This window comes from Lemur catta, chromosome 1 (genome assembly GCF_020740605.2).
Source record: "Lemur catta isolate mLemCat1 chromosome 1, mLemCat1.pri, whole genome shotgun sequence".
In the NCBI taxonomy this organism is placed as follows: Eukaryota; Metazoa; Chordata; class Mammalia; order Primates; family Lemuridae; genus Lemur; species Lemur catta.
The window spans coordinates 219,410,885-219,475,802 of record NC_059128.1 but is presented as its reverse complement, the minus strand read 5'-3'; the positions used below and the strand labels follow the sequence as shown (position 1 = coordinate 219,475,802).

General features: G+C 40.1%; 2 protein-coding genes across 5 annotated transcripts; one reads left to right on the top strand and one right to left on the bottom strand.

Annotated features, from left to right (window-relative positions):
* Positions 1-5,511: 5,511 nt before the first annotated feature.
* Positions 5,512-17,095, bottom strand: WDR53 (WD repeat domain 53). 4 transcript variants are annotated; one of them, XM_045540026.1, is made up of 3 exons: positions 16,934-17,095; positions 11,489-11,984; positions 5,512-6,131 (listed from the first exon to the last, which is right to left on the bottom strand). In XM_045540026.1, the coding sequence occupies exons 2-3, from the start codon at positions 11,966-11,968 to the stop codon at positions 5,535-5,537; spliced, it is 1,077 nt and encodes a 358-aa protein (XP_045395982.1). In that variant the 5' UTR covers positions 11,969-11,984; positions 16,934-17,095; the 3' UTR covers positions 5,512-5,534. The 4 variants fall into 4 exon arrangements, with proteins under 4 accessions (XP_045395982.1, XP_045395981.1, XP_045395983.1 ...); XM_045540025.1 differs by having other exon boundaries at positions 16,951-17,095; XM_045540027.1 differs by lacking the exon at positions 11,489-11,984 and having other exon boundaries at positions 16,951-17,086.
* FBXO45 (F-box protein 45) lies at positions 17,081-33,791 on the top strand. The gene is made up of 3 exons (XM_045540029.1): positions 17,081-17,725; positions 24,629-24,985; positions 29,580-33,791. Exons 1-3 carry the CDS (start codon positions 17,414-17,416, stop codon positions 29,763-29,765), a joined length of 855 nt encoding a protein of 284 aa, XP_045395985.1. The 5' UTR covers positions 17,081-17,413; the 3' UTR covers positions 29,766-33,791.
* Positions 33,792-64,918: the final 31,127 nt, after the last annotated feature.

Here is a 64,918-nt window from a genome sequence, read left to right as displayed (position 1 = left end):
CCCCAGTAACCTCAGATCTGTTTTCTGTTTTGCCTATTCTAGAATGTCATATAAATAGAATCACATAGTATTTTGTGTCTGGCCTTTTACATATCATAATGCTTTGAGGTTTGTCCATGTTGTTGCATGTGCCAATAGTTTGTTCTTTTTATTGCTCAGTTGTAGTCCATTCGATGGACAAACCATGATTTGTTCAAATATTCACCAGTTGATGGACATTTGGGTTGTTTCCAATTTGGCTATTATGAATAAAGTACCTATGAACACTTAGGTAGAGATCTTTGTGTAAACATGATTTTTTATTTCTCTTGAGTAAATATGTAGGAGTGAAATTGCTGGGTCATATAGTAAACATATGTTTAACTATAAGAACTGCCAAACTGCTTTCCAAAGAGTGTATATACCATTTTGCATTCCTACCAACAATGTATGAGAGTTCTAGTTGCTCTGGATTCCCATCAACATTGCTAGTCTTGGTCAGGTATGGTGGTTCATGCCTGTAATATCAGCACTTTGGGAGGCCAAGGTTGGAGGATTGCTTGAGGCCAGGAATTTGAGACCTCATCTTTACAAAAAAAAAAAAAAATAGTGGGGCATGGTAGCACAAGCCTGTAGTCTTAGCTACTTGGGCAGCTGATGCAGGAAGATTGCTTGAGCCCAGGAGTTTGAGGTTGCAGTGAGCTGTGATCATGCCCCTGCACTCCAGTCTGGGCAGCAGTGAGACCACGTCACTACAAAAAAAAAATTTGTTTAGTTTGCAGTTACCTAATGACTATTAATGTCAGACACCTTTCATGTACTTATTGGCCATTTATATATCCACTTTGGTGAAGTGTGTGTTCAAATCTTTTTTTTTTTTTTTTGAGACAGAGTCTCGCTTTGTTGCCCGGGCTAGAGTGAGTGCCATGGCATCAGCATAGCTCACAGCAACCTCAAACTCCTGGGCTTAAGTGATCCTCCTGCCTCAGCCTCCCGAGTAGCTGGGACTACAGGCGCGCCACCATGCCCGGCTAATTTTTTCTATATATATTTTTTAGTTGGCCAGATCATTTCTTTCTGTTTTTTAGTAGAGACGGGGTCTCGCTCTTGCTCAGGCTGGTCTTGAACTCCTGACCTCGAGCGATCCACCCGCCTCGGCCTCCCAGAGTACTAGGATTACAGGCGTGAGCCACCGTGCCCGGCCAAATCTTTTGCCTATTTTTAAATTGGGTTGACTTCTTATCGAGTTGTAAAATATATACACACACACACACATTTATTTATTTTCTCGATATAAATTCTTTAACAGATATATGTTCTACAAATATTTTCACCTAGTCTGTGGCTTCCCTTTTTTTTTCTTTTTTTTTTTTTTTGAGACAGAGTCTCACTTTGTTACCCAGGCTAGAGTGAGTGCCGTGGCATCAGCCTAGCTCACAGCAACCTCAAACTCCTGGGCTTAAGCGATCCTACTGCCTCAGCCTCCCGAGTAGCTGGGACAACAGGCATGAGCCACCATGCCCGGCTAATTTTTTTGTATATATATTTTTAGTTGGCCAGATAATTTCTTTCTATTTTTAGTAGAGACGAGGTCTCACTCTTGCTCAGGCTGGTCTCGAACTCCTGACCTCGAGCGATCCACTCGCCTCGGCCTCCCAGAGCTAGGATTACAGGCGTGAGCCACCGCGCCCGGCCCCTTTTTTTTTTCCTTAATAGTTTTCTTTGAAGAGTAAGTTTTCTATTTTGATGGTCCAATTTGTCAAATTTTTTTCTTTTATGGTTCATATTTTTTGTGTCCTAAGAAACCTTTGTCTAACTCAAAGTCACAAAGATCTTCTATGTTTCCTATATTTTATAGCATTAGCTCTTATTTTCAGTTCTATGACCCATTATTCATGGTGTGAGTTAACGGCTGAGGTTCATTTTTTGGCATATGGCTTCCAATTGTCCTAGCAATATTTGTTGGAAGGACCGTAACTTCCCCCATTGAATAACCTTGGCACCTTTGCTGAAAATTTGTTTGCCATAAATGTGTAAGCCTATAAGCACATAAAAGCATGCTCAACATCATTAGTTATTAGGGAAGTGTAAATCAAAACTATGAGATGCCACTTTATACACACTCAGATGGCTATAATAAAAAAGACAGATAATAACAAATGTTGGTGAGGATATAGAGAAACAGGAACCCTCATATTTTGCTGCTGGGAGTGTAAAATGGTGCAGTCACATTGGAAAACTACCTGGCAGTTCCTTAAAATATTAAAGCACGTATTTACCATATGACACACCAATTTCACTCAAGTATATACTTGTTCATAGCAGCATTATTCATAATAGCCCAAAAGTAGAAAGAGTCCAAACACCCATCAGCTGATGAGAGGATAAACAAAAAGTAGTATAGTATATGTCTACATAGTGGCATAGTATTTAGCCATAAAAAGGAATGAAGTACTGAAACAGTATGGATGAATCTTGAAAATATAATGCTAAGTGAAAGAAGCCAGTCACAAAAGGCCACATATTACATGACTCCATTTACATGCAATGTCCAGAACTGGCAAATCTACAGAGACAGAAAGTAGATTAATATTAATAGTTTCCTAGGGCAGAAGCAAGGTGGTGGTATAAGGAGAAATGGGGACTAACTGCCAATGGGTATGAGTTTCCTTCTGAGGGGAGAGAAGTAGTCTAAAATTAGGTTATGGTGATGGTAGCATAAGCCTCTCCGTTTATTAAAAACCACTGACTTTTACACTTTTAAGCGGATGAAAGGTACGGTATGTAATTTATATGTCAGTAAGACAGTTGTAAACATCCAAAAAAACGTTAACGTTTGAATTTAAAATTTTTGTTCCCTAAAGCTAAATTGTTTCCACGAGTACCATAAAACAATTGTTATTTCCAGTGTATGGACAGCAGATGTCTGTCTCTATTCTGACACTGTTAAAACTTTTTCTAAAGTCACAAAACACACACATAATCACGTTAAGAGAAAAAAATTTAGTAAATTTCACAGATATGTCAATTACATAAAGAAACAGCAAGTTAAGTAAAAAGAAATAATAATGGAGAACTTGTAGACCACTAGGAATATATACTGACCTCATTTTCACTCTCTGGTTGTTCCCCTGATACCTGGGTATCGCTTGACCATTGAGAATATGGGACCTGCTGCTTTCCAAAACCCTTCATGGTACAGGACTTCAATCCTGTGACCTTCCAAATTCTCCTTGCATATCATCCTGTATTTTTATATTAGAAACTTTTTTCCATAGGTTTAATTCCTCCTTCCAAAAGATCTATATAAAAGTAACAAGAGGGTGGGTGTAGAGGTTTATACCTGTAATCCCAGTACTTTGGGAGGCTGAGGCAGGATTGCTGAGAGGCCAGAGTTTGAGACCAGCCTGGGCAAAATTGCAAGACTCTGTCTCTACCAAAAAAAAAAAAAAAATTAGCTCGGTGTGGTGGCTACTCTGTGGGAGGATTGCTCGTGTTATGATTGTACCACTGCCCTCTAGCCTGGGCGACATAATGGGACACTATCTCTAAAAATAAATAAATAAATAAAATAAAATAAAGATACAGTCGAGAAGGAAAGAATTTGCCATCACCTGTTGTCTTTACAGTTCATAATTTCAGCATATATGCTTGCTTATATTGCTCTTAGCCCTGACTTTAGCTCTGAATCTGAGTTTTATACTCAAGTGCCTGTGAACATTTGGGCCAGCCCCACTGCTTGGGTTTAGAGAACTACAAGTTAAAAGAAAGGTACTGGTCTGGTGGAACTACCACCTGTTACTTCCTGTTTTCAGATCGAGGGACACATCTGCAAAGAAGCCCCACCAAATGGCCAAATGGCAAGATGAAGCTCCCAGGATCTTATGCCACAGCTGTATTTACTACAGTCCTTCAGATAAACAGTTCAAGTGCCTAGTTTATTCAACTTTCCTTCTTTCATAAGTATACAATAACCTATTAAAAACAAAAAGGCTCTCCTTGTGTACAGCCATACCATCCTTTATGTGCCTGATCTTGTTTTATCTTGGAAAAAGGCTCTCCTTATCAGTCCATAGTTATGCAACTCTCTGTATCTATCATAATACATTCTACTTTATCTTAATAGATTTTTGTTTTTTCTTTTCTTCTTTTTTAGAGACAGGGTCTCTTCCTCTGTTGTCCAGGCTGGAATGCAGTAGTGTGATCATAGCTCACTGTAACTTCAAACTCCTGGCTCAAGTGATCCTCCTACCTTAGCTTCCTGAGTTGCTAGAACTACAGGCATTTGCCACCACGCCCAGCTAATTTTTTTATTTTTTGTGGAGATGGGGCTCTGTTGCCCAGGCTGGTTTCAAACTCCTGGCCTCAAGCAATCCTCTGGCCTTGGCCTCCTAAAATGCTAGGATTACAGGTGAGAGCCATCACGCCCAGCCTATAACTTAATAGTTTTTAATACAATATTTGAATATATTACATTTATCTAACCACATATAGGCTTGTAACACAATTTGCCATCTTGTCTATCTCAAATATAATATTTAATGAACTCAATAATTAAACCTCTGAGAGTGCAACATACAGTTATTTATGAGTAAATTCAGGTTTGAAGAGGAGATGCAGATTTTGTCGTCTGTGGACTCAGAAGGCATGCAATTCTTATACTTTTTTCACTGTATCACATTCATAATAAATCACATATTTGATGGCATACTTCATAGAAATTCTAAGTATTTAGTAGCTAAATAAACTTTTAAAAATGCATTCAACTTTTAGGTCACTACATACCTGTGACCTAAAATACATGTCAGTATTTATAAGTCAATAGGACTTCTTTTTACTTGATCACTGAATACTCTAGATGCTTTATTACTCATTGGCTAGAATCGCAGGAAAATCACGTCCAAGTGAACTTTGGGTCACTCTCCCCAAGCTTTTATGGAGGATTGCTGCTTAATATCCTAAACTGATTTGACCCTGGAATACTTTTCTTAGTAATGTAGCAAAAGGTAATTGTTGTAGCAAAGCCTCTGGGCTTTACACAGAACGAGCAAGAACAGATTTCTTCCTCCAACTTGGTAAGGTTCCTCATGACATCCTGGAATCAGAAGTAACTAATGTTATAACTAATGTGGTGATAGCATCTGGGTGACGATGTGGGCTTCCCTAAGGCAGAAAGTTTGACAAGACAACCAAAGTCCTTTCCAGGCAAGTAATTGTGCCTACAATTTTCCTGGATCCTCCCTCGAGTCTTAATTCCTGTGGCATTACAATGGGGGAAATCACCTACTTCACTGATTTGGAACAAAATATGAAATATATATAAAATGCTGGTACATGGTCAGTATTCAATAAATATTAGTCCTCTTCCTCCAAATTTTAATATGTCATTTACTATATAAAGTATTATCCAATTATTTTCTTTTGTTCAAATATCTTAAAATTTATACAATGGAACAGTATGAGTTGACATATGAAAATCAGTTTAAATGAAGAATCAGAACTTTTTTTTTAATCTCAAAAGTTTTGCCATAGTTCTTCAAATGTTTTTATTAAATTTAACATTCATTTAAGGGATAAACAGATACATAACTAGTTTGATCAGCTACTAATATATTTTGGTGTCCCTTTATTTTTGTACCCAGGAGCCAGTTCACTTTTTCCCCATGTTCAATATTTAGCTTTGGTGAAATTTTGCCATGTTCTTCCTCATGTGTTACTGAAGCATTAGTACTTCCACCCTGCTTAGTGCAGGTTCCTCTTTTAGTTTTCTTTCTGTGGATATGTTTCACAGGACTCTTCTGTTTTTTCTCAACTTCAGCGCTCACATCCCACAACCTTACCTTCCCATCATTACCTCCAGTAAGCAGCAAATAGGATTCGGGCAGAAAGCAGACCTGGGATACCCCTAAAGTGTGGCCCTTAAATCCCAGTTCCTGTTCACACTTGACTCCCATCACCCTAAAGATTCGAACCTTACCATCTTCTGCACCACAACTAAAAATATTGCCACATGATGCCACAGAGACAGAGTGGGCTAGAGCAGGGTTTAAGAGCTGACCCGGTGATCTTGGGCCTTCCATTTCTTCTGTTTCATCCTCCTGTAAATTTGTAATCCAGAGGGGCCGGGCTTTTTGAAGATTCCATAGCATCACCTTTAAATAAGAGGAAGTTACACAGTTACATAGAGTTCTAGCCATTTTGTTCAACTATTGCACTTATTGAGATTCCAGTAAAATCATCAAAATAGTCTTATGCTACCATAACATTCCAGTGGAATGCTATCCTGGAGCCTAAAACTAGAATGCATATGGGAAGTAAGGTAAAATTCACAAAAGAAGATCTTGAATAACTTTTTTTTTTTTGAGACAGAGTCTCACTTTGTTGCAGGGGCTAGAGTGCCGTGGCATCAGCCTAGCTCACAGCAACCTCAGACTCCTGGATTCAAGCAATCCTTCTGCCTCAGCCTCCTGAGTAGCTGGGACTATAGGCATGCGCCACCATGCCCAAATAATTTTTTCTATATATTTTTAGTTGTCCAGCTAATTTCTTTCTATTTTTAGTAGAGATGGGGTCTCGCTCTTGCTCAGGCTGGTCTTGAATTCCCGAGCTCAAATGATCCACCCACCTCGGCCTCCCAGAGTGCTAGGATTACAGGCGTGAGCCACTGCGCCCAGCCTTGAATGACTTTTGATTAACAAACCACGTTAAAGGGTAATTATTAAGCAGCTGCCAGTTTCTAAAGGTCTTTCTACCCCCATCTCTTCAAGTAAAACTGAAAATTATGAAATTTGTTAATTTTAGTCTATGCTGGTTATAGGCAAAAAGGCCTATAATCTTAAATCTGGAGTATCATTCAAATAATTTCTATCTACAATGCCTTTCCTTTCCTTTCACATTACCTAAACTACCCACCCATCCTAGGAGTTTAAGCTCAAGTTCCTGTGCTTTCAAAAAGGCTTTCCTATTTTAGCCCACTTTCTCATATCTAGTTTCTATTCTGTTAATTGACATATGCTACTAGTTTTTCAGTTTTTTAATATTTAATTCATTTTTGCTAATGCCTTGCATAATACTTGAGAAAGCGTAGAAATCCCAAAGGTGTCTATTAACTAATTCTACATACTGGTATTGTATTTGGCTTTTTGCTATTGTTCCCTACCTGTTTAAAACAAAATAAGCTTTGTGAACGAATTTTACATTATAATCATGTTGTGATAATTACATTATAATCATGTTGTGAAGTGATTCATTCTTTTCCTGGATCAACCAATTTAAAAAGAAAAATATTTTTAAAAAATTTTAATAGATTTAGGGGTGCAAGTTGAAGTCCATTACACATATATATTGTATAGTGGTAAAGTCTGAGCTTTTGGTGTACCCATCACCCAAATAGTGTACATTGTACCCCATAGGTAATTTTTCATCCTTTACCCTCACCATTTTCCCCACTTTTGAGTCTTCAATGTCCATTATACCACTCTGTGTGTCCTTATGTGGCCATAGTTTAGCTCCCACTTACAAGTGAGATCATGTGGCATTTATTTTTCTGTTCCTAAGTTACTTCACTTAGGATAATGGCCTCTAGTTCCATCCAAGTTGCTGCAAAAGACATTATTTCTTTCTTATTGCTGAGTAGTACTCCATGGTATAAATACACTACATTTTCTTAAGCCACTCATGAGTGGATGGCCACTTAGGTTGATTCCATATCTTTGTTACTGTGAATTGTGCTGCGATATACATACAAATGCAGGTATCTTTTTGATATAATGATTTCTTTTCCTCTGTGTAGATACCCAGTAGTGGGATTGCAGGAGGAAAAATATTCTTAATACTATCAAAGAGAACAGACAGCTTTATTTTGCCATCTATTATCATCCCTGAATTGTATCTCACAATTTTAATGGATACTAGAATAAGCATGACCTTGTTTAGATGGTGAAAAACATAGATCTGAACAGACACGATTACCAACACTGATGCTATTAAGAATTTGGTTTTCTATTCAAGGTAACTTCCCTTATTTATTTTAGTTTTTCCCAGCCTACTTCAGAGGCAACAAGGTAACTTCCCTCATGATTACTCTCATTAGCCTATTTTCAAAAGCAGCGACATCTAACATCACTTATATTCTATTAGGGAAAGTACTGAAAATTGTTTTGAACTAGATTTATAATATTATACTATGTAGCTAACAATCACTACTTGGGTGAAGTCAAAGTACAAACTGAAATAAGCTACAGTAAAATAAATAAAAGCTAGAAAATATAACACAAATGAATTAGTGTTGAAACTCATGAAAATAGTTTCTATTAAAAATATGAACACAAGGAAAATGGACATTCCAGAGTCTGCTAACTTCACTGTATTGACAGGTACCCAGTACTTTCTTATACAGTCCCTATAATGCTTGGATTATATTTTCTGTCCTCCTAATATATTCAAATATAAACTGCACCCAAAGTGTTGGGAAAATAGGCTAAGAGACATGAAAGGTTTCAGCAGTTTTACAGGGCTTTGCCTTAAAGAAATCTGTTAACATGTTAGTTCAGACTAAAACTACATACCAACAAAGGAGACATTATCAGAGGACGTCTACACAGCAGGATTTCTTTGATACTACAAGCCATCGCCTTAAACTTTTTTACACAACAAAAACTGGATTTAGACCCTGGCTAAAAAGCTAATTAAAATGCCTACCCAATAGATAACATACAACTGAAACTATCCTAAACTTCAAGACTATTCCTACTTCACTCCTGACTACATCTCTATATTAAAAAAAATAAATATACAAACTCAATATTCCTACTTTATACATTTTTATCTTTAATTCATATACTCAACCAGGTCTATTTCTAACTTAGGACTTAACATGTTTATCTTAAAAAAATTTTATAACCCTCTATTCTTATAGACAAAATTAGATAAGGGTCCCTTAAAATCTTTTTTTTTTTTTTTTTTTGAGACAGAGTCTTGCTTTGTTGCCCGGGCTAGAGTGAGTGCCAGGGCGTCAGCCTAGCTCACAGCAACCTCAAACTCCTGGGCTTCAGCGATCCTACTGCCTCAGCCTCCCAAGTAGCTGGGACTACAGGCATGCGCCACCATTCCTGGCTAATTTTTTCTATATATATATTTTAGTTGGCCAGATAATTTCTTTCTATTTTTAGTAGAGACGGGGGGTCTCACTCTTCCTGAGGCTGGTCTCGAACTCCTTACCTCGAGCAATCACCCGCCTTGGCCTCCCAGAGTGCTAGGATTACAGGCGTGAGCCACCGTGCCTGGCCCCCTTAAAACCTTTGGGGAACCTAAAAATCTCAACAAACTATACAGATAATTCTTTAACCAAAAACAACTACTTACTATAACAATAAATACTAATATAAAATTTCACTCGATACCTCACAACTCACAAAAATACTAAAAGATCCCTAACTCCCCCATCACTTTAAACCACACTTCGTCTCTGTCTCTATTATTTCCAAATCTCTTGAGACAATCCTGCCTGGAACCTATTTTGCTGGGAGAGTGGCTAACTCCCGACACCAAAGTGCTTTCAGCAACTGAAATGTTTTTGTATTTGACTTAAATCATCTAAATGTGTTAACAGCTATTCCAGATTTTACCAATTCCAGAATCATTTCCAAGTACTGAGGTTTCCAGATTATTCCTGTCTGGAATGTCTTAGCTATTTGGGAGGCTGAGGTAGGAGGATTGTTTGAGCCCCGGAGTTTGAAGGTGCAGTGAGCTATGATGACGCCACTGCACTCTAGCCCAGGCAACAAAGTTAGATCCTGTCTCCAAAAAAGAAAAGAAAAAAAAGATATAAATTTTGGATGCCCATTCTTTATCTAATCTGAAGAGTACAGGTCACTTTTGCATACCTAATTGTGTACTGCCATGCCTACTGGTTAATTAATGAGCCAGTGATGGAAAACTGGTATGGTTCAAGGATGACAGAATGACTAGCCAAAGACACACTGTACCATCTGCCTCCTAAAACTGATACCCACCTGGTCATACAGGTGTTTACAACCACATAGGCGGATTATCACCACTAGAGTGCAGAACATAGGAGGTTTATAAATGGCTTGGTCAGGACCCAGGAGTGGGAAAGGAGTTTAGAGGTTGTAGGGTCACTATGCCCTACAAATGTAGAGTAATTCTCAATAGAGGTACTATGGACATTTTTGGTGGGCCAATTCTATATTGTTTGGGGACTGTCCCACCACTGCAGGATATCCACTGATTCTGCCTACTAAATGTGGTAGCTTGAGAAGCGGACAGTCATTATGACAACAAAAGCCAGCTTCATCAATTCCTAAATTGTAAGAGGTATGCAGGGTGGAGGAGAGAGTGGTAAAGACCACTGGCCAAGAGGGGGAAAAGTTGAAACCTTTCATGCTATTAACAGGAACTAGAGTTTTAGAAGAAAGATACTGTGTATCATTGAGAACACAGACTAAATGCCTAAACAGTGCTGGACACATAGGTCATTAATAAACAATGGTTCTGCTTCTAAAAGTCACCTGTTCCCAAACCAAGAAACTTCTACTACATTATTAATGATATTCTGCTTGAATATCTCTGTTGTCACAGATGAAAAACAGCCTTTGGCACTGGAGAGATTGGTGTTTGAATCCAAGTCAGGCAGCTATGGGGACACTTAATTTGAATCTCAGTGTCCTATTTATAAAAAAGGAATATTTAGGAGGGTATAATTAGAATTAAAACTAATATATGTAAAGCACTGGCAAGTACTAAGCACTCAACAGACAGAAATCATAATTATTCTCACCCTAGTGATGAGATTTATTCCCCTAAAAGGAAGCACATCTCACTATGGGAAAGGTCAAGTTATTTGAAAACTTTTATTAAACCAAAATCTGCTTCCCCATGACTTCTGCTATTTAGACCACTATATTTTATTTTTTCCCCTCATGAAAACTAAGAATTAAAAACCTCCAGTTTCCCAAATAATAAGGTTTCTAGATATATCTTCCCTCCTGATAGTCTTCCTCTGGATTTGGGATAATTTGTGATGTTCCTTTCAAAACTCAGCATTGAATACAATGCCCTGATCCTGGTCACCAATACACAATATTTCAACTAATGTACCCCAGAACTTTAAAGTAAAAGTAGACCTAGTCCCTCCACCTTTTTTTTTGTTTCAAATAGATTTTGTAGAGAGGTGGATGGACTGTGCCTTTAGCACTCCCCTTTGTTTAAATAGATGTTTAGAATCAAATATTTGAATTCTCAGGTTTTAGGAATGTATTAAAGTGTAGAGAAAGGAAGACTAAAGGATTAATAATTACTCTATGAATAAAATCTTCTAGGTTTTGTCAGGCTAGGATTAAATGTAGAAGTAAGGCTTATGGTTCATAAATCGTTAAGACATGTTAGTAGAGAATAGAAAATACAAAGATATATTTAGTGTGATGAATAATTTGATTTTGTTAGCAAATTCCATTTAGAAATTACCCAAGTACCCTCTGCAAGGCATCACCTGCATATCCAATCCACATGACACCAGGCTCTGAGGCCTCTGAGGTCGAAAACCTACAGAGGAACAGATATTGGAATGTCTCTTCAGGGATCTGCTAACTTTCTTATTTTCCAAGTCTAGGATCTTGATTGCCCCGGAGTCATCAGCAGAAGCCAGCAGGTTCTCAGTTTCATTCAATGAAAGACAATTGATTTCTTCTTCATTCACATGAAAATGGTCCAGGGAACCTTTGAGGGACCTAACATCCAGTATGCTAATAGCTTCTCCATGTGAGGCATAGAGCCTGGTGGGGCAGGAGGGAGAAAATAAGACACTGGTAACATCATCAGCCCCTTGGAACTGCACGTGTCCTAATGGAGTCCCATCTTCACCCCAAGCTGTGAGATCTCCACCCTCTGCTCCAGAAGCCACTAGCCCTTCTTTACTTCCACTCAGGCAGAGAACAGAAGAAGAATGTCCACCAGTCCACTTGACTGCCATAATGGCCAAGAAGACTCTATGAAGGGAGGGAAAAAACAATAATCTCATATTTTATACAAAACCTTGACAGCAGGAGACAAATGTAATAAGCAATATTTCACTTAAATATTTTTAAAAGATATCTTTAAAAACTCAATCAATCAAAAAAAAAGTCATTTAAAGATCAAGTCTACAAAAGCCTAGATGAACACAAGGTTGTGGTATACTGGTGGCACATGTATATAAAGGCTTCTCTTGCCATCAGGGACCCAGGTAAGTCTGGTCCTCCAGTCTTTGACATGAGATCCACATAAGAATAAACATGAAATATGCTTATTTTAAATTAGGAAAAATTCTTTTAAAGAGAGGGTGGGACAATCATCAGGTTATACCTCCTATCTGCATGTTTTTGAAAGTGAGCTCTGTAGCCAGACCCTGCAGGGTGGTATCAGCTGGGTGACTTTGGGCAAATTACTGACCTTCTCCATGATTCACTTTTCTTCTCTATAAAATGGGGATAATAACAACACCCATTTTATAGGATCACTGGAGGATTAAATGATAATATATGTAAAGCACACATAATGGTGCCTGATACATAATGAATGCTCAATAAATGTTCTACTTTTCTATTACTACTTTTCTATTACTACTTTTCTACTACTTTTACTATTTTTTCTATTTTTCTACTTTTTCTATTACTACTTTTTCTATTTTTATCAGGCTGGTCAAAGTGGCACGACATATACTGCAGCAGGGTCTCAAAGTGTGGTTCCCAGAGTAGCAGCATCAGCATCACCTAACAACCTGTTAGAATTATTATAAAAATTGTCAGATCCCACCCTTAACCTACTGAATTGGGAACTCTTGGGTTTGGGCCCGGCAATGTGTTTTAACAAGTCCTCCAGGTGATTCCAATATGTGCTAGAATTTAGAATCTATATTACACAAATAATCATCTGGGGAACTGGTTAAAAATGCAGACTTTTGGGTCTTACCACAAGAGACTTAAACAGATTACCTAATTTTATTCTCAAAACAACCCTTCTGACTGGTATTACTCTATTTTACAGATAATAAAACCAAGTCTCAGAAATTTTAAATAACTTGCCCAGGGTCACTTGGCTCATAGGATTTGTACATGGGATCCCATATAAAGGGATCCCGAATCTTTAAATAATGAAGACCCTTTTCTAACGACTCTACTGGACAACATTTTTACTTGTTTTCTTTGAAAGTACAGGAAATGACTAAAAGCTGATAAGTCATTATACTGCTTTTAAATGTACTTACATATGTTCAATCATATTACCTACCTGCACTTATACAACAGTAGTACATATGTGCAAAATTTAGATTTCTGATCCCTAGGAATCCCAGATATAGAGACTAGAATTGCCACAAAATACTACCCTGCCTTACCTGCCTACTGGTCAATGCAAAAAAGGAAATCAGCGCAATTATACAGCAAAAGGATGCAAACAAATCTATCTGGACAAATTTAATTTTTTCATTTTATAAGCCAAGGGAAAATTTACTGAGTGTAAAACTGCCGGAGTTGCTTTACTATTATCAGAGAAGATACCTCAATTTATTTCAAAGGTACAGAGATAATTTTTGTTAACACTGTTAGGAAAAATCATTTAAAATAAAGTTTCCATTCCCAATACAAAGCTTATTTCCTCTCACTTCCAGACACACAGACACAAAATAACTAATAAGACTGCAAAAAACCAGTGATCTATTAGTAATCAAGGTAACAGTAACACAGTCACAGAATCAGATATAGCAATTTTCATTAAGATGACAAAATGAGAATAAGACAAAAATAAAACTTTTTTTTATTTCAGTAGAAGCACTCAATTAGCATACAGAGGAAACTAATTAACTAGATACTGAAACAAATAAGATTTAAAGGAGAGGCTTGGAGAGGAAATGACTCAGAGGGAGGTAGACAAGGAGCTCTGGTGGTTTGATTTTTGCTGACAAGTACTGAAATAGCAGCAGTTAAATAATTTTCTGACATTATCAAAGACTCTTGCCAAGAGTTCCAGGTAAACCAAGATTTCAAACAAAAGGTATTAATATTATTTAGGCTTAGAACTGTAATATGTAATTATTATATGATAAAGATGCTGCCTTGACTTAAAATATGAAATTTGAATTAGGTATTGAAAATGCAATTTAAGTTACAAATAATTTTGTTTAACTGTTATTAATGTTGGTGTTGATCACTCTTTCCTGAGTTAGAATTTTGATTTTGCTAAGATGAATCACTTTTATTTAGTTATTTTTTAACTATTTACTTAGCATTCCCTCTTTTATCCTGTATCTTAGCTCTTCTGAGATCAAATTCTTTCTTCTTCTTCTTTTTTTTTTTTTTGAGACAAGGTCTTGCTCTGTTGCCCAGCTATAATGATGCAGTGGCACTGCAACCTCCAACTCCTGGGCTCCAGCTATCCTCCTGCCTCAGCATCCCAAGTAGCTGAGACTACAGGGGTGTACCACCACCTCAGCCTGAGTTTTCTATTTTTTTTATAGTGACAAGGTATCCCTGTGTTGCTCAGGCTGGTCAGGGTAATTTTTCTTTTTGTCGAGACAAGTCTTGCAATTTTGCCTAGGGTGGTCTTGAACTACTGGCTTCAAGCGATCCTCTCGCCTCGGCCTCCCCAAAGTATTGAGATTACAGATGTGAGCCACCATGCCCAGCCACCTATCTAGTCAGAAAAATAAAAATAAAGACCTATTACTGAGAATGTTAAGAAAAGGAGAATTGGGAAAGCCCCAGAAATCCATACACTGAGGTATTAATTTTAGCCTATCAACATTTATCATGAAGAGTATTGATCAACTACATTCAACTAGAGCCTCCAAAATCATTTGTTTAGTCTATAAAATCTATAAGTCTATAAAATTATCTGTTATTATTTGAAAAACACTCAAAGACCACCATGAAAAAGTTAAACAATCAGACTAGTGTGGTAGAAGGGCAGTGGGAAAAAATGTAGTTAAATTCGAGTTAAACCAAAACAGTTCTTCAGAAATGAGTTGGCAAGCCACTGTTTCTTCTTTTTCTATTATTGGGACTAGAAAGCCTAGCAGAAATAGGTTAAGTGCCACTATCCCCACATTTGTGTCAAGTCAAGAAGCTTCTCTTTTCTGATATAGTTGCCTAAAAGGTCAAGCACAGCCATTAATCATATCTACCGTGAATTACTTTAATTAGATAATAGATTCCTTCCTTCTAACACCCAATGAGATCATGGAGTGGGTGAGGGAGAAAGGTGGAGTAATTTTTTTTTTTTTCATGCAACACTGTTTTGAAGACAAGGGTAGGGCATTTTGAGAGCATCTGGAGTGCCAGAGTTTGCAGTTCTGAACAACCACAGGGCAGAATGAGAGTACTGAAAACGGGGAAGTGGCCTGGTGGGGAGGGTGATGAGCAGGTGAAAGATTTGTAAAAAGAAAACGAGGGATTGATAAAGGTAATCTTTTCCTACTTTGAAATTCTACTTGGGCCAGTTGGGGGATAGTCTGCCACAGAAAGTCACCTCAATGACTGGACTAGATTAGCACCAGAATTATCTCATTGGATCCTTCAAAGGCTTTTCCTCACCCATACCGTGACAGATAGGACAAAGGCCAAAGTCTTTAATAACTGAATGATCTCTACTCTCAACACTTTGCTCCAGTCATACCTCAATGTCCTTTCCTTGCTCTGTGCCTTTCAAGCTATTCATTCTGTCTGGTTGTTTACCCCCCCTTCTCAGATGGATCAACTCTACTTAGCCTTGAATATTTAGAAGAAATAAAACTGTATTTTCAGACAAAACTTGGTCCAATATTCAAGAAATATAATCTTAGAGACAGTCACCATCACCATAATCAGTATAGGTCAACTTTTCTTCACAGGTTTGGGTTTTCTAAAGTTGGTCTTAGAGAAGCCAGATAGCCACCAAAATGATTGAAGGCACGTGGTGTTGGCATTGGTAAGAATGAAAAGAATTAGGGTTACTGAGCTCGGTGCAAAAGACATCTGGGAAGAAGCGTTGGGCAAGTAATAATCAAACACCATATCAGAGAGTAGGGAAGGTAGCTGCTGTTCTTCTGTTTTTACTAGAGACCAAGCAATGGTTCACAGTGAGAAGCTTCAGGAAAGAATTCTTACTACATAAAGGTTGCAAGACACTAATGTTGAGTAAGGGAGTCTCTGAACCCTATTATTGTAATAATTACTTACCCCTTAGAGGTGTTTTGAGAATTACGCATATAAAAACCTGTGTAGGAGGGCAGAGGGAGTAAAAAAAAAAAAACACACACACACACACACAGCGTAATAGACTTAGTGTAGTGCCTGACTCCCATTGTGATTCATATGGTTATTATTCTTTTACTAAGTGTTCTTTAAAGGCTCTCAGGAAACCTTTTGGGCCACTTAGGAAACGTAGTATGACCAAATAATGCTAATTCTTTCCCTTCCAAGAAACTGTAAGTCTAACCCCCACTTAATTTTCCCTATTGGAATGTTTAATTGAATTAAAACACATTACCTTAATCTGTCTACTAAGTGGTGGACCTGGAAAAGACCACATAATGTCCGAAAGAATGTAGCACATAATTAGCACTCAAATGGCACGTTAAGGTTATCCAAACGTTCGTTGGGGGGGGGGGGAGGCGGAGTTTGTTAAATGTAGCCACCTTACTTTCCGAATGCACACTGGAATAAACGTTCTGATAAGCACAGTTAGGAAGAACGAGGCCTGACCAGGAAAAGAAGACCCAAAGGAAAAAAAAAGGATCCAATTCAAGCGGAAGGTGGAGGAACTAGGAATTGACTAGCAGAGGAAAGTTTCATGCGTTAAGTTTGAGCCTGAAGCAAGGACCTAACTGACACAAGGAAACTTCATAGAAGGGGCCCAGGACAACAGACGCGAGGCCACTAGACCACAAAGAGGAAAAGGCACTGGAGCGAAGCCCCAAACCCACCGACGCCAGCCTCATACCTGAGCTTCCCGCTCCCCTCCTGGGCGCCTGGTGATGACCTCACCCGTGGGCGCCCAATCGTATCGAGCGTAAGGCGCCAGGCGCCTCAGCCAAACAGTCACATCCGGGGCCGAGAGGAACCGCGAGCGAGCTGGGCGTGCGCCTTTGCTTCGTGCCCTCAACCCGCATGGCGGAGCCACGGGCGGGCCGCGGAGAGGCCGGAGGAGTCGGGCGGTTCCGGCGCCCGCGCTGAGCCGCGGGGGAGGGGCGGAGGACGCCCGTGCGGCCGGTGCGTCTGCCCTCAGTGAGGCGGGGCGCGCGGCGAACGCCCCCGGGCAGGGGCGGGAGTGGTGAAGGCGCCGGCGGTTGGCACTGAAAGGGGCGGTGAGCGAGCTGCTCCGTTCGCTAGGCGAGGCTTGGCCTTCAGAGCAGAGACGGGGGGAAGCGGTGGCGGCGGCGGCCCTCGGGCCGGCTGGTGAGGTGATGGCGGCGCCGGCCCCGGGGGCTGGGGGAGCCTCGGGCGGCGCTGGCTGTAGCGGCGGCGGCGCGGGCGCGGGCGCGGGCTCTGGGTCCGCGGGGGCCGGGGGCCGGCTGCCCAGCCGGGTGCTGGAGTTGGTGTTCTCCTACCTGGAGCTGTCCGAGCTGCGGAGCTGCGCCCTGGTGTGCAAGCACTGGTACCGCTGCCTGCACGGCGATGAGAACAGCGAGGTGTGGCGGAGCCTGTGCGCCCGCAGCCTGGCAGAAGAGGCTCTGCGCACGGACATCCTCTGCAACCTGCCCAGCTACAAGGCCAAGGTGAGGGAGCCCCGGGCCACGCCGCTGCCCCGAGTCCTGGTCCTCGGCGCTATTCTCTGTGCTTCTCATCTAAGCTTCTGAGTGAAACGTCTCACCTCATCCTCCCGCCTTTCCACGGTTACCGTCAATACCTTCCTCACCTCCCTCGAACATAAAGATCCTCTTTTCTTTGGATTGAAGTTCTGTTTCTTAACCCACCCCACTTCCGTGATCCACTTTTTAAAAGACTAGATGATTTCCCATCACTGGTTTCCATCACTCATTCTACTTTTGACAGTCTTTCCTCTTAAAGACAGACCACCATTACCATTTAATGCTCTCATCCTATTTTTCTCCCTGGCCTCCAAATAGACTTTATTAGATTATCTCGGCTGACTTAATATGGGCTTAGTTTTTAAGATATTTGCTTTCACACCACATCTTACATTTTCCAAGCGCTAATTTATAACCATTTTATCTTTATTTTCGCCCAAGTTCTCTTTAGTTTTCTTCACTGTATTTAAGGCTTACAAGTGAATTGGTACTAGGCATCCTGCTAACTTTCAAGATACAGGCTTTTAATACAGAATTCTCCCATCAGCACCGCTTAACCATCGTAATACTGCCTTGTGCTACAATTTTGGCTACTTCTTGATAACTTTTTCATAGTTCTACCTTGATGGTGTATCTCTTCTCTTCCATTTGTTATCTCATATGTTGATTCCAGTTTTGCTGCTTCCTTTTTTTCTTCTAGATTCTGGTGCAATTTCTGCCATCTTCATATACAAAATAAAAATGTCAAGTAACAGGTTGTGGTAGGGCTGCAAGGATTCTCCAGGTCATCCAAAGGACATTGGTCTTGGGTTCAGTTAGATGGCTGATAGCTGTTTGGTACAGCAGTGGCCAAGAGCATATATAAGAGAAAATGAGGTCTGACTGGAGTGTAGTAAACATAAAAAATACATTAGTAACTGAAAAAGGGAAAACATTCGTTTTGAATGCTAGATTACCAATGAGGTGGGAAGAATAAGAAGTAAAAATTTTTTTGTGTGAAATAGATGAAAAATTTATTCTTCTATAATAAAAAAGTTTTCAGTTTAACAAGATAAGGAACATTGCTATGAAATATGTAAGATATCAAGTTTTTCTATTAAGTGAAATAACATTAATTTACTAGGACTATTGTACATGGTAGATGCTCAGTGGATACTGGTAATTTATATAGATGAGTGCACAATATTGCAGTTTTGTCCTAATTTGCCTGATAAATGTGTAGGTTTTATAAGTTTTATTTAGTTTTTATTTTTCCATAAAGTTTATTGTTTTTAAGTATTTAAGACTTTTTTTGTAATTGTAATAGAACCGTTCACGAATCAAGATTCGTATAATAATGTGTAATAGGTAATATGTCTGTGTGAGTCAAGCTTCAATAGAAGCAAAATGATATTAAGGAAAATGTCTTCCTTTTGCCCTTTTCCCCCAGCCACCCGTTCCCCTCCATGGAGGCAACCTGTGTTACTATTTATTTTGTATCCTTCCAGAGATATTTTTGCCTTCTTAAGTTTTTAACACTTTGCCGTTCTACTGTGTTCACTGTAGGTATTGTAGACTTGTACTAAGCACATTCATTAAGATATTGCAGGACTTTTCTTGATTATCTTGAGGATAAAAAATTAATTCAAAAGGCATCAGATAGTCTGGTAGAGAAGTCGTCAATCTAGTAGAGGAGAAAAAAGTATGTAGACACAACTGTAATACATGGTAGAATTTTCTCCTTACTGTTAGAAACATAAAAAAGTATACTAGAAGTTCAGTGAAGAGAGAAATTTATAAGTTGAGTGGAGGATTGGGGAAGGTTGAGGTTGTGTTTGTGCTGAATTTTAAAGATGAGGAAGATTTAAATATTTTAGGAAGAGGAAGTACTCTGAACTGAAGAACAAGAGGAAAGTAAAAGGTTTGTGTAACATATATTTTTATTTAAAAAAAAAATGAGTGCCAGGGACTATGCTCAGTTTTGCAGATGCAATGACAAATAAAACAGACACACACTTTCAGGGCTGCCTTGCCTTATGGAGCTTACAGTCTAGTGGGGGGAATGAATATTAAGCAAATAATCACTCACATATAAAACTGCATCTGGTAAATAGTATAAAGGAGAGATTGTTGGTGCCTTGAGTGTCAGTAATGGAGGATTTGACCTAGGTAGGGTGGTCAGGGAAGGCTTTCTCAGAGGAAATGATGCATGAACTAAGACTGGAATGGTAAGGATAAATAAGTCAATGGAAGAGAGAACAGCTTTCCAGGAGGGAACCTTGAGAGTATGAGGGACAGAAACTATGTCAGTGTGGCTGAAACGCAAAGAGCAAAGGTAATGCCTGTTTGAGATAAGAAGGGAGAAGTGGACTGGGGCCAAACTATAGGAAAGCCATTTTGAATTGTAAGCAAGAGGGATTTAGGGGCATGTGTATTGGAGATATGCTTATTTTGCATTTTTAAGAGATTATTTCTGACCTCAGTATGAAGAACAGGTTGGAGGGGGACCTTAGAAGTATGGTAGATCAATTAGGAAGTAGGTAGTAGAGAATATGGAGAGAAATTGGGAAGTAAAATCTGCAGAACTTGGCAATAGATTTGAAATAGGGGTGAGGAAGAGGGAGGTGCTAAGGATGACTCCTAGGTATTGGGCTCACATAATAGAGAGATCACTTGAACTAGATTTTGGAGGAATGGCAGTGAGTTCAGTTTTGGTAGAGTAGAATTTACAGTGTTAATGAGACTTAGGAGAGATTTCAGGTCAGCAGCTGTTAGAGGTTAGAACTTAGAGGAGAGGTCTAGGCTAAAGATATAAAATAGTTTAGTTAGATTGAATGAAAGGAAGTCGTGGGAAATATGATTGTAAAGTTAAGCTAGAGCTAAGTATATTGGGGAGGGGCTTGAAATACAGCCTTTAGTCTACAGTTTGGGCTGTGTTCCGCAGTTAGAAACTATGGAAGTTTGAATAGGGGAGTGACAAAAGCCGTGCTTTAAAAAGAATAGGCAATTAGATGAATTTGAAGAGGGCAGGTTTTAGTGAGTCCCTATACTAGAGATGCTTGCTTAAGACCTGAATAGGTGTGTAGAGGAGAGAAGGGGATGGCTAGGAGCACTGTTGTAGAGAACAAGTCTACATAGGTGGACAGCTGACTGGGTGAGTCAGATGAGGAAGATGGAGGAGTCAATTTCCAAGGAGTCTGGGTAATAGAGAAGAATGGGAACAGGTCTGGAATAGCATAAAACTGAAAAGTGTTTGGAGTTAGTCAATCTATTTAAGAGCTTTCTTTTTTAAAAGTTCATGTTTTATATGCCACCAAATAGCATTAATTATTCCAGTCATACTTGGCATCTAACTCTAATTCTCTAAATTTCAGACTGAAATCTTAAGCTAGATCTTTTTTTTTTTAATTTCAGCTTATTATAGGGGTACAAAAGTTTAGGTTACATATATTGCGCTTGTCCCCCCGACTCCTGCTAAGCTAGATCTTAACATGGTTGACTATAAAATAAAATTCAGGTTGTGCATTAGACTGTGAGACAGAAACTATAGATTGTTTTAATTTATTGATTTGGTATTTATTTTCCCATTTCACCTGTATTTTTCAGTATCTGTCTATAAAAAAATAAGGACACAACATAATCACGATACCATTATCACATCTAAAAAGAAATTAACAATAATTCCTTGATATCAAAAATGCAGTGTTCAAATTGGAGTCTCAGAGTCTCACTTTGTTGCCCAGGCTAGAGTGAGTGCTGTGGCTTCAGCCTAGCTCACAGCAACCTCGAACTCCTGGGCTCAGGCAATCCTCGATCCTCAGGCTAATTTTTTGTTTCTATTTTTAGTTGCCTGGCTATTTTCTTTCTATTTTTAGTAGAGATGGGTCTAACTCTTGCTCAGGCTGGTCTCAAACTCCTGACCTCAAGCGATCCTCACGCCTCGGCCTCCCAGAGTGCTAGGATTATAAGCATGAGCCACTGTGCCCAGTCAAATGTTACTTTTTTGATTTGCATTTTATTTAATCAAGATATGTATAAGGTTACCGTGGCAAAGGGTGATGTGTTTCTTAAGGCTATGTTAGTCTACAGATTCATTTGCTTTCTCCCCCACCTCCCACCTCTGCAGCTTATTTGTTGAAGAAACCAGATTGTTTATTAGCCTGAATTTTGCTGATTTCATTCCCATGGTGTTGCTTAGCATGTTCTTCTGTCCTCCATATTTCCTGTAGAGGTTTGATCAATTTAGATTAACTAGGTTTTTTTTTTTTCAAGATTTTTTTTACTAAAATCAGGTGGTTAAAGATGGGGTAGAAAATAAGATCTACGGGATTAGGTGTTATGTGGTATAGACAATGGTGGATAGGAATTCAGGAGAAAGAAATAAGGGGGATTGAATGGCTTCAGAATAGCTTCATGGGGCCAGGCACAGTGGCTCATGCCTGTAATCCCAGCACTTTGGGAGGCCGAGGCAGAAGGATTGCTTGAGCCAGGAATTCAAGACCAGCCTAAGCAACATAGCAAGACTCTGTCTCTACCAAATAAATGAATAAATAAAGCCATGTGTGGTGGCATACACCTGTAGTCCGAGCTGCTAGAGGCTGAGGCAGGAGGATTGCTTGAATCCATGAGTTTGAGGTTGCAGTGAGCTGTGATGATGCCGCTGCACTCTAGCCCGGACAACAGAGTGAGACCCTGTCTCAAAAAGAAAGAATAGCTTCTTGGATGTGGTCTTAGAGGATATATGGGAGGAGGAAAGCAGATAATGATACTACAGACAAAGAAAACAGCATCAAAGTAGAAAGGGAAATAGGAAGCATCAGGTCTGGAAGGCTTTGAAAGCAAGGCAGAAGAATTTGCAATTGACATGTGGTACTAAGTATGGAACTATCAAAGGTTATTGAACTGGGATGAGATGTGATACAGATGCTATTTTAGAAAGACAAATCTGGAAAGAATTCAGGTAGAGGGCAAACAACTTTGGAAAATTTTGCAGACGGCAGAGGAAGGGTGGTCACTAAGGAAGAATATAATAGAGGATCAGTCCAGGGAAATAGGAAGATGTCATAGAAGTTTAAGGAAGAGGTTGTCAATAGTGTCACTGTGACAGAGAGAAAAATAACTGCAATTTATAAGAATTGCAGAATAGGAATAGGAAAGTATTAATTAAATATTTTATAATGAATTGATATTCTCTTGAGTTATTTAGGCAATACTTAATATTTTGAGTACATTTTTCTCCCCGATTTATCCTTTTTTTTTTGAGATGAGGTCTTGGTCTGTTGCCCAGGCTAAGTGCAGTGGAATGATCATAGCCCACTGTAGCTTTGAACTCCTAAGCATGAATGATCCTCCCACCTCAGCCTCCCAAGTAGCTAGGATTATAGGCATGTGCTACCATGCCAAGCTAATTTTTTTTTTTTTTTTTTTTGGTAGATACAGAATCTCTCTATGTTGCCCAGGCTGGTCTTGAACTCCTGGCCTCAAGCGATTCTCTTGCCTCAGCATCCTAAAGTGCTGGAATTACAGGCATGAGCTACCATATCTGTCTCTGCCGCATTTAGTCTTATGTTCTGATCTTTTAGGTGCCTTAAAGTGTGTTATATATAATAGGAGCAAATAGGAAAAAATTTAGGACTACTTAATTTTACAGCCTCCTTATAGATACTCCTTATAAATACATGGGATAGCTGAAACAAGTGATTTTTTTTTTTTAAATCTCTGCTCTGAAGTACAACAATGAAACAGTAAAGTATTGGCTAATGGTAAATAAACAGGTGATGAGGGGACTGGATACCTGACTTCTCTTTGGGGCTCTTGCACTAACTAGCTGTTGATATCCCTGAGTTGGTCTGGGTGACCTTTCAGGGCCTTTCTAATACTGACATTCTATACTCCAGAGCTGAATTCTCAGGTTAACTAAAGTCCCAGTCTTCTACTGCTTTGGGATAGTTTGAATAAAGTAAAGTAGGGATTTAAAAAAGAAAGTTTTAAATTATTAAAATATGAGAAATTGTTATTACTTGTACAGAAAAGCTATTTTCATGCTGTCTTTATTTTAGAAACTTAAAAAACTTATATTTACTTAAGGGTCAACTAACCTGTCTTATTGGTGTCTGCTCTCATGACTATCCCTATAAATTCTAGGGGATTATTTGATTTGGTAAATGAGAGTTGTGATGTTTTAGTGTATGAGTAGTACTGAGCAAGTATGCTGAAGATCTAAGGTAGTTTGTGGTTACTTAAAGTTTTCATAAACTTTAGAGCTGTTATGACTAAGGTCTCTATTTTACATAAAATATTCTTTTTTGATCACAGCATTGGCAATATGAAAACCGTACATCTCTTTTTGATATAAAAATATCAAATGTAAACAAAAGTAGAGAATATAGTGTGATGAACTTCCCTATACCTATTGCCAAGCTTTTCCAATGATTATTCACAGCCAGTCTGATTTCATATTTACACTGCACACTCTCCCACTTCAAAGCAATATTTCAAAGCAATTCCCAGGTATCATTATTTTATCCATAAACATTTCAGTATAATCTCTAAGGATTCTTGTGTATATCTTTATGATTTTTTTTTTAAATCGTGCTCTTTGGATTGAATCTTGTATATATCTTTTGATGGTTTAAGAAGTCTATTTGGAGAAATTATACTATAATTTAGAATTTTGGTCAGTGATGAAACAGTTGGCAGTGATTTTTAATGTTATATAATTTATTGTGTTAGTTTGGCATCCCAAAATTTAGCCATTATTTAAAAAGACTTGTGTTATTTAAAAATATATAACTTCATTATTTAAAGACCTATAACTTGAAGTTTGGGTACCTTTTAATATTTAAGAAAAATAAAATTTGTATTTCTTTGGTCTGTTTCTCATCTTTTCAGATACGTGCTTTCCAACATGCCTTCAGCACTAATGACTGCTCCAGGAATGTATACATTAAGAAGAATGGCTTTACTTTACATCGAAACCCCATCGCTCAGAGTACTGATGGTGCAAGGACCAAGATTGGTTTCAGTGAGGGCCGCCATGCATGGGAAGTGTGGTGGGAGGGCCCCCTGGGCACTGTGGCAGTGATTGGAATTGCCACGAAACGGGCCCCCATGCAGTGCCAAGGATATGTGGCATTGCTGGGCAGTGATGACCAGAGCTGGGGCTGGAATCTGGTGGACAATAATCTACTACATAATGGGGAAGTCAATGGCAGTTTTCCACAGTGCAACAATGCACCAAAATATCAGGTGAGAAACTGGGTATTTTCTTAGGTGTGGGCCTTTGTCAAATCATGCCTTAATTTGTTTCAAATTTACAAATTTTTACATAGCAGCTTTCTAGTTTCTTTTGGTAATTTTAAAATAAATGGTATAAATGGTGTGTCTCAATATTTGTTTCCTAATACATATTCGAGCTTGAGCAATCCATCTTTCCTCTAGATCAAGGGTTGGCAAACTTTTTCTGTACAGGGCCAGATAGTGAATATTTTAGGCTTTGCAGTCCATATGGGCTCTGTCACAACTTTCAACTCTTGTGATAGCACAAAAACAGTCATAGATGATATGTAAATGAATGAACATGGCTGTGTTCCAATAAGATCTTATTTATGGGCTGCAGGACACATTTGGTCCAGGGGCTGTAATTTGCCAACTCATGTTCTAGATTGTCATCTTTCCTATGTCATAGCACATTCAAACCTTTTTTTAGGCAACTAACCCGACAAATGCACCTGTATGCTTGCATATTCATACTCACCCTCTGCTAATTATTAATCTGTGGAGTCAAAGCTCCTGGAGGCATTAATGATACCTGTAGAGACAGACAAGTTTCGGGCAAACTGCTGCATTTTTTATTTTTTCATCTTAATCTTAAGCCATATTCATTTGATTCTAGAGTCAAAATTATAGTTTCTTTTTTCTTTTTTTGACAGCCACAGAAGCTGTGATATAGTTCCTATTTGTAAAAGCCATATTATTACCATAGACTTGGCAGAGTGTAATACACAATAATCTGATAAGAAATTAGAAGTCTTAAAGAACTATAGATTACATATTTCAGAGCCACATGTGGCTTGAAAGCTGTAGCCTCAATAATGACCTAAAGTCAGACATATGAAAGTGGAACTAAAAATATATATCCCATTTTATGAAGTATAAAATCTGGAATGATTTTCTTTCATAGAATCCTTTCCTCACAGTCCTTTTAGGCTCTGCAAATACCCTAAAGAAGAAGGATGTCTGGTCTTAATAATCATTGAGGAGGCCGGGCGCGGTGGCTCACGCCTGTAATCCTGGCACTCTGGGAGGCCGAGGTGGTGGATCACTTGAGGTCAGGAGTTCGAGACCAGCCTGAGCAAGAGTGAGACCCCGTCTCTACTAAAAATAGAAAGAAGTTATATGGACATCTAAAAATATATATAGCCGGGCATGGTGGCATATACCTGTAGTCCCAGCTACTCGGGAGGGTGAGGCAGAAGGATTGCTTGAGCCCAGGAGTTTGAGGTTGCTGTGAGCTAGGCTGACGCCACGGCACTCTGGCCAGGGTGACAGAGCGAGACTCTGTCTCAAAAAAAAATAATAATAATAATCATTGAGGAGAAAGTCCTGTCACCACCCTTGTGATTATTTTGTAGTGAAAGTCGTTAAGTCATTGTTTTTTCAGAGAACATACTCTATATAGTTTCAGTCTTTTTAAATGTATTGACTTATTTTATCCCCAGCGTGTGGTCTGTCTTGAGTGTTCCATGTGTGCTTGAAAAGAATGTAAATTCTTTTGTTGGATGAAATATTCTGTAAATGACAGGTGAAGTTGGTTGGTAGTGTTCAAGTCTTCTATATAGTTACTGATTTTTCTTTCTATTCCTTCTGTCATTTGCTGAGAGGAGTATTGAAATCTCCAACTGTGCTTGCTAATTTGTATGTTTCTTCTTTCAGTTCTGTCAGTTTTTGCTTTATATATTTTGGAGCTCCATTATTAGGTGCATATACATTTCTAATTATTATATCTTTCTACCTGATTAATTCTTTTATCATTATGATGTGACCTTCTTTAACCCTAGTAATATTTCTTATCTTGAAGTCTGTTTTGTCTGGTTAATATAGCCACTCCAGTTTTCTTAGCTTACTTACTATTGCAAAGTACCTTTGATTTTCAGTAGGTCTTTGTATTTAAAGTGGGTCTCCTAGACAGCGTATGGTTGGGTCTTGCTTTTTATCTAACCCAATGTTACAGTCTCTGCCTTTTGAGTGTTTAGTTCATTCATATTTAATGTAATTGTTGGACTGCTTGATATTGTCCTTGCCTCTGTGCCTCTGAAGCTATGTTCTTTTATTTTCCAACCTGTTTCTCTCTATTCTTTGGGTTAGATAGTTTCTATTGCTGTATCTTCAAGTTCATAGATTCTTCTGCTATGAACTCTGCTATTGAGGTGGGCTAATGAATTTTGCTTATTGTACTCTTTAGCTCTAGGATTTTCATTTGGTTCTTTTTTGTAGTTTCCTTTTCTCTATTGAGATTCCTATTGACTCATAAATACTATTTTTTCTTTAATTCTTTGGACATATTTTTAATAGTTGCTTTGAATTCTTTGCCAAATCCAGTATCTAGACCTACTTGGAGTCAGCTTCTGTTGACTGCTTTTTTTTTTTTCCCTGAGTATGAATCATACTTTCCTGCTTCTTTTCAGATTTAGTAATTTTTTTAAGTGTAAACTAGACATGTAAATAATACGTAGTAGCAACTCTGGAGTGTTTTGTTTCTCTAGAAACTACTTTATTCTGAAGAGTATAGGTTTTCTTGTTTTAGTATGCACTTAACTTCCCTGGACTCAAAGTATAAGCTCTGTCTTCCCTGTGGGGTGCAGCAGCTAATGTCTTTGTCAGTTTTCCAGCTTTGCTGCTTTTTCAGCCTGGTTACCTGGGGGTTTCCCTGTGCCTTTTTGATATAGTGGTCACACAAGCATTTGGGCAGTTTATTCTCAGATTTTGGGGCTCATCCTTTCTGTTGCTTCTGGAGTTCCTCTAAGTTTCTAGTTTCTCTGCCATCTCCAAGTTTTGCCCTCTGACACCTAAAGCTAGTAAGATTTCTGCTTTTTGCTCCCTGTGCTTTTATATGCTATATGCTCAAAGGTGAAGCAAACTTCCAAATTTCACCAGGAATAGTTCTGATTTAGTTTCATCTTCTATACATAGGGATAATTTCTAGGATTGATGTGAGCATTATTAAATGGGATAATACAAATAAAACACAAAACAAATATACAACAAAATATTAGCTTCTCATTTATGTTTTGTTGCTGTTGTTCATGTTTTTGTTGGTAGCAGTGGTGGTAGTGATGATTTGGAGGTTTTTTAAGTCCATAAAATGGTTGTGGGTTAATCTGTGAGTTGGGCAAAGGGAGGGAAAAAGCAGATGTGTTGGCAGTTATTGGTGATAGGAAATACAATGAAGGAAAGTAAATGACAACAGCAGGGATTATCATAATGAGAAAGTATTACATTTTGATTTTTGGTACAACTTTCTGCCTCCAAGTGTGTGTATATGTGTGTGTGTAATTTTTTATATATGTATATATATAAAGACATCCTTTTATACATGCAAACTATAAAGATGAAACATCCTTATTTTATTTCTTTTCTTACTTTTCCAAATGGGAAAAGAACTAGATATATTGTGCTTCCAGTTCATCAGTTTAGTTTAACAATCAGTGCTGCTTTTTTTGTTCTGTTTTGAGACAGGGTCTTGCTCTGTCACTTAGGCTGGAGTATAGTGGCATGCTCATAGCTCACTGTAATCTCAAACTCTTGGGCTCAAGTGATCCCCTCCTCAGCCTTCTGAGTAGCTAGGACATCAGGTACTTGCTATCACACCTGGCTACTTTTAATATTTTTTGTAGAGATGGGATCTGGCTGTGTTGCACAGGCTGGTGTCCAACTCCTACCCTCAAGCAATCCTCCCACCTCAGCCTTCCAACATGCTAGAATTACAGGCGTGAACTCTTGCACCCAGCCAATGCCACAGTTTTTTTTTATGACAATCAGGTGTTTCAAACCAGTGGCCCACAAACTGACTTATAAGCCTGTTCTGCATCTTTAGAATCTATAGCCAGATTTGACTATTCATGATGATATAAGTTCCACATTGTATGTGGAACTGCTTTGTACACTTTTAAAACTATGTAATTGTTTTATTACAGTGATTTTGTTTTTATTGTGGTAAAACATGCATATTTATTATTTAACCATTTGTAAGTATACAATTAAGTGGCATTAAATACATTCACAATATTGTATAACCATCACCACTATCTACACCCAAAACTTTTTCCTCATCCGCAACATAAACTTTGTACTCATTAAACAATAACTCCCCATTTCCCTCATTCCCCACCCCTGGTAACCTCTATTTTACTTCTGTCTCTCATATATTTTACTATTATAGTTACCTCATGTAAACGGAATCATACAATATTTATTTTTTGTGTCTGGCTTATTTTACTTAGCATAATATTTTCAAGGTCCATCCCTGTTGTAGCATATATCAAAATTTCATTTCTTTTTATGACTGAATACTATTCCATTTAATTTGTTAAATTGTTAGTAATTAAATGTAGATCCCATGTAAATCTTAAAAAAAACTATCAAAATAAGCATTGTGATGAGACTGATGTATGTTCTTCATTACAGATGTTTCTCCCTGACCAGAAAGTTCCCTTTTGAATTTTCTAGATAACTTGTAGGATACATGTTCTTATTAATATTTTCAACTTCTTGATTTGTGTCATGTTTCTTCTAGCTATGCCCTTAGTGGATTTTCTTCTAACCTTTTAATGTCTATTTGCAGATAGGAGAAAGAATTCGAGTCATCTTGGACATGGAAGACAAGACTTTAGCTTTTGAACGTGGATATGAATTCCTGGGGGTTGCCTTTAGAGGACTTCCGAAGGTCTGCTTATATCCAGCAGTGTCTGCTGTATATGGCAACACAGAAGTGACTTTGGTTTACCTTGGAAAACCTTTGGATGGATGACAGTGGCTTTCTTGGGATGAAAGACTGAGTGGAGGAAAGATCTGCTTATGGAAAGTAGAACCATGAAGTGACAGTGTCATACGTGCATGTCCCGGAAACATCCTGAAAAACACATGAAATTGTAAACTGGAGAAGCAACTCTACAGCAGAGATTATCTTAGTGTTTCCTCTTTCTACCGGGCCAGAAAAATCCTCAGGGTTGCAGTTGGTTGAGTGGGCAGTTGACATATGCATGTTGCAACAGATTTTGTCTCTAAGTTAGCAATGTGTTATTTCCAACTTTAAAGGTGAGATTTTAGAGATGCTGTAAAAGGGATAAGATAAGGAAATAGCAAGATTTTTAAGTAGTGTGTTTGTGAAGAAAGATTGGTCCCATCTTACAACTGCCTGTTCTTTCTCCAGTCCTTTTTTCCAGCCAGCTTGACTATTAATTAGAAAAGTATGAAACTGGTTGGGTTTTATTTAATATTTTTAATATATTGAGAAGCATGGTCTGCCTGGACGGCACTTCTCTAAAAGTGAGATATAAAATTGTGCAGCTATTTTAAAAGTTGTATATACAATATGTGTGTAAAAAAAACTGTAAAAAAAAAAAAAGGACAAAGAGGTTGCTTTGTTCTAGTTCAATCTCTCAAAAACCACTACATGGTACAAAAATCACTTTTGGGGACAGTTGGGTAACTTACAGAGAAGAGAATTTTAAGAGGAGGTGTGTTGTATTGGCTCATTTTGTGTTAGTTTTGGCTTACAGTTCCCATTGCTATTACGATCTGTTGGGTTTTTTGTTTTATTTTTTTACGATCAAAATTATAGTAAAGATCCCTCAATCTCCTGGCTAAAGATTGAGGAAAGAGGCAAGTCTATTTCTAATCACACATATGTCAGTAAGGATGATCTAAACATAATAGTAATGTGCGTCTTTTTTGGTATCTAGTTTTATTTTTTGGTCTTCTGAGAAAGTGTCTCATAACACAGGACCCTGCTCTTACAGGCCTCAAATATGAAACCTATTAGTCATAGACTCTAGGAAAAAAAGAATTGATTTAATGATCCTTTTATTTTGTAACTTTATAATGCTGTAGATATTATTAAAAAAATTTTAATTTAATATTGTTTACATCATGCAACAATCTAAGCCTCAAACTCTTTTTTGGGGCTATAAAGAAAATGTTTACTTACCCACCTGAAACAGGTTAAGAATATTCTTAATCTCACTATAGCTAATTGCCCCCATGGGACTTGAAATATATAACACCTTGTGCTGAAAACTGCAGGTTGGCAATGTTTTGAAGGTTTCATTGTGGAAAAGTTTAAAATTCATTCCTATTTTGACTTATAAATCTTATTTCTCTTCACTAAAACTTTTGAATTAATAATCCAACACACATGAGCTGAGATTTTCTTTTGTTAGAAGAGAAACAAACATCTTTCTGTATGAAAGTATAAATTGTATGGTTTTAGATACATAAGAATTGATGAGGGCAAGTGAAATATTTGTACTTTTGGGGTTATTGCTCTATGTATATTTTGTTTTAAATCCAATAAAATTAGGGAGAGCAAGCAGCTGGCTGGGGTTCTTGGGTTGCTCCTTGAGAGTTAAGATTGTCAGTACTCCTATGATGCAGGGGATTTCAGCCATAGAACAAAGATTTATTGTTGCCACCTCAAAGTTTTATAAGTATTTGTTGTGTATTTGGTATGTTGCTTGAAAAGTTGAAATCTGTTAAAGATTCTTTTTGATACCATGTCAAGAAGAAACCTTGTACAGAGTGAAATTAATATGTTAAATGTATTAGAGAATATAGCTGGTATAGAAATTGATTTTCTTGGTGCAGAGCAATTCAATTTGGCAAGGTTTAAAATTTGATTAAAGAAGAGAATTGGTTCAGAATGATAATGGACTAGTTAGAAAGTGATACAATTTAAGTACTTGTTTCTTTTTCCAGTTGCGATATGGCCAATTCCAAGAGCTTTTGCTGAGAGTTTTGTCTTATTAGTAAACATTCATTTGTAGCAAAGTTTTGAAGGTGTTGAATCAAAACAGAAACACATGGTTATTGCATATTGGACCTAGAATCAAATAATTGACTAAATATTTAACAAGCCATTCTGTCTCAAAGATTTAAATTCCCTAATGTCCCATTTGCACATTATATAAGATGGAGGTTCATAGTTAGCGTGAGCATCTGAGGAATGAAGAGCCTTCATTTTTAAGCTGATACATACATTTGTTACTAGAGACCAATAGCTCTACAGAATATTAAACTGCTACAACGTTCAAGGAAATGGAATCTCCTTTTCATTGGTGCTGAGAGAGCATTTAGGTAGAAGACAGTTGCACCTGAAGATTAAGTATAAATCATCTAAACCATTGTTTCTCAACCTTGTCTGTACTTTGGAGTCACTTTTGGAGTGCTTTAAAAAATATGGATACTTGGGTTCCATATGCTAAGATTCTGATGTTGATCTAGGATATGACCTGGCCATAGGGATTTTTTAAAACTTTCTGATGATTTCAATATGCTGCCAAGGTTGAGAATCATTGATCTAAAATTTACCTTGAGTTTTCTCATCTGCAAAATAGAAAAAAATCTTTGCTCCCTTCCTTCACTACCTCACAAGGATATTGAGGGTAAAGGAGAAAATAATGGGAAAATATCTGTGCTATGGGTGAAAAGTGCTATTAAAAGGCCAAGTAGTGTTGTATTTCAGCTGAAACTATGATCAGGAAAAAAATATGTAATTGAATGTGCTTTGTTGACTTGGGAAACTGGGAGCACTTTCTTTGATTCTTTAATGAAGCATGCAGATGTGGAAGCAAACATCACTATTACACTTATTCATACTATGGTCTTCTGTCATAATTGAGATAGGCTGTTTTAATTACCTGGTTTTACATAGGAAAGAACTTTTAAGGCTTAAAGTCTGTAATGGTCAATGGCTCATAATTCATTAAATCTTTTCATACAAGGAATTCTGTGGTTAATACATATCATTTCATAGTTGCCATTAGTTATTCATTATTTGACTTTTGAACGTTAAGCCATTTATTTCATCTCCCTCATTCATGTAAGTTTAGATACAGATTAGATAAGGCAAGTAGGATTTACCCAGTTAAATATTTGAAATCATGGCTCAATGATTAGGCATCTTTTGCCTTTTAGAAATGATTTGACTGGAGAGTTTAAAAAATAACAGCCCTAAACCACATAGAAACTATTATAATTAATTATTAAGTCCCCAAACTACTGTTTATAATAGATTGTAATATTAATATTTTTTTATCACTTAAATAAATGAACAATTTGAAGAGATAGAAACTTAAGGACTTTTAAAGATTAGTGCTGAAAAGATTACTTTCCAGAAAGTACGACCATCTGAATTGAGAGTGTGATAGACAGGACTACTTTGAAGCCTTTATTGAGAAGAAACAGTCCGTACCCAACCCAAATGCTGTTCTCATAAAACATTTCTCAATTTCTCTGAATGTAATCTCTCCTTCCTTGATATTTCCCTAGTTTTATGGTTTATCTGTAGTTAACTCATGCTGTATTACTTTATATGAAATTATTTATATTTATTGATTATTTATTGGTGTCTTGTCTTCCCTAAACTAGGACAGAATCTCTGATGGACTCATCTTTGTGCCCATATCATTTAAGCCCAGTAGGCAGGTGCTTACATATTTGCTGATGGAACAAAGAAAGAAGTATGTAGGAAGACAAAAACTCATCTGAAGTTGTAGACGCTAGTAGCAAAAGATAGATGAGAAAGTTTTTTTATGTCCTATTCCAAGTGAAGCAGGAAGGAAAGGAATGCATATCTGAGGCTAGTAAGGAAGAAATAATTACTGTGAATGCATTTTAGCCATTCCCCTTTTTCATAAATGTTGGTAAACTTCGATTTTTAGTTCTTGGTGTAGATTTTATATTTGTTTAGAATTAAAATTAGAATTCTGTATTTTAATTTTTTGGAATTCTGTTGTTTTGCCTTAGTTTCTTAATAAAAAGTTAAAACAAACATTAACCACCTGTGATTGCTTACATATAAAAGAAATTTTTTACACATTGGTCAGAAAGAAAAATTGGGGTGTCTTAGTAGCCAAAGGTGGTGATGGAATTTACCTATAAATTCCATGGCTTTACTAATAGAATCCACATTTCCCATATTTAGAATGGAATGTGGACAGGGAACAGTAATTCACTAGGGTCCTCTTCCCCAACTGCTGCTACCCCTGGCTAACAGCTGTTTGATAATGCAGTTGTTTGCCAAGAGCTATAATAGGCAGGCATGCTGTTCCTGAACTGGCTGAACAAATGGTGCCTTTGATCCAAAAGTTTGAAAGAATCGATCAGTTGATCATGTTGCTAAAAATTGCTTAATGTATTAATGTTAAAATTTATACAAAGGGTTTTAATTTTCTAAAAATTAGTTGTAAAATTTTTATATTTATCTTTTTGGTTAGTGGAAAGAGACACCAGAGACAGCTTTGCTAGTTTGTTCTAATTTCTTTTTTGTATCCTCCCCCAAACTGTTTGCTTTTTATTTAATGTATTCATTAGACTATTATTGACTACAGCATGTTCTCTAGTCTTCAGAATATAGTTTGTGAAAAGAAGTAGCCCCTCAGGATTTAAAATTGTCATTCAGATTTTGTACATAGGATTTCATGATGAGTGACTCAAGAAGTAAGAATGATTTAGAGTATGTCCTTGGGTCACCCTGTTGACAGTGCTTAATTTCTGTTTCTTTTAAAACAGGAAAACGAACAAGAAAAAGATTGAGGAAGTCAAGTCCTGTCTATTCTATGGTATGATACTTAGTAAGTCATACTGTATTTCTGCTCCCTTCTTTCCTTTATCAGTGGGGGGAAAAATCAAGTAATAGGAATAGTTTTGAGGTCCTATCTCCCTTGAGAAAGATTCTCTGAAATAATTTATTAAAATGCTAGTGTCCCAAATTAGATTAATTAGAAGCATATTATAATGGGAATAGACCAGATATCTTTGTTTATTTTAGTGTAGCTAGCTTGTTCACTTTTCCCAACCAGTGTTTAAAGGGTATATTATACATCTATGCTGCTTTGTTGGCTGCCTTCACCTTTGAAGGAAAGGAGGCTTAACATTAGAATGAGAGTTGTCAATGACATTTCTCCCCCTTCAATAGGCCAAAGAATGGTACAGTTCATGGCCAAATTGCGCAGAGCAGTAGAGCGCCTGGACAGATGGCTACTTGCGGAAAGTCATGTTGGTAGCAGAGCCAAATGCAATCCACCCTTCAAGCACAGCAATACGAGTAGTGAACTAAGTGCCTATGGAGCCACATGGAACTAATAGTGACTCCTTAGGCTACTCTGGGTATTATGTGGCCATAGTAGTTGAGCCATATCTTCTGAAATTGTGAAGGATCTCCCTGCCCACCAGCTACTAGTTGCCCACGCAGTAATTTAGAAAGAATGAAAAAACCAGAAAAGATAATTTATAATTCACTAAAATTTTCTAACTCCTGGCCAGGCATGGTGGCTCATGCCTGTAATCCTAGCACTTTGGGAGGCCGAGGTGAGAAGATCACTTGAACCCAGGAGTTTGAGACCAGCTTAAGCAAGAGCAAGACCCCAGTAGAAAAATTAGCCAGATCAGGCGCACTGGCTCACGCCTGTAATCCTAGCACTCTGGGAGGCTGAGGCGGGAGGACGCTTGAGGTCAGGAGTTCGAGACCAGCCTGAGCAAGAGTGAGACCCCTGTCTCTACTAAAAATAGAAAAAAAATTAGTGGGGCAACTAAAAATAGAAAAAAAAATTAGCCAGGTGTGGTGGTGTGCACCTGTAGTCCCAGCTACTTGGGAGGCTGAGGCAGGAGGATTGCTTGACCCCAGGAGTTTGAGGTGGTTGTGAACTAGGCTGACGCCACAGCACTCTAGCCCGGGCAAGAGAATGGTACTCTGTCTCAAAAAAAAGAAAAGAAAAGAAAAATTAGCCAGGCCTGGTGGCATTCACCTGTAGTCGCAGCTACTTGGGAGAATGAAGCAGGGAGGATCACTTGAGCCCCCGAGTACAAGGTTATAGTGAAATATCACACCACTACACTCCAGCCTGGGTGACAGAGCGAGACCCTGTCTCAAAAAAAAAAAAAAAGTTCTAACACCTATTATGTATCAAGCCCTTACCAGATACTAGTGATGTAGAGATTAGAAAAAAACAAAAATTGGTCTGTTCTGAAGTTGTTCACAAGCCAGTGTGAAAGCAAATGTGGAAACAGACTACCATGAAACAGTGGAATAATTCCCTTAAGGAAATTATGTATTTAGTATGAGGTCCAGTGTGGCATAGAATAGGGAAAATGTAACTTAATCTGGAGTTGAAGATAGATCCACTATTCCAGGCAGATGGAATAGTATGTGCTATGATACAGAGGCATAGGCACATCAGGATGTCTGGAATCAAGGTGCATATTGAAGAAGTGGGAGAGGGTATGGAACAAGGAAATTGGGTCTAGATCATTGTCATACTAGGGAGTTTGGGTTTTGTTCTGTTTTTCATATTTTTCATGGGGAAGCCACTCAGGTTTTCAGCAGGGCCATGATTACTTCAGCTGCAAAAAGCAGTAACAGAAAGGTGGGAGTCGGAAGGTTTAGGCAGAAAATGATGAGGACCTAAACAAAGGTGACTGAGGATGGAGGAGGAATGTATTTAAGAGATACTCAGGGAGATAAGTGGACACCATTTTTATGTCAAGATTGAGGTGCATTTTTTGGTGTGGACTTTTTTTGGCGTGGAGAATAATGCTCCTCTTTATCAAGAAATGGCATTGAAAAGGAGGAATAGATTGGGGTTGGAGGTGACGAGTTCAGTTTTGAACATGTTGAATGTGAAGTAGAAATACTCAAAAGGCGTTGGAACTAGTAAGTTTGGAGTTAAGGAGATAGGTGGGTAACTGTCCACTGAACGAGAGAACTGCTGAAAGCTTGCTTTCCTCGTCGACTGCAGGCTCCCGGATCCGGCAGGCAGAGTGAGGGGAGGTATGCCTGGAGTACAGTGAAAGGATAACTGCCCTCTAAGTTATGACTCTGCCAATTAAAGGCTGGTGGTGGTTTTTGTTTGTTTTATTTTTGCTCCCATGCCCTACACCTCTGAGTTACAATCGTAGCACTTCAATTTTCAAGTGCCTCTTTTTAATATTTTGAGGAGCTCAGTAATTTTCTATCATTCTGGTTTTAAGGCAAGACCACTGGATTAGTAGTTCAGACTTAGAACTCACAGGTTCTGTCTTGGCAGTGCTGCTAGGGTAACATGATCCCTGAGCATATTTCTTCCTCTCTGGGGCTGTTTCCTTATCTGCTAAAGTGAGATCGACCTAGCTCAATGGTTCTCAATTCAGATGCCCACAAAAATCACCTGGGAAGCTTTTTATTTTTTAAAGCAGCCTTACTGAGATATAACTGACATACAATAAGCTACATATATTTAAAGAGTATAATTTGGTAAGTTGGGATGTATGTATATATCCATCACAATAAAGATAATAAAGATACCTGATGTTGACTGAAGGACAAAAAGGTTACCGTTTTAAGGAATTAAAATTAGTTTTATTCAGATGTCTTACTGAGGACTATACACCAAGTCCTATACCTTGGGAGGAGTCTTTCAGAGAGGTTCTGTTAGACCCCTCTGGCACAGTATTTCATCCCATTGCTTATATACAGGTGGTGGAGGTTCAACACATGAAAATCACACCAAACTTGCTCAGAAGTTACACTAAAGCAGAATTTCACTAAGGTTTGTATGTGGGAGTATATTTGGTTATAGATTACTAAAGGACGTTTGTAATTATAAATTGTAGAATTGTAATTAATTATGCTTCTACAATTTATAATTATAAAGCCTCTCAAGAGCAGAGGCTTGGCAAGGCACCGTCCCGCGTCTCAGCCGAGACACTGTTCCTCCCCTCTGGGTGGCTGCCTTGCCACTTTATGGGGTCCCCTTGCTCTCTCCCTCTATTTTTATCCTCACTCTTTTTAGCCTTGTCTTTTTTCTTTTGGATTCCCCAAATGTGCTATTCTTTACATGGCCAAATTTGGGGGGTGGAGAAGAGCATGTTTGTTAGTGTCTTTGTGCAGCATCCCATTCTCTTCTTTGCAACTGCTTCCCACCTACCTGCCCTCCTTCCTCATCCCCCAGCCATCAGCTCACAGGGCTGGGACTCAACAGCTGTGTGAGCCCACTCCCCATCCCATGTCCATGGCTAATTGGACTAACAGTGGGAACTGGAATCCCTATCTTGGGATCCTGAGTTGATCTCTTGAGTGGAGGAGAAAGGTATGGCCATTTTTCACAATGTGGACTATGTAGAAGAGAAAGCTTAGGAAAAGAATGAAGAGATGTCCCAGGAACAAGGAAAAGATGGTACTCTTGGGCTCCTGATGGCTCTCCATTGCTTTGGCTAAGTTCCTCCTGAAGTCCAACTGCATTCCTGCCACTGACCTCTGTGAGCTACCCGTTTAATGCTCACATCACCTTTTAAAGTAGGTGCCACTACTCCCTCCATTTTACAGACAAGGGAACTGAGACACAGAGATCAAATGTCCTGCCCAAAGTTACAGAGATAGTAAGTGCTAGAACTGGGGTTTGAATTCTGGCAGTCTTGATTCCAGCATCCACATCCTTAACCACTACACTACATACTTTACAAACACTGGGTTACAAATGCAACCTGAGAAAAGACCTTCCAACAAATCTATAACACCCCTCAAACTGTTCCTGTCCTTACCCCTTGTTCCAGTGAACAACCAAACAGTTTTGAATGGTGATTTCCTAGTTTAGGGGAGAATTACTTAAAAAAAAAAAAAATTAAAAAAAAAAGTACTAGGCCTGGTATGGTGGCTCATGCCTGTAATCCCAGCACTCTGGGAGGCCGAGGCAGGAGGATCGGTTGAAGTCAGGAGTTTGAGACCAGCCTGAGCAAGAGGGAGACCTCATCTCTACTAAAAATAGAAAAAATTAGCCAGGTATGGTGGTGCACATCTGTAGTCCGAGCTACTCAGAGGCTGAGGCACGAGGATCCCTTGAGCCCACGAATTTGAGGTTGCTGTGAGCTAAGCTGACACCACAGCACTCTAGCCCGGGCAACAGAGTGAGCCTCTGTCTCAGAAAAAAAAAGTACTGATATTGATGCCTCAGTCCACCCCTCTACCCCACAGAATTTAATTAACCCAGGCATCTTATCTTTAAAAGCTCCCCAGTGTGAGACAAAGTAACAAACGTAAGAAGCCATGTTTGCTTATTTCTGCTTGCCAGTATAATTTCACAAAGCCCCTGACTTTGAGCGCAGCATTCTGGGAAGATGCTTTGAAGACAAAACAGGAGAGAGCACACGGCCCCCCACCTCTCTTGCCTGAGTCACTATATTCCTTAAAAGATAAATGACCCTGATCCTTGCTTTTCTCACACATACAATAATGCCTGCTAAGGTCAGCGATGATGCTTCTACAATTTATAATTAGCCATGGACATGGGATGGGGAGTGGGCTCACACAGCTGTTGAGTCCCAGCCCTGTGAGCTGATGGCTGGGGGATGAGGAAGGAGGGCAGGTAGGTGGGAAGCAGTTGCAAAGAAGAGAATGGGATGCTGCACAAAGACACTAACAAACATGCTCTTCTCCACCCCCCAAATTTGGCCATGTAAAGAATAGCACATTTGGGGAATCCAAAAGAAAAAAGACAAGGCTAAAAAGAGTGAGGATAAAAATAAAGGGAGAGAGCAAGGGGACCCCATAAAGTGGCAAGGCAGCCACCCAGAGGGGAGGAACAGTGTCTCGGCTGAGATGCGGGACGGTGCCTTGCCAAGCCTCAGCTCTTGAGAGGCAACAGACGCTGCTTGGGCTATCAGGGGCTGTCTTAGCAGGAGCTGGTTTGCTAAATCAAGGGCAAGAATAAAAAACTTAGGTCTCTTAGAACTTGAAAAAAGAAGCCGTACTTCTTACTTCACCCTTCTCTGTTTTAAGAGAGAGACTAAAGAATGGTAAGGTTTGAAACTCACAGAAAACCAGCTCAGTGATCTGCTTTTTGTTTGGCTGATATTGAAACATTTGCACCTAGCAGCTCACTGGCTACTCATTTTGAGCATTAAAAATGAGAGTAATTGCATTGTTAATAAGTTGCTCCCTCTCTTATGCTCACATCTTTCACTGGACTCCTTTCCTGGAGACCTCAGGGCTTACTTCTGGTTGCTTTTGGCGTACTAAAGTGAATCGAAGGTCATAGTCTGGAGGGGACTGTGGTGATGAGGTGAAATGAAGAAATACTTTAGGGAAATGATGGCAAAGGAGTTAAAATCCTCTACTATGTTGACCCAGTGAAATGTTCTGCTTTTCACAGAGTGAGACTTGGAGCTATAGATTTAAAAAGGATCTCTTGTAGGAAAATGGGCCCGAGGGGGCTTAAGAGGACCTATTGCACCCTCAGGCCTCCTCTCCCTATGCAAACTTATGTGTCTCCTGATTTCATGAAATCATAGCAAGTCCCTGATTTAGGGACCCTCGAGAGTTAGGAGGCTCTTCCTGCAGCTGCCCCACCCATGAGGAAACACGGGAGATAGTAAAGGAAACGGGAATTGCAAGGCCTTGTCTTCTGTGGATCTCGCTTCCGGGGCCTTATCGGAGGTGGCTGGTGGAAAATTTATAATTGAAGTCTTCTTATCTCTTTTTCCATTGGCATCATGACTAGCAGCAAGAATAAAATATTAAGAGCCTCTAGTCTAGACGATCAATATAGAGCTCACATTCCTTCCTTTGCTTGTTCATGTATCTTCCCAGCAGCCATTGAGTACTTCCCCTTGTAGCATACACAGTGATGGTACTGTTAGCACTAGGTCCTTGCACTCTGGGTCTTCAAGTGTGTTGTGCTTTACCTACTTTATCTCATTTATTTGTCACAACACCTCAACGGTATTCACATCTTATGGGAGAGAACACCAAGGCTCACGGAGGAGAAATGACCTGCTAAAGTCACACAGCTTTGAGTTTCAGAGTCTGCATTTGAACCAGATCTCTGAACCAGAACTCAAAAGTTTGATCACTTTCCCCTCAAGGGGGAGACAGACATGTCAACAGATAAATGTCCAATAACAAGGTACGTGCTCTGGAAGAGGTAAACACAAGTAGTGGTGAGGTGGCGGGCTTGCCTGGAGGGAGAGTCAGCAGAGATGCGCTGATAGTTGTTTTACTTACCAGGACCGGGAGACAAATGGGAATAATACCTGTTCCCTGTCCTGGGGGCTAGCTCCTCTCTGCTTCTCTTCTCACTTTTGTGAGCTGCTCCCTCGGCCTACTTATTAATTATGATCACCCTGACCTGTGTCTGGGTTGCTAGATAAAATATAGGCTGTCCAATGAAATGTCAGATAAATGAATAATTTTTTTTTATAAGTATGTCCCCAATGTTGCATGAGATACAATGATGCTAAACAATTATTCATTGTTTATCTGAAAACCAAATTTCATTGGGTGCCATGTATTTTTTTCCAATATTGTATTGTGGTAACACATCTAAAATGGAGTGGGGAGAGTAGTGCTACCTACTTTAAAAGGTGATGTGAGCATTACAGGGGTAGTTCACAGAGGTCAACGGCAGGAATGCAGATGGACTTTATAAGGAACTTAGAGCAATGGAAAGCCATCAGGAGCCCAAGAGTACCACCTTTTCCTTGTTCCTGAGACATCTCTTCATTCTTTTCCTAAACTCCCTCTTCTACACAGTCCAAATTTACCATCTTAACTATTTTTAAGTGTACAGTTCAGTGGTATTAAATATTAACACGTTCATAATGTGTGGAGCCATCGCCAATATCCATCTCCAGAATTCTTTCATCTTATGAAACTGAAACTCTGTATCCATTAAACAATAATCCCCATTTCTTCCACCCCCTCAACCCCTAGCAACCACTTTCTGTTTTTATGATTTTCGACCCCCCTGAATATCTCATATAAGTGGAATACATATAGTATTTGTCTTTTTGTGACTGGCTTATTTCACTTAGCATAATGTCCTCAAGGTTCATCCATATTGTAGCCTGTGTCAGAATTTCCTTCCTTTTTAAGACTGAATAATATTCCATTGTGTGCATATACCACATTTTGTTTATCCACTCATCCATTGATGGACACTAGAGATGCTTCCGTATTTCAGCTATTGTGACTAATGCTGTTATGAGCATGTGTGTACAAATATCTGTTTGAGACACTGCTTTCAATTATTTAGGGTGTATACCCAGAGGTGAAATTTCTGGATCATATAGTAATTCTATGTTTAATTTTTTGAGGAACTGCCATACTATTTTCCATAATGGCTGTACAATTTTACACTCCCATCAACGGTGCACAGGGATTCCCACTTCTCCACATCCTTGCCAACACTTGTTATTTTCTGTTTTTTTGAAAATCGTCATCCTAATAGGTACGAGGTGAGGATATGCTATATTTTTATTTGCTAAATGTAGCAACCCTAAAACCAGCCAGAGACCTCTTACCTGGCCCTGTCAACACCTTACCTATCTAACCCTTGCCTTTTCTGTGTCACACCCTGGCTCTGAGCTCCTGGTCCCCACCCAGCCACTCCTCATTTGCTGCTCCACAAGCCCCGGCATGAGAGCTGGGGCCGGGGCTGCTGCAGAGAAAGCTTGCATCATGTTCTCTTGCTCTGCTTCCTCTGAGAGCACCTCCCTGGCACCACACTGGCAGGTTGGCCCTATAGCCTGAGCCTGAAGGTAGAAATTGGCATAACTCTGCCTCAAAGGAAATGGCTCAAGAGAACGTTGAAATAGCAAAGGTTTGTGGCCTAGACTCAAAGCACAGAGTATGATAGATACGCGACACTTTGTAGGCTGGAAGAAGCAGACATTTTTAGTTATTTGATCCTTTCTTCAGTTAGGGTTCCAGGTTCCTCTTTCTCCTTTCCCTTTTTCAGAAATTTGCTAAGGACCTACCATCGAGCACTACACTATCAGGCAAGCAAAACAAGTAAAACTTTGCCCTCAAGGATCTCAAGGCCCAGTAAGGCAGCCAAGACCTTTCTAAATAGCTGTCACATGCAGTAGAAAACAACAATGCCCAAGGGAGATGCAGAAGGAATGCTATGTGAGGGCCTGTTGGGGTGAGGGTGGGGTTCAATCCAAGTAGCTTTGTGGAGGAGGTGTTGTTTGAGCAGAAGCTCAAAAGATAAACAGTATTTAGACATGTATCAATTTGCCAAATAAATTCGTTAACACAAATTTACTAATAACAATTTACCAGTTTTGTGCACTAAAAATTATTCCCTTAAACAATGTATAGAATTTATAGTAATTTATTTTTCACCAAGGCTTCCAAATATTCAGTCTATTTATTTATTTTTTTTAAATTTCAGGCTATGTTCATGTCCCAAATGTCATACTGTTGATTTCTCTCTTCCACCCAATTTTGAATGCATTTTGCTGCTTCCTTGGGATTCTGTGACTGCACTGGCTTGGTTCTTACAGGTGTCCCCTTAAATAGAAACATGCTTGAAGTTTTCCCTGTCATGCTAAGTCAGTGACTGTTCTTTTTAAATTTTGACATCTTTGAAATAAGCAGAAGAATAAAGAAAATAACAACAAACACCCATTTGCCCACTGTTCAGCTTTAACAAATCTTAACATTTTGCCATATTTGCTTCAGATAATTGTTTCTCAGAACCAAAATCTTACAGATGCAGTTGAAGCCTCCTGTATACATATGCCTGTGATGTGATTCCTTTCCTTTCCCTCCCTCTCCAGAATTTGACACGTCATCACCATGTTTGTTTTTATACTTTTCTACATATGCATGATTCCATCAAGATTTAGCATTGTTTTGCATATTTCCAAACCATATAAAGTCTATATACATATATGCATGTGTATGTGTGTATCATTTATGTCCTCCTGTAACATTGTGTTCTTATGATTTATCCATACTTAAACATAGAGCTGTTAATTCATTTTTAATTGCTGTACAGTATTCCATTTTACCAATATACTATAATCTATTCTTCTGTTGATGGTCATTTAGATTGTTTCCAATTTGCTATTATTACAAACAAAGCTGGAATGAATACATATATGCTATAGTCTTTAGAATACATTATGAGAAGCAGCATTCTTGGGTTGTAAGTTATGCTCATCTTGATCTTTGTTATTTATTGCCTAATGTTCATCACAATATTTGGACCAATTTACTCTCACCAGCAATATTTCTGTTTATTAAGCAAGGGTCAAAAGCAAACACCACAGGTAATACATGGTAGAGGCATGTTTCAACCTACAGGAGTAAGGGGATGCGTGTAGTACCCCAGATTCTTACCATTTCATGGGGAAGAGTTGGATATACCAAGTGTTGTGTGTAAGGAGAGGGACTACAAATTCCCTGTTGTCTCACACATTTATAAAGGAGTATGGAGGGTTTGGAGATCATCTGACCAAGCAGGCTTTGTGATTAAGGTGTCAGCCTTCCTGGCATGAGAAATATGTTAGAAACAACCCAATAATCCAGGGAGTTGATACATTAGAGGTTTTGCAGCCCTCCCTGAAGAGCCAGCTCATTGCTAGGAAACCTGAAAGAAACTCACAAGGGTCATTCAGTTGACAAACTGGTTTCTCTCTCTGCATTACACCTCTGGCCCTGGGGATTTATTAAACAGGCTTTCCGACCCAGGGCATGTATTAGTTGACAACATTGTGACAAGGACTGTGAAACAGTATCATGGGCTATGAAAAGCATAAAAGGTATTTGGGGCTTCTTGTCCATGTCTACAATACAAAGGGAGAAAGTGTTTAAAATGTTTTAATATAGGTTTTTATCTAGAATTTATTTTTGTAATGGAGAAAGTAGAGATTTCATTATTTTAAAAAATGCAGTTACCACATTATCTCAGTTCCATTTATTGAATATGCTTTCTTCTATTGATTTGCACTGCCTCCTCGTCACTTATCAAGTTTTCATCCATACATGGGCCAGTTTCTGGGCTTTCTGCTCGATTCCTTTGGTCTCTTTGTCTACACATAGGCTAATACCATATACTCTTAGTTGTTCTCACTTTATAATCAGTTTTCATTTTTGAAAGAGCAAGCTCCTCGCCCTTGTGATTTTCAAACATTGTTTTGGTTATTCTTGGCCCTTTGCTCGTCTATGCGGATTTTAGACATAGCTTGTCAAGTTACTTGGAAATTCTGTTGGGATTGTTACTGAAAATGGAAAATATAAATAAATATACATGTTGAATCAATAGACTTGGGAATAATTGACATTTTTTTTAATTTTTATTTTTATATTTATTTTAATTTTTTTTTTTTGAGACAGAGTCTCGCTCTTTTGCCCTGGCTAGAGTGCTGTGGCGTCAGCCTAGCTCACAGCAACCTCAAACTCCTGGGCTCAAGCCTTCCTCCTGCCTCAGCCTCCCGAGTAGCTGGGACTACAGGCATGCGCCACCATGCCAGCTAGGTTTTTTTTCTATATATATTTTTAGCTGTCCATATAATTTCTTTCTATTTTTAGTAGAGACGGGGTCTCGCTCTTGCTCAGGCTGGTCTTGAACTCCTGAGCTCAAACAATCCGCCCTCCTCAGCCTCCCAGAGTGCTAGGATTACAGGTGTGAGCCACCTCGCCCGGCCTATTGACATCTTTTTAAATTTATTTTTTAATATGAAGGGGGGAAGTAAGGAGGAGGGTTCAGTTTTCTTTTTTTTCTTTTTCTTTTTTGAGACATAATCTTACTCTATCATCCCAGGTAGAGTGCAGTGGCATCATGATAGCTCACTGCAACCTCCAAGTCCTGGGCTCAAGCAATCCCCCTGCCTCAGCCTCTCAAGTAGCTATAGTCATGTGCCACAACACCTGGATAATTTTTCTATTTTTAGTAGAGACAGGGTCTCACTCTTGCTCAGGCTTGTCTCAAACTCCTAAGCTCAAGCGATCATCCTGACTTGGCCTCCCGAGTGCTAGGATTATGGGTGTGAGCCACCACGCCCTGCCAGAATTGACATCTTTATGAAGTGCATTCTTACCCATGATCATGGTATATCCTTCAATATTGTATCCTTCATATTGTCTTTTAGGGTCCAATAAAAAGATAGGGTTCCCCACCTGAGTTTGAAACAAATTGAGAAATAAAGAAGTAGTACCTGGGAGGCCAAAAATATTATCTTTACTGCTGATAGAGAACAGGTTAGAGGATACATTAAATAGCTTTAGGTCTGATAGGCAAGTGCTTGGTAGTTCAAGCCAGCAAATAGTACGCAAACAATCTAGATTATTCTTCCTAAATTTACTATTTAATGTTACTCTGTCTTCCAAGGAGCAGAATGAGTAAAGGGGCAGAGAGATTGAGACTATTCACACCAATAGAGCTCCCTTCAAAAGGATGGAAATCTTAGGAGTAGGAAAGAAGTTTGCTTTCCTTACAGGCATCTAAATTGTTTAGTTTTTAAAATTGAGAATAGGATTTGTTTCCTATTACATTTTCTCATTGGTTATTATGGATGTATAGAAATTCTATTAATTTATCTATTTTGACCACATTTTCAGCAACCTCAGAACACCCTTGTGAGGTATATACTGTCATTGTTCCAATTTTAAATGAGGAAAATGAGACAATGGAAAATCAAATAACTTGCTGAAGGTCACAGATCTAGAAAGTGGTGGAGCCTGGCTCTGGTCTAGGCAGTCTGACTCCAGTATCACTGCTCTAAATCCCCACACAAACTTCGTTCACATCAGTGCATGCTATCCATCGTATAGACGACCCATCCTTTCATTTATTTGCCCAATCCCTATTGATGGGCATTTAGTGTATTCTGTCTCCCTCCCCACCCCCGAGACAGAGTCTCACTCTGTCACCCAGGCTAGAGTGCCGTGGCGTCAGCCTAGCTCACAGCAACCTCAAACTCCTGGGCTCAAGTGATCCTCCCGCCTCGGCCTCCCAGAGTGCTAAGATTACAGGCGTGAGCCACTGCACCCGGCCCCCAGTCTTTTCTCATTACAGATGCAGTGCAGTGAATAACCTTGTACATATGCTGTTTCACATGTAGTATAAATATGTAGCACAACAAATTTTCCTAGATTCATCTCGCACTTTTCCTGTCCCAGACCTGGAATCAGTTGTTTTACTGAGAAGCGCTGTTTCCTTTTACTGGAGAATGCTATTTAGAAACCAAGATCTGGGCATCTGATGTATATTTTCTAGTGAGACTCTGTTAGTCTTTGTGTATTTAGAAAATGCCTTCATTTTGTCTTCACTCTGGAATAATGGTTTGGCTGATGAAATACCCAAAGTTAACAGTTCCTTGCCTTTTTCAGCATTTTGAAAATATTACTCCATTATCTTCTGTCATGAGTGGTCGGTGAAAAGAAGTCTGTTGTCAGTCCAGTTATCGCTTCTCTGCAGCTAATCTTTTTTAATCTGGTGGTTTAAGATGTCTCTTTTATCCAATAGTTTCACAGTTTTACTTCAGTGTGCAAAGGTATGACTTATTTGTATTTATTCTGCTTGGTACTCAGCATGTACTTTTTACATGAGGACTCATGTTTTTCTTCAATTCCAGAAAAATTGTAACTATCTTATTTTTCACATCTTTATTGAGATATAATTCACATAGCATAAAATTACCATTTTAAAATGTACAATTCAGTGGTTACTAGTATATTCACAAAGTTGTGCAACCATTGCCTTGATCTAATTTCAGAACATTTTAATCACAGCAAAAAGAAACCTCATCCCCATTAGCAGTCACTCCACATCTCTCTTTCCCTCATCCCCTGGCAACCACTAACCTACTTTTTGTATTAACAGATTTGCCTATTTTGAACATTTCATATAAATGGAATCATATAATATGTGACCTTTTGTGTCTGTATTCTTTCACTAAGTGTAATGTTTTTTCAAGGCCCATCCATGTTGTGGCATGTGTCAATACTTGATTCCTTTTTACAACTAAATAATATTCTATTATGCGTGTATACCACATTTTGTCTATCCATTCATCAGTTAATGGACATTTGGGTTATTTCTACTTTTTGTTATTATGAATAATGCTGCTATAAACATTTGTGTACAAGTTTTTGTATGAACATATAGTTTCAATTCCTTTGAGTAGAATTTTCTAAGAGCAGAATGCTAGGTCATATAGTAACTCTATGTTTAATTTTTTTTTTTTTTTTTTTTGAGACAGTCTCACTCTCTTGCCTGGGCTAGAGTGCTGTGGCATCAGTCTAGCTCACAGCAACCTCAAACTCCTGGGCTCAAACGATCCTCCTGCCTCAGCCTTCCGGGTAGCTGGGACTACAGGCACGCGCCACCATACCCAGCTAATTTTTTCTATTTTTGGTTGTTTTGGCTAATTTCTTTCTATTTTTAGTAGAGACGGGGACTCACTCTTGCTCAGGCTGGTCTCGAACTCCTGAGCTCAAGCAATCCTCCTGCCTTGGCCTCCCAGAGTACTAGGATTACAGGCATGAGCCACCGTGCCCAGCCTATGTTTAACTTTTTGAGGAATGGCTAAACATTTTACAGCTGCACCATTTTATATTCCCACCAGCAATGCATGAGAGTTCCAATTTCTCCATATCCTCACCAACACTTGTTATTTTCTGTTTGGTTTTTTAAATTCTAGGCATCCTAGTGGGTGTGAAGTAGTACCTCATCATGGTTTTAAGTGATGTTGAACATCTTTTTATGTTCTATTGGCCATTTGTACATCTTCTTTGGAGAAATGTCTATTCAAGTCCTTTGCCCGTTTTTAAAATGGGGTAATTTGTTTTTTATTATTGATTTGTAGAACTTATTTATATATTCTAGAATGATGGTGTCCTTTTGGAGTGCAAAACTTTTTAATTTTGAAGAAGTCCAATTTATTTATTTCTTCTTTTGTCAGTTGGGCTTTTGTTGTCATATCTAAGAAACCATTGCCTAATTCAAAGTCACAAAGATTTACTCCTTTGTTTTCTGCTAAGGATTTTATAGTTTTAGCCTTTATATTTAGGTCTATGATAATTTAGAATTAATTTTTGTTTATGGTGTGAAGTAGGGGTTCAACTTCATTCTCTCATATGTGTATATCCAGGTGAACTATCTCTTTTTCTTTTGTTAAACACAGGGTATTTCTCTGTCATCCAGGCTGGAGTACAGTAGCATGATCATAGCTCACTGCGGCCTCAAACTCCTGGGCTCAAGCAATCCTCCTGCCTCAGCCTCCCGAGTAGCTAGCTGGGACTGCAGGCACAAGCCAGCACACTCAGCTAATTTTTTAAATTCTTTGTACAGATGGGGTCTTGCTATTTTTTTTTCTGTTTTGTTTTGTTTTTAGACAGAGTCTCACTTTGTTGCCTGGGCTAGAGTGCTGTGGTGTCAGCCTAGCTCACAGCAACCTCAAACTCCTGGGCTTAAGCAATCCTTCTGCCTCAGCCTCCCGGGTAGCTGGGACTACAGGCATGTGCCACCATGCCTGGCTAATTTTTTCTATATATATTTTAGTTGGCCAAATAATTTCTTTCTATTTTTAGTAAAGATGGGGTCTCAAACTCCTGACCTCGAGCGATCCACCCGCCTCGGCCTCCCAGAGTGCTAGGATTACAGGTGTGAGCCACCGCACCCGGCCCGGGTCTTGCTATGTTGCCCAGGCTTTTCTCGAACTCCTGGGCTCAAGTGATCCTCCCGCCTCGGCCTCCCAAAGTGCTGGGATTACAGGTGTGAGCCACTGTGCTTGGCCTTGAACTATCTTTTCAATCATTCCTTCTTCATCATTCTTTCCATTCTTTTCTTTTGAAGCTTTTAAAAGAGAATAGAGACTCAATCTATTCTCTATGTTACTTAGCTGCTGTCACATATTTTTTCCTTTAAAAAATTTCTTTATAGTGTTTATTTCTCTGTCATTTTAATTCAGAAATTTTCTCTTTGTGTTCAGTCTGGAATTTATGCTGCCTACTGAATTTTTAAAATCACTGAATATATATTATGTTCCTAAGATTTCTAATCCATTTTTCTGGACTATTTAATAAATTTTTTAAATTAAAAATGAACTATTTAATACATTTATTATTTGTGAATATCAAATATAGTCACATAGTACAAAATTCAAAAGATACAAAATGTAATGAAGAGGTTATTGGCTTTAAAAAATAGTTACCTGTTCTTGTTTCATTTTTGTCAGTTTTCGTTTCATAATTTTGTATCTGTATAATTCATATTATTCATGGAGCTATAAGTGTTGGAGAGGGTGGGTGGGAGAGAACACAGGTGCACAGCCTGTGCAAGGAAGAACAGTGGGAGGCAATGCGAAAGAAGTAGGTTGTGGTCAGTCTGTGGACTTTGGAATAAGAGAGAAGAAAAGGACTGTTGAAGAGTTAGAACATTATTCTCTTAGCCATGTAGTCTTTGAAGATTTTTTTCCCCCACATAATAAACATTGTGCTTTCAGAAGGCTAATACGCTTCAGGTAGGCCAAAGGGAGGAGATGGCTAGTCTAGGCCTCATTAAAAGCCTTCCATCTCAGGTGGGTTCCCTCTCCCTTGCTCTTCCCTGACTCCCTTCAACAGGTCTGTATGCTGTTTATAAGCCAGATGTTTCAGACATTTCCTGCAAAGATTTGTTGTAGTGTCTAGCTCTCTTTAAACACTCTATTTTATTGCCTACCCCTTAGAGTCCCCTCTCCTGTCCCTGATGTGGAGTGTGGCTGCTCTCAAAACGAATCTCTCCCCAGGGTCGTGTTCTCCCAGCAGGGGGCAGCAGTGGCACACCTCAGGTGTTCAGGGTCGGGTGGGGTGCTGAGGGGGTGCCCTGTGGGGAGGAGCTTGCAGGAGGAAGCCCATAGAGTGCAAAAAGTAAACTAGTTCCTCAGTCCTACTTCAGAGTCAAACCCACACCCTGTGGTGAGTTGAGCCAGAAATATTTTCTCTAAAGCTGACAGTCTTCTTTTGGAAGGAGGAGGATGCACTCAAAACTTTTGAGGACCTGTTTTTTTGTTTTTTCTTTTATCCTAATTCATTATCCTCTGCTTTGGCAATAAAAGTTGTAGTTCCGGCCGGGTGCGGTGGCTCACTCCTGTAATCTTAGCCCTCTGGGAGGCCGAGGCGGGTGGATCGCTCGAGGTCAGGAGTTCGAGACCAGCCTGAGCAAGAGCGAGACCCTGTCTCTACTAAAAATAGAAAGAAATTATCTGGCCAACTAAAGTATATATAGAAAAAATTAGCCGGGCATCGTGGCGCATGCCTGTAGTCCCAGCTACTCGGGAGGCTGAGGCAGTAGGATCGCTTAAGCCCAGGAGTCTGAGGTTGCTGTGAGCTAGGCTGATGCCACGGCACTCACTCTAGCCCGGGTAACAAAGTGAGACTCTGTCTCAAAAAAAAAAAAAAAAAAAAAAGTTGTAGTTCCTCTCCTTCTCCTCTTCCCTTTCTTTCATTTCGAACATTTCCCCACTGCCAGGATTATGGATCAAACCAAATAATTACCTTCTAGTCACTCTGCAAATAAGGAGTGGCAGGGCTGGCTGGCTCCCCTAGTTTCTCGCCTGCCCGGAGGCATCACATTTCTCTACAAGACTGTAATCACCTGGAAGGCAAAGGCCTGTCACAATTTCTTACGTTTCTGTGTTCCCCACTCCCCTGCTGGAGCCTCTGCCCGGACAGGATGAGAACATGGCACCCACCTGCCGTGTGGTCTACAGCTCTGTCCACACCTGCATGCCACGTGGAGGAGGAATGCCTGAGGACAGAACATGTGGAGTTGGAGGTCAAAGTGCGGTGATGAGGAATAGTTTTGCAGGAATCCCAAAAGAATGTGATCCTAGAAACTTCTCATGGCTTCTCCCTCAAATCCACTGTTACAACCCCTTTATACTATCTCCATGCCCCAGCATACCACAGTAGGGGCAGTGTGATGTGGTAGAAAGTACATGGGGACTTTATCATCTTGGGCATGGTGGGACTAGGTCACAGGTCGCCTTCCTTCTCTGAGCTTCAGTTTTCTTATCTGTAAATGGGTATTAGCGATGCCTTTCATAACTACTTCACAGAATTGAGATACTCAAGAAAGATAATGATATGAAAAGGTTTCATATATGATAGCGTGTTTTAAAACATTGTTGATCATTACTAGTTCTTTCTCAAGAGCACTTTGGCCTTTGTTTCAGGGACATGCTGATTGAGTCAAAGCCAAACAATGAGGTGTTGGGACAAAGTGGATTCTTGAGGGCTCCAAGGCTGTTGAGAGGAAAGACAGGACAGAACGGAGTGAGGTTATTTCTAGGGATTTGGCCCCCAGCCTTTTCTGGAGAGGGAGTTTCTTTCTTTCCCTGGGGCCAAGAGAGACTACAAGGGAGCTCTACTCCTAGGCTCCTGGGTCTGGATGAGACCACCAAAGGGTCATTTGTTTTAGGCCATTTCCTTGCCCCTCCCCTAAGGCTACATCTAAACCACCCTAGATGGATAAGAGAGAATACAGCATATAGTCTGTGCGTGAAATGTTTCTAGAAAGATTCCATATTCTCTCTTGGCTATTCAGGACTAAGTATGTTTTACAGTGAGTTGTTTATATTTAATTTTTAGCCTTTTGGCTGCAATCAAAGGTTATGAATGCTTTGAGGGCAGGGCAAGAGCCTATTCATATTTATATCCTGTCCAAGGCCAGGACGAAGTGGCCCTAGGATCCAGTTTGTTGACCTGAACTGCATTGTTCTGTCCTTTCTGGAGCTAGGAAATGCGCTGGTATTAAACACAGTATTTGCAAAGTTCAAAACAAACCTTGCAATGATTTGGCTTGCAGCCTCTCCCCTAGATCTCCCTCCTTTCAGGGTGGTTGGGATGGGGGTAGGAAGTGTAAAGGCTGAGCTCCTGTGTCTGCTCAAGGACAGTCCCCATGATGGCTTGGCTTTAGCTCCCCTCCCTTTCCTTATCAAATGAAATCAGCCACCGAAGGAAATTGTCTTCTCCGGATTGCAAGAGACAGGAAGCAGCACTGAGGAGCAGGGTCCCGGGTGGGAAGCTGCAGACCAGAGAATCAGCCCAAAGCCAGTTCAGTCAGTGCCCGGTGCCTCCTCTCCTGCCCATCTGTCTTGTTCGCACCCCCTCTGGCCTCGCCCACCATTTTCCTGGGTCCTGGTATCTGAGGCTGAAAGGGACTGAGTCGTCATCAAGGCCAGCCTCCCTCCTCCCTTGGTCACTCTGACAAGTCTTCCAGCCTGTGCTTGACACTTCCCGGGATAGCAATTTTGCTGCTTCTCCAAGAAATCAGCTCCATTTTGCCTTTTACCCATCTGAAATCCTCCTCCGCCAGTGTTCCCCTCTGGCTCCCGGGGCCTCTCTTCTCCATGGGACGGCGCTTCAGATGCCTTGGTCTCCAGGCTAACCCCGCAAGGAGGTCCCTTGGTAGAGGCATGAGTTTCTCAGGAACTTACAAACCCAAAGGGAGTCAGGAAGGGAGCCTAAGTAGGAAGGAAAAGCTGAAAACAATGCTACTCAGGGGCCTTTCCTTGCCAAGGAGATACATGTGTTGGTTTTACCTTGATGTTTACTGCAACCTCAATATATTAATACTTTTTTTTCTCCTCCTGCATGCCCAGTGCCTTATGGGAAGAGTTTTTTTCGTGTTTAGCTCACCTCACTTTATTAATTTTTCATGAAATATCTAAAAGTATATTTAAAGGCATCATGACATTACACTCCTAAATACTTCAGTATGTATCTTTATGACACAAGAACGTTTTTCTGCATAGCCAAAACAAAATATAGTACCCAACAAAATCAACTAAAATTTTCCAACATTAATACTTAATCCATATTCAGAACTTCCCCAATTGTCCCCAAAATGTCCTTTACTGCTGTTTTGTCCAAACCAGGATCCAATCCTGGACCATTCAGTGCATCTTGTTGTTACGGCACTCACAGCTCTTTTATTTATGACACGGCTAAGTATTACTAGAAGGGAGATTCCTTACTGTAGTGTTCTTCTGGCTGGCTGTTCTCTGCCCTTCATTTCCTATATATAATAAATTGCATGTTAAGGTTTAATTTAATTCAAGTTAAACATATCTAGCAACAATCTATCCAAGGTGATGTTGGGGACTTCACATGGCATCACATCAGGAGACGTATCTGGTTGTCCTACCATAGTGATGCTAAGATTAACCCCCTGTATTAAGTGTTGACAGCTTGACTCCTTCATTATGTTTTTTTTTTCTCCCTCTTATAACCAGAAAGAAATCTGTGTGATTGCTGTAGCATCATACGAATGTTAAGTGATGTGTATTTTAAAGTCACAATTGGTCAGAAAAAGACAAGACAGGTGTATTAGTCAGGATTCTCCAGGGAAATAGAACCAACGGGACATGTATATCTAGAAAGAGATTTATTTTAAGGAATTGGCTCACATGAATATGGAGGCTGACAAGTCCAAAACCTGCAGGGTGAGCCAGCAGGACGAAGAATTTCCTCTTGCTCCAGGGAGGTCAGTCTTTTTGTTGTATTTAGGCCTTCAAGTGATTGGATGAGTCAGTGGATGAGCTTTGAGCTTTGCTTAAAGTGCACTGAATTAAGTGTTAATCTCATACAAAAACATCCTCACAGAAACACCCAGAATAATGTTCGACCATACATCTGGGCATTGTGGCCCAGCCAAGTTGACATGTATTAATAAAATTAACATATCACAGCAGGGCTGGGATAGATGAAGTTTCCATCTCTGCTACTGTGTTCTGTCCTTGTGTAAGTCATTCAACACTCAGCGCCTCAGTTTTCCTCTCTGTGAAATAAAGGGCTTGGACTAAAAAAATCTCTAAGGTTCCTTCCAGTTTTAAACTTTTTCTTTTTAAAAAAATTTGTAGTAAGGCAGGGCATGGTGGCTCATCCTGTAGTCCCAGCCGTTTGGGAGACCGAACTGGGAGGAGGGCTTGAGGCCAGGAGTTGGAGACCCACCTAGGCAACAGAGCAAGACCCTATCTCTACAAAAAAAAAAAAAAAATTAGTTGGGTGTGGTGGCACATGCCTGTAGTCCCAGCTACTTTGGAGGCTGAGGCAAGAGGATCACTTGAGCCTGGGGGGTTGAGGTTGCAATGAGCTATGATCAGGCCACTGCACTCTAGACTGGGTGGCAGATTGAGACCTTATCTCAAAATAAAGAAAAGAAAAACTCCATTATGGGGAAATAGGCATGTGTTTGTCATAGATAACCTATTTACATACCCAAAACACTTTTACCTTCTAAAAGCGACTATAAATATTCTGGGATTGAGAGTGCTGCTTGGCCGGGTGTGGTGGCTCACGCCTGTAATCCTAGCACTCTGGGAGGCCGAGGCGGGTGGATCGCTCGAGGTCAGGAGTTCGAGACCAGCCTGAGCAAGAGCGAGACCCCGTCTCTATTAAAAATAGAAAGAAATTATCTGGCCAACTAAAATATATATATAGAAAAAATTAGCCGGGCATGGTGGTGCATGCCTGTAGTCCCAGCTACTTGGGAGGCTGAGGCAGGAGGATCCTTTGAGCCTAGGAGTTTGAGGTTGCTGTGAGCTAGGCTGACGCCACGGCACTCACTGTAGCCCAGGCAACAAAGCGAGACCCTGTCTCAAAAAAAAAAAAAAAAAAAGAGAGTGCTGCTTGCTGGTAAATGGGGAGCTGTCTGAGAAGCCAGGAATAAGGGGTGGAGACCAGCAGGCTTCCGTGGATGCTGTGTAACTAGTAGCTCTAAGGAATCAGTACTACACTTGTAGAGAATGGCCATAATTTTTATCTGCCTCTACCCCTTCTGATAAAAGCACCCTAAGTTTCTTTATGGTACCACTCCTCCTCCACATTTAGTTCATGTAGTTTGAGCGGAGCTTCAGAAGTAGGCATATGACTCAGTCCAGAAAAATCAGCACATTCCATACCCCCAACCACAGTGACTGATTAGGGAAGAGGCACTTGGCCCCAGGTCACACCAAGGAGACTCAGTCTTGGGCCTTTTGCTGGACTATTTCAAAAGAGGCCATCTTTCCCTTAGAATTGCTAAACTATGAGGCCATTGGCCTGCAACTGCCAGAAACATCCTTGATACCACCTGGGAAGAGTCTGCCACACAGAGGAGAGCAGGGCTGAGGGCTGGAGAGAGGTGATTTCTGCCAGCATTGTTTTTTTTTTTTTTTTTTTTGAGACAGAGTCTTACTCTTTTCCTCAGGGTAGTAGAGTGCCGTGGCATCAGCCTAGCTCACAGCAACCTCAAACTCCTGGGCTCAAGCAATCCTCCTGCCTCAGCCTCCCGAGTAGCTGGGACTATAGGCATGCGCCACCATGCCTAGCTAATCTTTTCTATATATTTTTAGTTGTCCAGCCAATTTCTTTCTATTTTTAGTAGAGATGGGGTCTCGCTCTTGCGCAAGGTGATCTCGAATTCCTGAGCTCAAATGATCCACCCGTCTCGGCCTCCCAGAGTGCTAGGATTACAGGCGTGAGCCCTCGCGCCTGGCCTGCCAGCATTGTTTTTAGTACCTGGATCCAGTCTTACCTCTTGTCAGACGTTTTAGTTACATGAGCCAATAAATTCCCCTTTTGCTAAACCAGTTTGAGTTGGGTTTCTATCACTAATAGTTAAAAGAGTCTTAATTATTCCACATTGTACTTTAAGATACTTGTATAAATTACCTGGAGGAAGGCATACAAATAAGGGGCAAATAGAGAGACTGATATTAAATCCTTTTAGGTATTAAAAAGTCAGACTGATGGGAATACTTCTGCAGGGAAACCGAAACTATGTGAGCAGTAGGAAAAGTGACTGTTAAGTTTGGTGTAAGTAAATGTTGGTAACGCATTCAGGAAACAATTTTAATTCTGTTTCTAGTACGACAAGTTGCAAGGCAAAGAATGAGAGTCATTAAAAGCTCTTCAAGAGCATATTTGGCAGTTTCCAGACAAGGCTTAGAAAAACAAAAACAAAAACAAAACAAAAATAGAAGAACATATTGTGTGAAGATGCTACTGTTGCTGTAACAGGTAATGTGATTTACCCCACTGTTATGTGGAACCACAATGTGCCAGATTTATTCCCTTTGACCTTCCAGATCCACTCTCTTCCTCTCCCCCTGCTCTCTGCTCAGGACGGTAGACCTGTGTTGACTACTGTGTCCTCTGGCTCCTGGCTGGGATCCCCACCGGAGAGCCCTAGCAGGACATTAGAGGCAGGAAGGAGAGAACAGTTGGGGTATTTGGCCCCCTGGCTGCCTCCAAACAGGGTCTGCTCAGGGACATCGCTTCCCTGGAAGGGAAGTCACAGAACTTCTCAAGGAGCCATCTCCACGTCACTTCTGGGCTCTCACTTTCTGGGTTCTGATCATCGTTGCCTCCCCTCAGACCTACGGATATTGATAGCCCTTTGTGGCAAGTCCTGGGTTCCTGCACTGCCACGACCACATCTTTGTACTAATCCCCTTAGTAAACCCTCTTCAAATTGCCTAATTCGCCTGTGCCAGCTCTTTCCTCTGGTATGACATAATGTGTTGCAATACACATTCTATGTCCACACTTGGAAAATTGCATCTGATTGTGACTGCTGAGCCTCAGGAAAAATAGATGCAAAGTAGAAAAAGTCTAAAGGAGAGGAACCGAAGTGGTCAAGAAGCCAGGAGTGAGACAAAGGTCAGATCAAAATGTGCTGCCTGAGCATCAAATCCTTACATGAATAACTTATAGATTTGATTATAAAATAGAATGTTCATATTAGGAGCACATCTTGAACTTGAAGATATACTTTTTTTTTTTTTTTTTGGAGACAGGGTCTCACTCTGTCACCCAGGCTAAAGTGCTGTGGCATCGTCATAGCTGACTGCAGCCTCAAACTCCTGGGCTCAAGAGATCCTCCTGCCTCAGACTCCCACGTGGCTGGGGCTACAGGCATGCACCACCACACCCAGCTAATTTTTCTGTTTTTAGTAGAGACAGGGTCTCACTCTTGCTCAGGCTCATCTTGAACTCCTGGCCTCAAGTGATCCTCCCGCCTTGGCCTCTCAAAGTGCTAGGATTGCAGGCGTGAGCCACCGCGCCAGGCCTGAAGATATACTTTAAATAAATAAATGAAGTATTACTTCATGCAGAGGATTGTACACTCATGAAACCCATTACCCTAAGAGGTGGTAAAATTTGAACGTAAAAATTAATTCCAAAAATAGTTTAAATACACAAATGAAGGAGTTTTAAGTCACCAAGAAAAACTTGAATTTTGAGGTTAATATCAAGATGAGAGAAAGGGAAATGGACTGTCTGAAACAGCTGACCAGACAATTCTTATGTCTAATAGTAAAACAAAATTTTGAACATAAACAAAACTTAGCAGAGGGCTTTTCATTTTCCACTTTAGTTGACCTTTCTGAAAACATGTATCTTATACAACACATCTACTCCTTTCATTAGAATTCCGAACTACTATCTACTATTCCCTCAAGACTTTGGACCCAGGGTCCATGGACCCAAGGGGTCTGTGCACAGTTATGTTTCAGTATAGTTTATTTCCTCTATACTCCTATGCATTTTATTTTCTACATTTACAAATATGGTTCTGAAGAGTCCAGAGGCTTTGCCAGACCACCAGAGGGATATGTGGCACAGGGTCTAATGTGGACCAAACCAGCCATCCGGGTTTCCCAGTGTGTAATGGAGAAGGGCTCTGCCTTGCTTCAAACTCTTGCAAGGATCCTGGTTACCGGGGCACTTCCTAACCCTTGGTCTGGCTGCAGAACACACAGAGGACAGAATTGGGGCAGAAACTAGTAAGGGGCCTTCACATGCCAAGGGCCTGGTTAGGAAGAATGAGCTACAGGAGCTGTCTTCTAGGCAGAGCACCGCAGTCACATCCCTTCCGTGGTTGCTCTAACATGACTCTGTCTTTGGTTCTATTCTCTGATCCCATTCTGCAGTGCTGGACACACTTGGGACCATCAGACCGATGCCTGGGCCTCTTCACCCTTCCCTGCACTTCAGAAGCTACACAGCCCTGAGTCAGCCCACTCAGCCCGTCATTGCTTTGTTTTCAGTGTGTAACCGTTCTCAGCCCAGACTGGTGACCCCAAGACTTTGGATCCCTCAGCTTGGGCTCCTAGTCACTCAGCCCAGGGGCCAAGCATCTGCCAAGTTGAGGACCGCATCATACAGTTGTGCTGGATCTTTGCACAAGAGCTCTCAGCAGAGGGCAGAACTGGAGGCTGAAACCTAGCCTCTGTTTTACTCACCACGCCCTGTGCCCGTGGGCTGTATCTGGCTGGAGGGGCGCCTTTTCTAACTCACAGATAGGCATTGCATAGCGGGGCCCTGGTGGTACTGCCTACCTAGTAGCTAATCTTTCCCCAGATGGTTCATTGTGCAATATAACCTTCATATAATGGAAGCCTCAGCATTGAGGGGTCCAAAGTTCTGAATAGTTACCTAGTCTACGCCCAACCCCAAACACTATGTCTCACTGCCGCTGAATAAAACATGGTATTTTGAGATCACCCTCCCTTCCTGCGTTTAGTTCTTAAATTGTGCCTGCAACAATCTTTTTCCCCTCTGTCTGCTCATTGATACATCATAATATCCTCATGGACTAGCCAAGAAATACTTATTTAACTATCTTTAGTCTTTTATCTAATTCACAATGAATATCTTTGGTAGACATAATCAACAGAAAATAAAATTGATAACCACTTAAACTAAAATATTTTAAAATTTGCTTTTAGCTAAAAATTGAAAAGTAAAATCTTCATGACAAAAAACTTTTTTTTTTTTTTTTTGAAACAGGATCTCACTCTGGCACCCAGGCTGGAATGCAGTGGCATTATCATAGCTCACTGCAGCCTCCAACTCCTGGGCTCAACCAATCCTCCTGCCTCAGCCTCCACAGTAACTGGGACTACAGGTACGTGCCATGACAACCGGGTAACTTTTTTTTTTTGTAGAGAGGGGATCTTGCTATGTTACCAAGGCTGGCCTTGAACTCCTGGCCTCAAGGGATCCTCCTGCCTCAGCCTCTGGAAGTGCTGAGATTATAGCCCTGAGACTGGAGGAGTTTCTTGCAATTTTTTCTCCCGCCTTGGGTTAACTTTTTCTTTGGGCATTTCAAGTCTAAGAACATTCCCTTTGACAGAGAAAACAGAAGCAAAATACAAATTGAAGAGTTCTGCTTTCTCTTTGTCACCCACCAACATGACAACATTGACCACAAACAGCATATCCCTTTTTTGCTTTGAATATGACTTTTTTTTTTTGAGACAGTCTTGCTCTGTCACCCAGGCTAAAGTTCTGCGGCATCAGCCTAGCTCACAGCAGCCTCAAACTCCTGGGCTCAAGTGATCCTCCTGCCTCAGCCTCCCAAGTAGCTGGGACTACAGGCGCGTGTCATCATGCCTGGCTAATTTTTCTCTTTTTAGTAGAGATGGGGTCTCACTCTTGCTGAGGCTGGTCTCAGACTCCTGAGCTCAAGCGATCCGGCCTCCCAGAGTGCTAGGATTACAGGTGAGAGCCACTGCGCTCAGCCTGAATATGACTTTATAAAGCCTTTTACAGGCCTCAATTCATATGAAGCTTTCACTTTCTCAGAAGTACATCAGACATTTCACTTACTCCATTTGCCTGTGGACATGAGCGGGCCTTTCTTCTCGGCCTCCCAGAGTGCTAGGATACAGGCGTGAGCCACCACGCCTGGCCATGGATGTTCCTAAGTTACTAAATTCTTTAGCATCTTTTTAACATCTCAAGCCATGATGTTTTCTTTTAATTGTTAAAATCTGAAATCTAACTGTGTCCTACCATTGCTTCCACTATCACAAACTTGCAGAAGACACAGTTCCTTTCTCCCAAGCTTCCTGTCATTTCCACTCTGCCAACCAATTCCTCCTTTTGGCCAAATTTAGGTTCAGAGTGGCAGTTCCCCTTAGTACTTCCTCTACTCCCTGGAAGATGAAATTGTCAGCAAGCAATAATATCTAGCATCTCTTGAGTTCTTACTGTGTGAAAGGCACCTTTACTATGAAGAAACAGAAGCACAGAGAAGCTAAGTATCTTGCTCAAGTTCATCCATCTGGCCGGTGGTGGAGCGTGGGCGCCGGAACCAGACTCCAACTGCAGAGCCCAGGTCCTGTCTTTTGCTATGGGCGCCTGTCATATGGTCTGGGTTCAGCTGGGTAGACTTCCAGCTGGCCTCCCATCAGCGTCTCCCTGCCTCTGGCCGCCTTTGTGATTCGGAGGGGCTGCGATCCCTTTCTGTGTCTGGCTGTGGGAGCTGTGGGAATGCCCACCGCAGCATCCCTCTGGTACCTGTCTTCTTCCACCCTCAGCTTGCTATCCTTGTGACCTACAACCCGGCACACCCTCCACTCCCAGCAGGGTTTCCTTGGTTACTTCCCAGGATGTTTTCATTTTCTCCCCCGGCAATTCATGCAGAAAGGCTTTTCTTAAACACCTTTTCTTCCTCCTGCCTGTGGACCATCTTGCATTCATTACAGACTCGGCAGGCAGAAAGACAAACGTGGCACACCTCTGGGGGCTGCTTGATTAGAGGCAGGTTCCCAAGTAGAATGGTTATTCTGTATGTATCCCTCTCTAAACAGTTCTGCTTTTTCCCTCCTAAATTTTGATAAGTTTTGGGAATGTCACAACTCTTGAGTTTCTTTCTTTCTTTCTTTTTTTTTTTGAGACAGAGTCTCTCTCTGTTGCCCAGGCTAGAGTGCTGTGGCATCCATCTCTCTCACAGCAACCTCAAACTCCTGGGCTCAAGCAATCCTCCTGCCTCAGCCTCCTGAGTAGCTGGGACTACAGGCATGTGCCACCATGCCCGGCTAATTTTTTTTTATATATATATTTTTTTAGTTGTCCAGCTAATTTGTTTCTATTTTTTTTAGTAGAGACGGGGGTCTCCCTCTTGCTCAGGCTGGTCTCGAACTCCGGCGCTCAAACCATCCGCCGCCTTTGCCTCCCAGAGAGCTAGGATTACAGATGTGAGCCACCAGGCCCGGCCAACTCTTGAGTTTCTTAAATAATTTTTTTTTTTTGAGACAAAGTCTTGCTCCGTTGCCAAGGCTGGAGTATAGTGACACGACCAAAGCTCCCAGCCTCAAGCAATCCTTCTGCCTTGGCCTCTCAAAGTGCTGAGATTATAGGCATAAGCCACCGCACCGGCCAAATAATCTTTTTCAGCCAAATTGCTGCCCAAGGCTGCTTTCCGTTCCAGTCATTGGGAGCACATCTCACTTTACCCCAAGTAATAACCTCCCCGCCATCACAATAAGGACTGACACTTATTAAGCTCTTAATATGTGTCAGGTGCTGTTCTTAGGGCTTACAGTAGTAACATTTAATTTTTCACAGCAATTCTAAGAAGTAGGTACTATTATTATCATCAATGTTTTACAAATGTGGAAACTAAGGCACAGACAGGAAGGCCACACAAGTATGGAGCAGGTCATTTCTCTGATAATCATCCAGTTTGGGCCTAAAATAGAAAAGTCTATATGAATTTTTCTTTTTTTTTTGAGACAGAGTCTCATGCTGTTGCCCGGGCTAGAGTGCCATGGTGTCAGCCTAGCTCACAGCAACCTCAAACTCCTGGACTCCGGTAATCCTTCTGCCTCAGCCTCCCAAGTAGCTGGGACCACAGGCATGTGCCACCATGCCCGGCTAATTTTTTGTATATATTTTAGTTGTTTGGCTAATTTCTTTCTATTTTTAGTAGAGACGGGGTCTCACTCTTGCTCATGCTGGTCTTGAACTCCTGAGCCCAAATGATCCTCCCACCTTGGCCTCCCAGAGTGCTAGGATTACAGGCGTGAGCCACCGGGCCCAGCCACATATGAATGTTTCTTATACAAACTTTCTATTAATAATTTTCAGCCAACCCATGTGATTGAGGGGATACTAGATTGAAACAAGTATCATTTCAATGAAATGATTTTAAATTCAGTGTTACCAAATTTAGCCTATAAACCACTATGAACTTAGAAAGTATTCTTTTCCTATCAATAATTCCAATTGTCATGGCTGTTATTATAATGATACAGAATTATAATTTCAGAATAGCTTAAATAGCAATTATAGCCCAAGCTGCAAATATTCCTATCACATAACCAACTGTAAGTTAGTTCTACCAATTCTTATTTTTAAGTTTGGTCTGAGATTACTTTGCCGATGTATATTTATTGTCTACTAATGTTTCTGCTAACATTTTGAGCATGTTTCAAATATTTCAGTTCTTTCTATATTATTGTGCAGTTTTGGCTAACATTTAACTCCTGTTCTTTTAGATGTACGAGATCTAACTTACCCTAAAGTACAACCACCGAGAAACACCATTTCAGAGTATCAGATACTACTGTCTCCGAAAACAATTCTATCACTCTATTGCTCAAGTGCCTCCATTCCCTGCAGGGTGGTGGACTGGCATTTTTGACCTTTTCTGACTGAATCGCAGCACTGGTTTCCCTGGGAATCCAGCAGCTCTGCATGTAGCTGCAGAGAATGTGGTTTTACTCTAGCAAGACTTGTAGTTATCATTGCTTTCTGCTAATTGCAGGAAAACCATTAATCTACCTTTCTAAATCCCAGTACCTCTTTTATTCCTCCATCTCTTCTTCCTCCATCACTTCTCTCAACTTGGAGGGGTTTTTGTATTTTTTTCCTACCTGGAGAATGAGTCAGGGTTCTTGACTGCAAACAATAGAAACTGATTCTGGCTCACTTGAGCAGGAGAGGGACTGATTGGAAGAACAGTGGGTAGATGTCAACGTGAAAGCTGGAGATGCAGATGAGCAACTGGCAGTACCAAGGGGCAGTGAGTGCTGCACCCACAGTCATGGTCACTCCATGGGGACAGCCTGGTTGGAAGTCTCTATCGCGGTGGCTGCTGAACACTACCCCTGGCACTGCTGCCACCACTGCCTCAGACTGCTGCTGCCAACTCCGGAGCCAGGCAGCTTCTTCACTTCACGTGCTCCAGGCCCATGACTCTTGGCGCACATTCAGGCAGTTGAGCCTGGATCACAAACCACACTCTAACTTCTAAGGGATAGGGCTCTGTTTCCAACCAAGACTAAGGAAGGAAAGGTGTTTCATGAATATATATTTGGCATCTGAAAGTAAAAATATTTCACTGCTTGGCTGGGTGCGGTGGCTCACACCTGTAATACTAGCACTCTGGGAGGCTGAGGTGGGAGGATTGCTTGAGCCCAGGAGTTTGAGAGTAAAAGGGTTTAGATGCTGAGCACCTCTCAAAAACAGCCCCCACAAATATTGGCCATTCTAGATCCCAGCCTGAAGTGTATAATCCTCTTACTCCCAATAGAAGAAGGGAGTCATTTCTGCTCTCAAAAGGCTGAGTGCCACTTGCTCCTTAAATTAGGAATATCAACTTCCTGCAGTTTTCTGATCTATAATAATATAGAATTGATTTCTATATTTAAATTATTTAAAGGTGTAAATATTTATGTGTTTATATTTGTTGCCTTTATGTAATTATATTTAATACTTTACAGTAATATAATGTAGAGTTTATTAATATATTGGAATATAACTAATGTATATGCATGATCTCCTTAGTAACCATCTCCAACATAGGATTAAGGATAATTATGTTTTAAATAAGAAATCTTAGCTTTAAAAATCTTCAAAACATAACATTTAAAAACCTTTAAACAGATGTTAAAGGGAGAGTTCAATAACAGTAATTTTTTTTTTTTGAGACAGTCTCGCTCTGTCACCCAGCTAGAGTGCAGTGGCATCAGCCTAGCTCACAGCAACCTCAAACTCTCAAATGCCTGGGATCAAGCAATTCTCCTGCCTCAGCCTCCCAAGTAGCTGGGACTACAGGCACCCGCCACAACACCCAGCTAAGTTCTCTATTTTTTGTAGAGACAGGGTCTTGCTCTTGCTCAGGCTGGTCTCAAACTCCGGGGCTCAAGCAATCCTCCCACCTCAGCCTCCCAGAGCACTAGTATTACAGGTGTGGGCCACCACACCCGGCCAAGCAGTGAAATATTTTTACTTTCAGATGCCAAATATATATTCATGAAACACTCGGCAGCAATTATACCAAGAGAAACTCTGCACTTTAAAATATATAGTTAAAATGCTGTCATTCTGTTCAACTAGCTTTAAGATGTTGCTAGTTGCTCTAATGTCCCATCTAATTTGGA

Bases quoted from the DNA above. Each gene is read 5' to 3' on its own strand.
- WDR53 (XM_045540026.1), bottom strand. From the start codon at position 11,968: ATGGCAGTCAAGTGGACTGGTGGACATTCTTCTTCTGTTCTCTGCCTG. The intron at 6,132-11,488 runs GTGATGCCTTGC...TCTTATTTAAAG, and splicing joins CATGTGGATTGGATATGCAG to GTGATGCTATGGAATCTTCA.
- FBXO45 (XM_045540029.1), top strand. From the start codon at position 17,414: ATGGCGGCGCCGGCCCCGGGGGCTGGGGGAGCCTCGGGCGGCGCTGGC. The intron at 17,726-24,628 runs GTGAGGGAGCCC...TCATCTTTTCAG, and splicing joins TGCCCAGCTACAAGGCCAAG to ATACGTGCTTTCCAACATGC. The intron at 24,986-29,579 runs GTGAGAAACTGG...GTCTATTTGCAG, and splicing joins ACAATGCACCAAAATATCAG to ATAGGAGAAAGAATTCGAGT.